Source organism: Mustela putorius, unplaced genomic scaffold (genome assembly GCF_011764305.1).
Source record: "Mustela putorius furo isolate JIRA1106 unplaced genomic scaffold, ASM1176430v1.1 tig00004007_pilon_pilon_pilon, whole genome shotgun sequence".
Lineage (NCBI taxonomy): Eukaryota > Metazoa > Chordata > Mammalia > Carnivora > Mustelidae > Mustela > Mustela putorius.
This window is the reverse complement of record NW_025422145.1, coordinates 6,111,600-6,182,483: the sequence shown is the minus strand read 5'-3', so window position 1 is coordinate 6,182,483 and position 70,884 is coordinate 6,111,600. Positions and strand designations below refer to the sequence as shown.

The 70,884-nt window shown below is 45.3% G+C and overlaps 2 protein-coding genes across 3 annotated transcripts; both read right to left on the bottom strand.

The window, feature by feature from the left end:
* Positions 1-10,934: 10,934 nt before the first annotated feature.
* Positions 10,935-24,737, bottom strand: RSL1D1 (ribosomal L1 domain containing 1). Its single transcript, XM_004750361.3, has 9 exons — positions 24,550-24,737; positions 23,718-23,857; positions 22,570-22,708; positions 21,321-21,469; positions 21,130-21,231; positions 17,338-17,431; positions 17,124-17,249; positions 14,479-14,796; positions 10,935-12,492 (listed from the first exon to the last, which is right to left on the bottom strand). The coding sequence occupies exons 1-9, from the start codon at positions 24,646-24,648 to the stop codon at positions 12,166-12,168; spliced, it is 1,494 nt and encodes a 497-aa protein (XP_004750418.1). The 5' UTR covers positions 24,649-24,737; the 3' UTR covers positions 10,935-12,165.
* An 8,926-nt stretch (positions 24,738-33,663) lies between these two features.
* Positions 33,664-68,289, bottom strand: GSPT1 (G1 to S phase transition 1). 2 transcript variants are annotated; one of them, XM_004750360.3, is made up of 15 exons: positions 68,239-68,289; positions 54,575-54,619; positions 54,413-54,454; positions 53,422-53,649; positions 52,393-52,426; positions 48,863-48,940; positions 48,026-48,206; positions 47,249-47,403; positions 46,914-47,054; positions 45,459-45,552; positions 44,545-44,625; positions 41,554-41,727; positions 40,677-40,766; positions 40,336-40,504; positions 33,664-38,358 (listed from the first exon to the last, which is right to left on the bottom strand). In XM_004750360.3, the coding sequence occupies exons 3-15, from the start codon at positions 54,432-54,434 to the stop codon at positions 38,306-38,308; spliced, it is 1,500 nt and encodes a 499-aa protein (XP_004750417.1). In that variant the 5' UTR covers positions 54,435-54,454; positions 54,575-54,619; positions 68,239-68,289; the 3' UTR covers positions 33,664-38,305. The 2 variants fall into 2 exon arrangements, with proteins under 2 accessions (XP_004750417.1, XP_044928182.1); XM_045072247.1 differs by lacking the exon at positions 68,239-68,289 and adding an exon at positions 67,560-68,217.
* Between the last annotated feature and the right edge of the window lie 2,595 nt (positions 68,290-70,884).

The window sequence follows — 70,884 nt, the reverse complement described above, 5'->3', positions numbered from 1 at the left end:
AGAGAGGGAAGCAGGCTCCCTGCCAAGCAGAGAGCCTGATGCGGGACTTGATCCCAGGACCCTAAGATCATGACCTGAGCCGAAGGCAGCGGCTTAACCCACTGAGCCACCCAGGCGCCCCCTCCCTGGCAGTCTTATAGTCCTACTTCCTCCGTCATCTACACTCCGACGCTCTAACATGAGCATCCCTGGCCCAGATCAGCCCATTGAACCCCCTATGTTCACCTGCCCACAGAAGCATCTCTTCTTGGCCACCTCAGGGGCATTTCCAACATAACCGGTCACAGCCTGAACTCATGGCTTCTCCATGGGACACTCTCCTAGGGAAGTGTCCCTGACTTTACAGAGTAGGTCATCAGCTGAGGTGTTCAGCGTATCACCTACTTCCCTCTTGACCCTGGACACAGGTGCAACATTACATTTGTTCGCCTATTATTTGATTCCTGTTTCTCTCCCTCACTAGTCCCTAAGTCAATGAAGATAAGGGTTCTGTCTGTTTTACTTCAACACTGTACCCCACAGCGACAGGAACGCAGGTGTTCAATAAATTATTTTGTTGACTATTTTAGTATTTATTGATGTGTATCTATTTACAGAAAAACATTTTCCGCTACCATATACTCTCTAGAGGTGCTGGCGGGGGGGCAGGCTCAGTCGGTTAAGCCACCAATTCTTTATTTCAACTCAGGTCTGATCTCACGGTCATGAGGTTGAGCCCCAGGCTGGGTGTGGCACCTGCTTAATGCCCTCTCTCTCTCTCCCTCTCCTTCTGCCCTCCTCCCCAAAAAATAAAAATAAATCTTTTTTTTTTTTTTAGATTTTATTTATTTGACACAGAGAGATCACAAGTAGGCAGAGAGGCAGGCAGAGAGAGAGGAAGGGAAGCAGGTTCCCTGCTGAGCAGAGAGCCCAATGCCAGGCTCAGTCCCAGGACCCTGGGATCATGACCCGAGCCAAAGGCAGAGGCTTAACCCACTGAGCCACCCAGGAGCCCCAAAATAAATGCTTTTTTTAAAAGACCATTTGCTAGTAAGAAACATCCCAAGTACAGCAGACCAGATGGGTGCTAGAGGATGAAAAGAAGTGGGCAGTGAATGTGTGCTCCTTGCCCACCACTGGTCCGTAAGAGATTCTAAGGGGAATTTAAAAGGCCATCCCTGGGGAGCCTGGGTGGCTCAGCCCTTAAGCATCTGCCTTCAGCTCAGGCCCTGATTCCAGGGTCCTGGCATCGAGCCCCCCATCAGGCTCTCTGTTCAGCGCAGAGTCTGCTTCTCCCTTTTCCTCTGCCTGCTGTTCCCCCTTGCTTGTGGTTTCTCTCTCTCTGTCTCCCTCCGTCAAATAAATAAATACAATCTTAAAAAAAAAAAAAAAAAGGCCATCCTGATGTCAACTCTACTTCAGTAATAAAAAATGTTTCAAAAATTAAATAAGTAAGGGCGCCTGGGTGGCTCAGTGGGTTAAGCCGCTGCCTTCGGCTCAGGTCATGATCTCAGGGTCCTGGGATCGAGTCCCGCATCGGGCTCTCTGCTCAGCAGGGAGCCTGCTTCCCCCTCTCTCTCTGCCTGCCTCTCTGCCTACTTGTGATTTCTCTCTCTGTCAAATAAATAAATAAAATCTTAAAAAAAAAAAATTAAATAAGTAAAAGGCCATCTCAAAAGGATTTCCTAAGTAGCCTGAAGGCTCTTGGAAGAAACACAAGTCACAGAGAATTATACTTAATTATGAAAATCCACTAACTGTCCGATAACAATGTATCTGAACTGACTGAGCTGTCACCGTGAGAGAAGGAAATCAAGCAGAGCCTGATAAGATCAGAAAAGGCCAGGGAACAAAATGGAAGAACAGGGAAGGAAAAGTAAACAATGGGATATGGACCGAGCCAGGGAGCAAACTGTCCTTCCCGAAACCCAGCCCTGAACAAAGTTCAGCGTGTTTACAAATGAGAGCCTCAGTGCCGGCGGCCAGTTTTGAACTATGAGCTTTTAGCACAATAAAAAAAAAATAGAAGGAGCTGTTCTGGGATGCCTGGGTGGCTCGGGCTGCCTTAGCTCAGGGCACAATCCGGAGATCCTGGAACCGAGTCCGGCCTCAGTGTCCCTGCTCAGAGCGAAGTCTGCTTCTCCCTCTCCCTCTGCTGCTCTCAGCTCTTCCCACACGTTCTGTCCCAAATAAATAAAATCTTAAAAAAAAAAAATGATTAATGCTTTGGTCTGAGATTCTAAAATGAGTTATCCTGTCATCGTGGCAAGATCAGAACCAAAGTTTGGTGTGTACTATTCAACACAATTTCTATGTTTTCTGTGCCTATCTGCACAGGCATTATCTTGGGGGTATAATTAGGCAGGTTGCATAAACTACCAGCTTGTGATACTTAACCCAATCCAGGGAAAAATGGATAATTCTGATTTTGTGAGCTCCGGATCAGGAAGATTTTATGGTACTGGCAGCAGCTGACATTTCCCATGGCTCTGTCCATTTTCTGGAGTCTCTTCTAGATTCTTGTTCTGCTCCAAGTGTGATCCACGCCCCAGCAGCCTCAGCCCTTTGAACTTGTTGGGAAACTGATAAACTGATTCCGTAGATCTGGGGTAGGGCCTGAGGTTTGGCCCTTCTTCTTCTTTTTTTTTTTTTTAAGATTTTTAAGATTTTATTTATTTGACAGGGAGATCACAAATAGGCAGAGAGGGGGGAGCGGGGAAGCAGGCTTCCTGCTGAGCAGAGAGCCCGATGCGGGGCTCCATCCCAGGACCCCGAGACCATGACCTCAGCCGAAGGCAGAGGCTTAACCCACTGAGCCACCCAGATGTCCCAGGTTTGGCTCCTCTTACATGTCATCACTACCAGCCTGCGGACCACAGCTTGAGAAAGGATGTTCCTCTAGACAATGACCCATTTGCCTCTTTAACTCCATTCCCTTTCTGAGGGGTTTTCTTTGTTTTCACCTAAAAAAGAATAGGGTACTAGGATTTCACAATGCTCCCAATCAGAAAACAAAAACAAAAACAAAACTATGGGGGCGCCTGGGTGGCTCAGTGGGTTAAAGCCTCTGCCTTAGGCTCGGGTCATGATCTCAGGGTCCTGGGATCAAGTCCCGCGTCTGGCTCTCTGCTCAGCGGGGAGCCTGCTTCCTCCTCCCTCTCTGCCTGCCTCTCTGACTACTTGTGATCTCTGTCTGTCAAATAAATAAATAAAGTCTTAAAAAAAAAAAAACTATGTTTGAATACAGCAGCTTTGAGAGTCAGTAGAGTATGGAATTCTCTCTCTCTCTCTTTTTTTTAAATTTGAGAGAGCACATAGGAGGGGTTAGGGTGGGCAGTGAATGTGTGCTCCTTGCCCACCACTGGTCCGTAAGAGATTCTAAGGGGAATTTAAAAGGCCATCCCTGGGGAGCCTGGGTGGCTCAGCCCTTAAGCATCTGCCTTCAGCTCAGGCCCTGATTCCAGGGTCCTGGCATCGAGCCCCCCATCAGGCTCTCTGTTCAGCGCAGAGTCTGCTTCTCCCATGCTTAACTGACTGAGTCCCATGCTTAACTGACTGAGCCACCCAGGCACCCCAAGCATGAAACTCTTAATCTTGGAGTCAGGAGCTCAAACCCCACCTTAGAGATAGCGATTACTTAATAAAGTTAAATACAGGGGCGCCTGGGTGGCTCAGTTGCTTGGACGACTGCATTCAGCTCAGGTCACAATCCCGGAGTCCCGGGATCGAGTCCTGCATCGGGCTCCCAGCTCCATGGGGAGTCTGCTTCTCTCTCTGACCTTCTCCTCGCTCATGCTCTCTCTCACTGTCTCTCAAATAAATAAATAAATAAAATCTTTAAAAAAAAATAAAAAAATAAAGTTAAATACATATATATTGCTTAACTTACTATATATGTACCTATATATATAGTAGTTTTATATTCTTAAGTACTTTCTTCATGAATGACAACTCTCATTTAGGGAAAAGGGGGGGGGGAGAAAACGTTTCCATGGGCTGTGGCAGGCCACCAGTGACACCTTGCGGCCAGTTCTTATAATTACAATAGCATTTCTGGGTCCCTTTCAAATGTAAACTTAGAAAAAAAGACATTTTTTTTCATTTCAACAGTCTTTTAATCCTTTAAATGTTTAACTTTTCATTTTGATATTAATAATTATGGATTCACAGGAGATTTCTTTTTTCTTTTTTTTTTTAAGATTTTATTTATTTACTTGTCAGACAGAGAGAGAGAGAGCACAAGCAGGTAGAGCGACAGGCAGAGGGAGAAGCAGGCTCCCTGCCAAGCAAGGAGCCCTATCCGGGACTCGACCCCAGGATCCTAGGATCATGACCTGAGCCAGAGGCAGACACTTAACCAACTGAATCACCCAGGTGCTCTCTCTTTTTTTTAAGATTGTATTTATGTATTTGATGGAGAAAGAGGGGGAAAACAGAAGCAGGGGGAATGGGAGAGGAAGAAGCAGGCTTCCTGCTGAGCAGGGAGCCCAATGCAGGGCTCCATCCCAGGACCCCCGATCATGACCTGAGCTGAAGGAGACGCTTAAGGACTGAGCCATCCAGGTGCTCCTTACAGGGGATTTCTGAGAAATGTATGGGGAAGTCCTGTGTACCCGTCTCCCAACTTCTCCCAATGTTAAAACACTATATTCTCAAAAGCAAGAAACTGAAATTTTTCAGATTTCACCAGTTATATGTGACAACAGCCTTTTAACATGTCAAGGGAGCCCCAGCAGAATTGTAAGTTTCTTTTATTTTGGTGGTGAAGTAATATTAAATTCAATACATCCTGGAAATTCTTGAGAGTTATAACAAATGCCACAACCCACAATTTTATTGAGTCAAATGTTGTAAGAAGTATAATATAGTAAAATAAGTCCTGGACTGAGAACCAGAAAGTTTGGGTTCAGCCCTTGGATTCCACGTGGCTCAACAGCTTTGGGCAGATTACATCATCTTTCAGGCCTATATTTTCCTCATCTGTAAAATGGGAGCATTGGACTAGTTGATTCCGATCTCTTCCAAGCCAACGATTCAAAATATATTCCTCGGTCTTTCTTTTTTTTTTTTTTTTTTTAAGATTTTATTTATTTATTTGACAGACAGAGATCACAAGTAGGCAGAGAGGCAGGCAGAGAGAGAGAGGGGAGAAGCAGGCTCCCCGCTGAGCAGAGAGCCTGACACGGGGCTCCATCCCAGGACCTTGGGATCATGACCTGAGCCGAAGGCAGAGGCTTTAATCCACTGAGCCACCCAGGCGCCCCTATTCCTTGGTCTTTCAATTAACAATTATTTGAGTATCTATTATTGGCTTGGTGCTGAGATACACTGATGTATTTTCCTTCAAGGAGCATGGAGCCTAGGATGGTGAGACAGATCTGTAGGTGAAAATGTCCGGTGTGCTGATGGGTCTGGACCCATGCTCTCCAGGACAAAGGCTCCCTGCTGCATGTGACTATTTAAATTTAAATTTGTTAAAATTGCCTAAAATCAGAACTTCTGCTTTGGTTACAATGCAGCAACAGGGGTCAGATAAACCCCATTTCATGAAATGCCTAAAAGAACGGATAGAATACAGGGGTGCCTGGGTGGCTCAGTTGGTTAAGCGTCTGCCCTCTGCTCAGGTCATGATCTCAGGGTCCTGGGATCGAGCCCCTCTTCAGTCTTCCTGCTCAGTGGGGAGTCTGCTTCTCCCTCTCCTTCTGCCCTGACTCCAACTCCTGCTCTCTCTGGCAAGCTCTCTCTTACACATACTCCCTCAAACAAATAAATAAAATCTTTTTAAAGAAATTAATTAATTAATACAACAGCAACATTGCATCAGTGGGGTTGAGCCACTGCCTTCAGCTCAGGTCATGATCTCAGGGTCCTGGGATCGAGTCCCGCATCGGGCTCTCTGCTCAGCAGGGAGCCTGCTTCCCTTCCTCTCTCTCTGCCTGCTTCTCTGCTTACTTGTGATCTCTCTCTGTCAAATGAATAAATAAAATCTTAAAAAAAAAAAAAAGTTGTAACTGCAACTTTTCCTGCATCAGAAGCTGAAGCAGAGATCCATCAGCTATAGTCCCTACCTCGAAGTCGCTTGTAGACTGAAACAGAAAACACAAGTGAAAGAATATGGAGCTGCATTTGCTAAAATAAAGGCTTTCCTACTGGGAACCGGGGTGCATGGGGTGGTAAGGGGTCGGGGAACGGTAGCGTGCAGGTAGGCGTGCAAGGTCCGAGAGACAGGTGATAGAGATAACACTGACTCGTAAGAACAGATGTTTGCAGGGCCATAGGAAGGAACCCAAACTAGCAGGGCGGAGGGAACACCTCTGAGATAAGGTCAAGGGGAAGGTAAGTCAGAAGGTCACTAAGAACGTATCTTCCCATCGCGCCTGACATTGCTTTCTGGTGACGTTTTGAATTCCATTCGCTGTAAGCGAATCAAGTGTCCTAATGGTATAAAACAGGGGCCCTGGGTGGTTCAGTCGGTTAAGCGTTGGACTCTTGATCTCAGCTCAGGTCTCGGTCTCGGGGTCATGAGTTCAATCCCCATGTTGGGTTCTATGCTGCACATAGAGACCACTTAAAACAATACAAAACAAAACAAAACAAAAAACAAACAAAAAGCCTGAAAATGCTAATGGTGTCAAAGGGCAAGAAGTTAGGATGAGCCCAGAAGGTCCCCAGGAAGTTAGGGATGGTTCATTTATATTCTTAATTTCCTTTCCATGCTCCTTCCAGTAGCCACCATGAAGCAACCACGAACTTCTGGGAGCTTTCCAGAGAGACCCGTTTTGAACTGGAGCATTGCCCCCAGTGCTGAGCTTGGTATAGGCATGTGTAAAGACTGTGGATACACACTGCATTTTATGGGACTGTCAGCATTACTCGATGGTTTGTTGGAGGTTGTTAGACGAGCTCTAGTTCTGATGGTACTGGATATAATGGAATGGAGGCTGAGAGCCATACAGACAAGGATTTAAAATCCTTTCTATATACAAAACATTAACAAAGAAATAGAAACAATAGAAAAACAGACAGTATAACAGGAAACATCTAAGGAATTGCAGTGGTAATGAACCTCAAAAGACATCCGTGTCCTCACCTAGTAATAAGAAAATGAGCATCCTTAATGACTTAAAGCAGGCCACTACTTTTATATATAAAAGTACATATATGGATACATCAGCATATAAATTGTAGCTAGCTCTCCCTGGTGCTGAAAGCTTTCTCACAATGCCCAAGTCTGCGAAAACCTTCCAGGAGAGGCTGGTGGGACTCTGGTATATGGTAGTTACGGATCTAAGTGAAAACAAAACAAAACGAAAAAAAACAGGAAATCCTCATGGTTTCCCCCTGGCTCTTGTTGGCGGTGGTTTCATTTTGGCTTCAGCTTCCTTTGGTCAAGAGGAGGGAGGTCGGGCCCCTGGGTGGCTCAGTGGGTTAAGCCTCTGCCTTGGGCTCAGGTCATGATCTCAGTCCTGGGATCGAGTCCCACATTGGGCTCTCTGCTCGGCGGGGAGCCTGCTCCCCCCACCCCCCGCCTGCCTGCTTGTGATCTCTCTCTCCCTCTCTGTGAAGTAAAAAAATAAAATCTTAAAGAAAAAAAAAAAAAAAGAGGAGGGAGGTCTCCTTCTCACCACCCCCCCTTTCTACCCGTCTTTCTCGTGTCTCCTGTAGAAAGCACAGTTCACCCGGTATTTCACGGGGGCTCCAGCAGCAGGACCAGGAGAGCAGACCTCCCCAGCAGACCTCCCCAGCACCCAGAGCTTCCTTAATCTATCCGCAAAGACGGGAAATGCTGCTCAACCTCATTCACTCTACGCTTCTTTCTTCAGAGCTTTGTGGAGGTAGACGTGAGGGACAAGACTGTACCAAACCCAAGTGTACAATCGATGCCTCTGGGCCGCGTATATACGTATCAGTGAAAGCATCAGCACAGATAACATAAAAGCCCCCAGAAGTGTCTTTGTGCCCCTTGGGAATCTACACTTCTCTCTCCTCTACACCCTGGCAACCACGGATCCATTTTCTGTTACCGTAGATTAGTCCATTATATATATGGTGCCATACACTTCTGTATTCTGTCTCTTGCTTCTTTCATTGAGGATAATCATTTTTTTACAAGATTTTATTTATTTATTTGACAGAGAGAGATCACAAGTAGGCAGAGAGGCAGGCAGAGGCAGGGGGAGCAGGCTCCCTGCTGAGCAGAGCGCCCGAGGCGGGGCTTGATCCCAGGACCCTGAGATCATGACCTGAGCCAAAGGCAGAGGCTTTAACCTACTGCCACCCAGGTGCCCTGAAAATAATCATTTTTATATACATCCCTTTGTTTTGAGTATCGGTAATTTGTTCCTTTTTATATGGCATCCCCACATTAGGGATTCCCATTTATTCCCTCGCTGATGGATAGGTAGGTTTTTGGTTGGGGACCATTACAAGTAAGGAAGAAACTGTTATAAGGAGCGATGGCTTTTCTTTTTTCATTAGAAGAGAAATTTCATTAACAAAGACTTGAAGCATATAGAGTCAAAAAGAAGGGACCCGAAAAATTCGATATGGGAAAAAGTCAGAGAATACATGTTATATTGAGAAAGTGGGGGCTTTGATTCTGTTCTCTTACAGAGTTCAGTCACTTCAAAAACATGAATTTCTGTTTCAGGATGGAGACGCCAAGGCAAAGCACTTAACAGTTGTTCCTAAAATAATCCCAGTGAACTGCCTGTGGGACAGACCGGCAGAACCTGCAAACTAGCTTCCAGTTTGTGGTCACTGGTAGACACAGGAAGTCTCAGTTGGAGAAGGTATTTACACTCTATAACCTTTAACCAAGTCACTGGGATATTGACATATTGCCATTTTGTTTTTTAAAAAATAAAGGACCAGTGCTATGTGGCTTAGTCGGTTAAGCATCTGCCTTCGGCTCAGGTCCTGATCCTGAGGTCCTGAGATCGAGCCCCGCATTGGGCTCCCTGCTCAGTAGGGAGTCTGCTTTTCCCTCTGTCCTTCCTCCTGGGTGTGCTCTCTCTAATAAATAAATAAAATGTTTTTTAAAAATAAAAAAGAATGCCCATCTATGTATGTTGGTGAAATTTTGTGAAATATAAGAATGGTTCAAGTAGAAATAAAGGTATTAATTACCCACCATTCAGTAATGACCATTGTTAATGACTTTCTATTGTATTTGCTTTTTTTTTTTTTTTTTTTTTAACATCAAATTTGGGTACAGAAAAATATCTTCTTGGGGTACCTGCCTGGCTCAGTCAGTAAAGCATGACATGACTCTTGATCTCAGGGTTGGGAAGTTCAAGCCCCACATCAGGCGTGAAGCCTAGAGAAAAATATATATATTTTGTGTGTATATATGCGTATTTATTTAAATTCTCTATTATCGAACATTGTTTTCACTTTTCCCTATTAAAAAGTTTCTCTTTGGGGTGCCTGGGTGGCTCAGTGGGTTAAAGCCTCTGCCTTCGGCTCGGGTCATGGTCCCAGGGTCCTGGGATCGAGCCCCACATTGGGCTCTCTGCTCGGCAGGGAGCCTGCTTCCTCCTCTCTCTCTCTCTCTCTGCCTCTCTGCCTACTTGTGATCTCTGTCAAATAAATAAAAACTTTAAAAAAAGAAAAATGTACATTGGGGGAAACTAACTGGCTCAGTCAGAGGACCATGTGACTCTTGATCTCAGGGTTGTTAAGTTAGAGCCCCACGTTGGATGTAGAGAGGAGGAAACGGAAGCAGGCTCTCCGCTGAGCAGAGAGCCCGATGTGGGGCTCGATCCCAGGACCCTGGGACCATGACCGGAGCCGAAGGCAGAGGCCTTAACCCACAGAGCCACCAGGCGCCCTAAAACTGCTTCTTAAAAATGAAGACTTGGGTGCCTGGGTGGCTCAGCCAGTGAAGTGTCTGCCATCGGCTCAGGTCATGATCCCAGAGTCCTGGGATGGAGCCCCGCATCAGGCTCCCTGCTCCTTCCTCTCCCACTCCCCCTGTGTGTTCCCTCTCTTGCTGTCTCTGTCAAGTAAATATAATCTTTAAATAATAATAAATGAAATAAAAATAAAACCCAAGGATTGATGAGGACCTCTTATATTTTCCTAAAGTCCCACAGTGAATCTTGATGCTGTGTGCATTAACACAGCCAAAACAGTAGCGATTTTAAGGAGGGTCCACACCAATGTAGAGCCCTGTGGTACCTGAACTGACGACCCTGAGCTCAAGACCTGAGCTAAGGTCAATAGTCGGATGCTTGAATAAGCCACTCGGGTGACCCGAAAACAGTAGCGATTTTTAAGAAGAAATGTAGACAAAGCAGACCCTTCACATATTTAATAAAATGGCTTAAAGACTTGTTGGCTATTTAAAACCCTTCCATACTTGATTAAGGTGCCTGGGCGGCACGGTCACGGAAGTGTATGATTTATGGTTTGGGCGCAGGTTATGATCTCAGGGTTGTGGGACTGAGCCCCAGGTCAGGCTCCACGCTCAGTGTGCAGTCTGCTTGAGATTCTCTCTCTCTCCCTCTGCCCCTCCCCCAGCTTGCACTCTCCCTAAACTCTTTCTAAAAAATAAATCATTAAACAACAACAAAAGATAGCCACACACTCACCTCTTGAACCCAAGAGCGTGACTCACTATAGTGATTTCCCGCACTCCTCTCGGCCCCTAGGGAGACCACTGACCGCTCCCAGCCCTGTTGGTCAGCTGGGGATCATGCCTGAGCCTTAGAAACGTAGCAGCAATGGCTTGTGCCTTTTCATTGCGATTCCGAATTTTCACCAATTCCCCAACTGTGGCTTTCCCTTGTCAAAAAAATAAATAAATAAATAATCATCCTGCTTAGGAAGTTTAAGCAAGTCTGCCATTTCCACTGCAGAGAATTTATGAGTGAAACCCGCAGCACAGAGGACAGGAAGGTGAACTGCTGCCTTACATTCGATCAGGACCAAGCCACAGACCAGAGAATCACTTGGTGTTGCAAAATCTTTATTTGGCTAGAGGTTGGGATGAAAACACCATACAGCTTCTCCCCTGCAAAATTACGTCCTGTAGAGAATGGACTAGCCTGACAACGTTGAGTTTCCCTCTTTAAAACAGCACTTGAATCTCCATCTCTGAAGCCCATCTGGCCGTGTCCCCACGGCACCTTGTTCCTATGGAAAACCCATTGATGACGCTTGCCCTTGACAGTAAATGCACCCTCGAGAGCCTGAGGCCAGCAGAAATAACAAATTCTGCATTTTAGAGACTTTTGTGATTTAAAAAGTAAATGTTACCATTTACTTTGTGGTATCAAAAAAGCAGGTGGTCTAGCTCCTGACTTGGAAGGAAAACCCCTGGAGGCTTGCCTTGTTTCTGAACCATATGATCTTTCTGGAAAGCACGCGTCACTAGCCATTAGGACAGTGCGTCCATGGCTTAGAGTCAGGGATGTGGACCCCCAATCAAATCCAGGGAGAGGCTGAGCACCCCAACAGTCACTTTCTGCTTCAGAACACATCTACTGAACAGTCCTGCAGAAGGAACACAGTGTACACGTAAATGCACACAGGCGGACAGTCTGGAGGAAGACGGGCATGTATTTCTTGCCTACGCCAATGCTCCCTGATAACTAAGCCCACTGAATGCACACTGCCTCAGTGACCCACAGCCGTGGCGGACTGCCACCGAAATCAATGATTTGGATCTCAAGGGTCCTTTCCAAAAACCCACCAAGACTCTCTCCGAAGTGCCACAGCCGAGTGTCGGCAGCGGGCCTATCCCGGGCCTGCGGACGAGCTTTGGGACGGTTTGCACAGACGAGTGTAAAGGAGCCTCAGAAAACAGATGGTGGAAACGGGCGGGAAAGGATCACATCGGGGTGGGGAGGGGTTCCAGGAAAAACCAACAAGGTGGGGAAGGCCGATACTCTGCTCAGAAGCCGACGGCACGCTGTAATAACAGCCAGAGAGCACTGTACTCTCCTGTCCTATTAGCAAATGCACAGAAGACCAACTTAAAAAAAAAATTGATTTACTTCAAAACTACTGGTTCTCACGCGCACAAACGGATGCCAGAACTACTTGCGGAGGTTTTAAAAAATATTGAAGTCTGGGCCTCACTCCCAGAGAAGACTGCATGGTATGGGGGTCAGGACCCTGCATTTTTAAAAAGCTCTTTGGGGAATGTGGATGTTCCCTTCTGCCTGAGTCTCTAGATTTTTAGGTCGACTGGGGTACTTTGGGCTTTTTGGGCCACTGTTTGGGAGTGCGGGGAGCTTTTTTCGCAGATTTACTAGCAGTGGTGAAGAACTTAGCCCCTGGCTTTTTGGTCATCTGTCTTGGGTCTTTTTTCCCCCGCGAAGAGTTTTTTTCTTTCTCTGCGTCTTCTTTGATTCTTGGCTTCTTCTCCGGGCCACTGCCTGGGGTCTTGGGCTCCACAGCCTTTGGGGTCTCCAAACCCGGTAAAGCCTTTCTCTTCTTCCCACGGGGTGTGCTGGGAGCAGGACTCTTTTTTGGAGGCTTCTTTCCTGCAGCTTGTTTTTGCACCTAAGAAAAAGCAGAGTTAAGTCCAAGGGAAACCCTGAAAGTGTCCCTCTGAGAAGTGATATCATCATGTCACCCCCCAAAGGGATACTACAGTGTGATAACATGCGGGATGGCTTTGCCTTTTGGCACACAGGCATTCTGAAAGGTAACTGTTTTCCATCATTATGGATGGTAGCAAGGACCCTGGTGCTGCTCTCCCAGATCTGGTCAACAGAGAACCGTTTTTGCCTTTCATAGAGACACCAAGAAGCGCCCACTGGGAGCACCCCTAGGAGCCTGTGGCCCAATCCTGACTCTTCTCCATCTTCAGGTGTACATTCCTTGCCTGTGGGTGAGGACAGGAGTCTCCCAAACTGTCTGTGTAAAAACCACGCGGGCTGCCTGTCAGGAAGCCCTGCTTCCCAAAGCAGACCGAGAAGGTCTTGGAGGGCAGCGTGTTCCAGGATCCTCCAGAGCCCAGATGACAGCCGCTGGACAGCACTCTAGTGACAGACGCGTCCAATATGGGAGGAAGTCAGAGAGGCAAAAACAGCCAGCAAAGCAAAAGTTTGCTTTTCAGTAAATATAAAACGGTAGGATTGTTATGGGAAATTTGGAAAACGTAAGAAATACGAGAAACAAAATTCTCTGACAACTTCAGCACACCATATTAACTACCTATCATTCACTACTTTCCCCCTAGAAGTGTGCATTCATTTAAAAGTCAAATGTTGGGGAACCTGGTTGGCTCAGTTGGTCAAGTGTCTGCCTTTAGCTGGGATCATGGGATGGAGCCTCATGTCGGGCTCCCTGCTCAGCGGGGACTCTGCTTCTCCCTCTGCACCCCTCTACCCACGCTCTCTCTCTCAAATAAAAAATCTTAAAAACAAATGAATGAATGCCAAATGTTATGCCCTTTCCCTAGTTACTTCATTAGCATTCCCAAGGGCTCTGTATTTTCTTTTTTTTAAAGATTTTATTCATTTATTTGACTCAGAGAGAGATCACAAGTAGGCGGAGAGGCAGGCAGAGAGAGAGAGGAGGAAGCAGGCTCCCTGCTGAGCAGAGAGCCCGATGCGGGGCTCGATCCCAGGACCCTGGGATCATGACCTGAGCTGAAGGCAGAGGCTTTAACTCACTGAGGGCTCTGTATTTTCTTACTGAACATCATCTCAAATTACTTATAAAGACGACCGGAAAGGCCCATGACGTGTCCTCCTCTGCGCCTCGCTGGCGAACGAGGAGACTTCTGTACACACGAACACACTTCTACAGCTTGAGCTACACACCAGCCAGTCAGCTATCCACTCTTCCAATCTGCAACATGTCACAAGCCGTCCCCTGGAAACACACAAAGTGTGCTTTCTCCAAAAACAATTACAATGCTCCCAGGTACACGGATCCTTTGTGTTAGCTCCGAGCAGACTTAAAAACTCAGAGGAACTCTGGGGACACCTGCACAAGGAGTACTTTCACCAACATGAAAACTCCAACATCCTGACAATTCTAAGGACGGCCGCTCCTGGACAAAGAACCCAATCGGTCAAGGGCAGGGCTAGCCCTGGGACGGCCACTCCCACCTCCCAAGGCGACTCCTCACACCAGGCACAGGCCGACTGCACCCATGGTGAGAACAGCCGTCCGGGCCCTCAGCATCCCCTTTCTTCCTCCTCATGTTCCAGAGACCTTTTCCTAGCTGGACGGACACTGAGACCGAGGAAGAACTATACCAAGGAATCAAACAGTTAAAAAATTCTGTTCCTCTAACTGATCCCGTGAAACCCACGCAGTTGGAGTTCCGGAGCCCGCGGGGCTGGGGTGCCGGAGAGGTTTCGGGAGCACGCCTGCGAGCCGCCATGGCCTGCTAAGTTTCCTAAGGCTGACACGGGGGATCCAGGACTCTCCGTCAGCAACGACACCACTGCCCACGTTTCTGCCCTGGCCTGCTCGTTAAAACCACGGGCAGCGTTTCCTACAACTACAGTGAAAATCAATGACAGTCAGTACCTCCGCGTTTCCTTTGGCTGGCGTCCCCCCTATTGGGACCAGCACAGGGATCTCGTCTTCAGATTCCTCCTGCACCTTTGACTGAGCTTTCCCTCGACGGCCCTGTTTCTTCTCACGGGCTCCGGACCCCTCCTTCTGGGGGGCGGGGGCAGGGGCCGGGGCCGGGGCCGGGGCCGGAGCTCCACTAGTTTTGGTGTCCACGTCCTCCTTCTCCGGGCCTGACGGGGTCTTTCCAGCCTGCTTCATAAGCCTTTTGTTTTTCTTCTTCTCTTTCTGTTTTTCACGATACTCTTTTTGTTTTTGTTTTTTCTTTGCCTCCTACAAAAAATAAGCAAAAACGATACATACACAAGCCCAAGCGTAACTTCAGTAAGGGACACACTCGTCGGCACATCAACGGCAGAAATTCAGCACATGCAGCTCTGATGCCCCCAACGCTTCTGCGAAGTGCCTCGATGTGGACCAACTCCGAGCAAACAAACCCCATGACTGGCACGTGAACCTCAACTCCAGTCTGGCTGTAACTTGCAGCCAAGGATGCTCGCTCTGGGAATTAACACGCCGGGACTCCGAACCCGGGTGTGCGGCTGGGGCTTCCGTGAAAGCTGATCTCGTTCACGGGGGAGTTAAGAATTATTCTCAGTTGTAGAGCACTCTGATGTGATTTATGTCTCAATAAAACGGTTTTCCCCAAACTCACACAACTCATCATTTTTCCCCCACTTCAGGGTTTTGGCTTTAAGTGGAAACAGTAAAACGTTTCAACAGCTAGAGGTCTGTTGTCCTAACCACAGAGTCCCAGTCAATAACATCCCTGACCGTATCCAACCCATTTTAACCAGCGGTTCCAACGTTTTAACCAGCAATTCCAACATTTTCTCCAAGTCCTCAAATGAATCGGACAAATGGCAAAAAAATTCAGATTTCTTGCTTCTCGTAACAGCAGTCTGTTATCCTGGGTCATCTTCCCAATGAAAATAAGTAAAAAAGTAGGGTAGAATATATTAAAAAAAAATTTTTTTTATCTTAAAGGCATCAAGGAACCAACTACCTGTAAGACATTTAAAATAAGGACCCAAAGGGTAAGTGAGCCCAGAAGCAAATTCTGCCAAGAGTATTTGCTGATCCCTAATTTTTATTTTAACAGGGAGTGGAGGGTGGATGGAGAGAAATAAAATACCAGTGTCCACACTGGGGTGGGGTTATAGGAGGAACCCCCCACAGTAAGCTGGGAGGCCTGTGAGTTACTCTCGGGGTAAAGAGGAAGAGGAAGCAGAGCTGTGTAGAGTCTTCGCATGGTCTGCTTGGAATCCTTCAGGGGATCTCAAGCCCTGAAATGCGCTCCAGGTCCAGGGTCCCAAGGTGCCCAACACACAGAAATGGAAATCTTCTAGAGAAACATCTCTATCCTATACCTCAAATTATTTCTACCAATCATGTTCCCAATACGACGGTCACGACACAAAGACAAGAGGTCCACAAGGAGCCAGCAGGGACACAGAATCGGCTGTGATGCCAGCACAGTGCTACTCCAACGACTGGACGATACAACAGTTAACGCTGAACGTGTTCCAGGAATTACAGGGAAATGGAGAATGATTTAGGAGTAGTTAATAAGAAAGTAAAAGTAGTAAAGCCATTTTGAAAAAGAACAAAATACACCATTTCTACAAGTAAAAAGAAAAAAAAAAATAGTGCGGTGCCTGGGTGGCTCAGTGGGTTCAAGTGTCTGCCTTCGGCTCAGGTCATGATCTCGGGGTCCTGGGATCAAGACCCACATCGGGCTCTCTGCTCAGTGAGGAGCCTGCTTTCCATCCTCTCTCTGTCAGTCTCTCTGCCTACTTGTGTTCCCTATCTGATAAATAAATAAAATCTTAAAAAAAAAAAAAATAGCAAGACCTAAATTAAAACCCCACTGAACCTGATTAACATGGCTAAAGAAAAGTGTCAACAAACTAAGACACTGGTCTAACCAACAGCAAAAAAAAAAAAAAAAAAAAAAAAAAAAAAAAAAAAAAAAAAGAAACGTTCTCTGTTTTTTGTGTGTGTGTGTGTGTGTGTGTGTGCACTAGCATCAAGAGCACTGAAAACCTACAAACCCAAACTGAGAGGTTATCTGTGAGCCTAACACAATCGTCAATTTTGTCCACCGAAAAGTGCTTAAAAGGGTGCCAGGGTGGCTCAGTGGGTTAAAGCCTCTGCCTTCAGCTCAGGTCATGATTCTAGGGTCCTGGGATCGAGACCCACATGGGGCTCTCTGCTCAGCAGGGAGCCTGATTCCTCCTCTCTCTCTGCCTCTCTGCCTACTTGTGATCTCTGTCAAGTAAATAAATAAAAATCTTAAAAAAAAATAAAAGTGCTTAACGAACTTCCTGTTTTCTTTTAGCTTCTCTTGCCTCTACACAGGCCCCCACTGAGCCTCCTCGGCCACTTAACTAACGTACCAATAAACACAAGGTACCTGTACCTCGCTATGCTTTACTCACACCCCCGCTAACGGAGTTCATCTGTAGAGTGGGGGCAACGCACGCAAAGCAGGACCACTGGGCAGCCACTAAAGGTCAGGCAGGAAGGGCATCTGCTCCTCTTCCTGGGCCATGTTTCTATCTGGGAGGAAGCCCACCGGTATTTTAAACCCTACTCACCTTCTTCTTCTGACTGGGGGTGCTTATGCCCTTGGCTTCATCTTGACAGCTGACAAACGAGGAAAAGATAGGCAGGGAAGCGGACCTCTCAGTTTTCACGTACAAGAGCTTCACGCTCTCCCACTTCTGCAACAGACAAAAAAAGGTATGATCGGTGCGGGTCCCGTTTCTTTGAAACAAGCAAGAGTCAAGGCATGCCCCCGTGGGACCGCACCTCTGGCAACTTTTGCGAAAGCCTCTTTGCCACAGTGATGATGTTCTCGACAACGTGCTCAACCTCCATTCCAGTGTGGCCAACGCGGATAGTACTGCAACATAATACAGTACGAGACAGAAAAGTTTTAAAAAATAATAGTAATTTGTGTTTCAAAATACAGCACAGGCAAAGTAAGCGAACATAAATACACGATCCTGAGAAAAAACAATTAAAGGTAGAAGCGTTCAAGTCTTTGTGGTTTCACTATTTCTTCTTATAGTTGTTTTATACAACTGCTATTTTATTTAAGTTCAATTAACATAGTGTACTGTTAGTTCCAGAGGTAGAGGTCAGTGGTTCATCAGTCTTGTATAATGCCCAGTGCTCACGGCATCACGTGCCCTCCCTCATGCCCGTCACCCAGTTACCGCCTCCCTCACCCCCCCCGTCCCTCCAGCAACCCTCAGTTTGTTTCCCGTGATGAAGAGTCTCTTGTGGTTTGTCTCCCTCTCTGGTTTTATCTTATTTTTCCCCCTTCCCTACCATCCTGTTTTGTTTCTTAAATTCCACCTGTCAGGGGCACCTGGGTGGCTCAGTGGGTTAAAGCCTCTGCCTTCGGCTCGGGTCATGACCACAGGGTCCTGGGATCGAGCCCCACATCGGGCTCTCTGCTCAGCAGGGAGCCCACTTCACCACCACCACCACCCCCCACTCTGCCTGCCTCTGTCAAATAAATAAATACAATCTTAAAAAAAAAAATTTCCACCTATCAGTGAGATCATACAGTAACTGTTTTCCTGTGATTGACTTGTTTTGCTTAGTTTCATGTTATTTTTTTTTTAAGATTTTATTTATTTGTCAGAGAGAGAGAGCATATGCCCTGCTCCTGAAATACCATGACCCGGTGATGAAGGAGCTGCCCTGAGAGGCTTAACAGCCATCAGCTGGCGGAAGTTCTACCTTCATTCTAGAAAACACGGGTCACACAGCTGGCCCTCAAGCTTTCCTGAGGAGGGGCTGTTCTGGAAGAGGACGGCTGGGAGGGACGCTTGTGTCTTTATGGTCCCCTGTCCTGACCCAGCTGTCATCATCTAAGACCAACAGTTCTTGTTCCTGGTGTAACAGCATCTTCGGGCCAAGGGCAAGATGATCCCTTCGGCTGAAGCGGGGTGTAGACAGAAGGCAAGTGGAAGCTCCGCTACCGCTCAGCCACTGGGGCCCGTTCCCGCCAGGCCCTGTCCTCCCTGCCTCAGGAGCTGGAAGGCAAACCCTTGGTCTGCTGGGAGTCGCAGAGTGAGGACGCGACGGGGCTGCTGCTGTCACCCCCTCCGGCCACAGAGGCCACAGACGGCTCTGCCCGCTGCGCGCTCCCTGCCAGCTGCAAGCACATCCCCGGCCTCCCAGACGGGAAGACGACAAGCAGTGAAGGAGAGAGGACAGGGGGCAGGTGACAGGACAGGAGAGAGAAGGAGGGAGCCGGGAGGAGGGTGGGTGTGGAAGGAGAGGAAAGCGCAGCTCAGGCGTCTGTACTGTCCGCCCGCTGCCCACAACTCTCCTGAAGGGAAAGAGGAGACCGCGGCTCCTTCCTCTGCCTTCTCGGAGCCGTCTCCCGCTCGCGGCCGCCCACCGATCCCAGGCCCCCGGGCCTCTGACCTGCCCAAGGACCACCTCCCACGAGCCACGACTTTGATGTCTGCCTACAACCAGAGTCGGGCCCAGGCCTGACCACCAGCTCTTCTCAGCAGCTTTACTACACCCAGTTAAGGGATCGCCCACCTGCAGACAGAAGATAAGCCCAGAACCGTCCCGGGGAAGCAGAGTCTAGACAATCTGGTGGTCCCATTTTACCATGGGTCCTGCCCTGGGCATGCAGAGGTTTCTGGGGTATCTGGAAGAGAGGCCCAAGAGCCCCCCAGTGCTGCCCTCCTGGCAGCTGCCCAACCCCATACCACAGATGCCCCAGCCAGAAGGGAATTTTTCAAAATGATTCTGAATATGTTTAGAAATCCCCTCCTTCAAAGGGGGAACCCTCCTACACTGCTGGTGGGAATGCAAATTGGTGCAACCGCTCTGGAAAACAGCATGGAGGTTCCTCAAAAAGTTGAAAACAGAGCTACCCTACAATCCAGCAATCGCACTACTGGGTATTTACCCTAAAGATACAAATGTAGTGATCTGAAGGCGCACGTGCACCCGAATGTTTATAGCAGCAATGTCCACAATAGCCGAACTACGGAGAGAACCTAGATGTCCATCAACAGATGAATGGATAAAGAAGATGTGGTATATATATACATAATGGAATACTATGCAGCCATCAAAAGAAATGAAATCTTGCCATTTGCAGCAATGTGGATGGAACAAGAGGGTATTATGCTGAGCGAAATAAGTCAATCAGAGAAAGATAATTATCATATGATCTCCCTGATATGAGAAAGTGGAAATGCAACATGGGCAATTTGGGGAGTAGGAAAGGAATAAATGAAACAAGATGGGATTGGGAGGGATACAAACCATAAGAGACTCTTAATCTCACAAAACAAACTGAAGGTTGCCCGGGGGGAGGGGGGCAGGGAGAGGGTGGTTGGGTTTGGACATTAGGGAGAGTATATGTATGCTATGGTGAGTGCTGTGAAGTGTGTAAACCTGGCAATTCACAGACCTGTACCCCTGGGGCAAATAATACATTATATGATTAAAAAAAAAAAAAAATCCCCTCCTTCTGCTCATCTGCCAAGTGCTCAAACTGAACCAGCCCCTTGGCGTGTTAAAAAAGGTGGAGCCACATTCTCTGTCCACCCGGGGAGCCACACCTCCCCAAAAGGTCTCTCCTGATCTCAGAGGCCGGGTGTGGGGGTTCTACCCAGCTCGCCATCCTGATTCAGAAGAAATCAGTGTGAAAACAAAGAGACAGCAGACAGCCGATGAGGCAGGATGGATGATGAATTCACTGAACAAGAAGTCAAATCAAGACTTAGGGGTCTCTCCCCTGTAACGGGGACCATGATCCTGGGCAAGAGGAGAGCCCAGAACCACTGACGTTCACTACGTGTTAGTTTTGTCCTCCTTGTTTCCCACAATACCTACAGATGCCACTAGCCACACACGCTGATTTCAGTTTACATTATGTGAAATCAAGTAAAATTAGAAATTCAGGGCGCCTGGGTGGCTCAGCAGGTTAAGCCGCTGCCTTCGGCTCGGGTCATGATCTCAGGGTCCTGGGATCGAGTCCCACATCGGGCTCTCTGCTCAGCGGGGAGCCTGCTTCCTCCTCTCTCTCGCTGCCTACTTCTGATCTCTCTCTGTCAAATAAATAAATAAAATCTTAAAAAAAAAAAAAAATTAGAAATTCAGCTCCTTGGCCATGGCAGCCATATACAGCTCATGACTCCCCCCGCCCCGCCCGCTTTTAAAAAAGATTTTATTTATTTATTTATTTGACAGAGATCACAAGTAGGCAGAAGAGAGAGGAGGAAGCAGGCTCTCCACCGAGCAGAGAGTCCAATGTAGGGCTCTATCCCAGGACCCTGAGACCATAACCCAAGCCGAAGGCAGAGGCTTTTACCCACTGAGCCACCCACGCACCCCGTGCTCAGGACTCTTATGCAGATCCCCGCTACAGACCACTTTAATCACTGTACAAAGTTCTCTGGGATGGCGCTTTTCTAGGGAACCAAATACTTCTTAGGGATATACTTTACTTTTAACAGAAAGATCTGGTTTCATTAACACGATCTTGTTTAAAAAAAAAAAATTTATATAATTATTATCAAGTGGGTAGAAAATGAGACACTGGTAGCTTTGACCTACCTGCAGGAACCACTTTTAGAGATGTTTAAGACCGTTCCACCGATGCACTCATTGATCTCCCTGGATAAATTCTTGGACAGAAGGTTTACAGGTACCGGAACTCTGTAAGAACACACAGGCACTTGGAGCCGAATGTATCCACATCTGCAAAGTTCACTCAGCTCAAACCCCGTTACTGGTAAGAAACCTACTTCTTTCTGTGGTAGAAATGTCTCCCTAGGTGCGACGGCAAGAGACGCCGGATTCTCGCGTCCGTAAGGAAGAAGTCAAAGCTGCCCAGGAGGCGGAGCTTGGCTTCATAGGCTTTATACTCCTTTTTTAAAGTTCGGAGGGGGATAATCTAAAAAAAACAAAAGGAAAAGGAAACACGTAAAAAGTTGAACAAGAAGAAAACTGAAGCAATAACTTGTGTCCGGATCTTAAAACGTCCCAGGGCCACAGTTTAGGGAACACGTGGAGAGCGCCAAGCGTGGGCCAGGCACTGTGTTAACCACTGGGGACACAGAGACTGATGAGCTGGGACGGCCTATAACGAAAGGACACCTACAACTACAAACCACAACAGGAGGCGCCAAGTCACAGGCAAACCCAGGAACTTTCTGAAAGTGCTGACCATGACCTAATGGAACGATCTTCTGGAAACTGTTCAAGATACAAAAGTTAAGGACGGGGCACCTGGGTGGCAGCTGGTTATGCATCTGCCTTCAGCTTAGGTCATGATTCTGGGGTCCTGGGATCTAGCCCAGCGCTGGGCTCTTTGCTCAGAGGGGAGTCTGTTTCTCCCTCTCCCCTGGCTTATGCTCTCTCAAATAAATTAGTGATGTACACATTAGCTTTTAGGTCAAAACAAACAAACAAACAAAACAAAAAACCTTAACAGTTCATCTATCATATAAAAGATGGAACATACCTTACTGAAGCCAACAAAAATTATAAAGAAAAAATAAGATTAAAAATTAAATTTCTGGGGTGCCTGGGTGGTTCAGTGGGTTGAGCCTCTGCCATCAGCTCGGGTCATGATCTCAGGGTCCTGGGATCGAGCCCCGCATCAGGCTCTCTGCTCAGCAGGGAGCCTGCTTCCCCAGTTCTCTCTCTGCCTGCCTCTCTGCCTACTTGTGATCTCTGTCTGTCAAATAAATAAATAAATAATCTGAAAAAAAAAAAAAAAAAAAAGAATTAAATTCCTAGGGCACCTGGCTGGCTCAGTCGGTGAAGCACATGACTCTTGATCTCAGGGCTGTGAGTTTAAGCCCCATGGTGGGTAAAGAGATTATGCAAAAATGAAATTTTTAAAATAAATGAATGAATGGCTAAATAAATAAAATAAAATCTCTATGACAGAAATACTAGGTTAGTAGGTAGTACAAGAATGTATGACTTATCATTTCAAGGACTGACTCAGATCTTCTAATTGTCCTGAAAATATTAACCGCTCCTGACCTGAGAAATGGTTTTAATCCCATGCTTGTTTAAAAGCTTCTTGTAAAACCGTTCCGTCTTTTCAGGAGTTAAGTTGGGTTCATCCTTGGTAAGTAAACAAATATCTGTTAAATCTGATCGAATACTGTGAGGCAAGGACCTGCAAAATACAGAGATGGAACAGAGAAAGCAAGCGTTATAACAGACACAATGTATGTTTCTATTCCACAGAACACACCATCAATTCAGTCATTCCAACAAAGTACATCCACGCTATTTAAGCAAATACTCTACCGAGAAAATTTTTAAAAAAAAATTTTAAGATTTTATTTATCTGATAGAGAGAGCGATCACAAGTAGGCAGAGAGGCAGGCAGAGAGAGAGAGCGAAGCAGGCTCCCTGCTTAGCAGAGAGCCTAATGTGGGGCTTGATCCCAGGACCCCAAGATCATACCCTGAGCTGAAGGCAGAGGCTTAACGCACTGAGCCACCCAGGCACCCCGAACATTTAAAAATATATCTAGTCTTCAATGGTATGGAGAAGAGTAAGTAAACTGTCACAAATACCCAGAGTCCAAAATATCAATTAGGGGTGCCTCAGTGGCTCAGTCAGTTACAGGTCCAACTTGATTTTGGAGGATCTCAGGGTTATGAGATCGACCCCTGCACTGGGCTCCAGCCCCGGTGTGGAGTCTCCTGCTTCCCAGGCCCCTCCCCCACCAAATAAAGTATCAATTACTATGTGGGATATAAGGAGACTTAAAACATAATGAAGCCACTCAAGGTAGTGAACATGGGGTTATTATTATTATTTTTGAAGGTTTTATTTATTTATTCGACAGAGAGAGAGAGAGAGATCACAAGTAGGCAGAGAGGCAGTCAGAGGTGTGGGGGGGGGGAGCAGGCTCCCTGCTAGGCAGAGAACCAGAAGCGGGGCTCCATCCCAGGACCCTGAGATCATGACTTGAGCTGAAGGCAGAGGCTTAATCCACTGAGCCACCCAGGCGCCCCGTGTTTTTGTTTTGTTTTGTTTTTTAAAGGCACAATTACATATTCCAACTCATAATTTGAGTTTGCAAAATTTCCACCAGAAACAAAAGCGCAACTGTTACAGCTCTTCAGAATGACCGAGCAGATAACAAGGGCAAAAAGTAGAAAATCAGAACTTACAATCTGACCCTCAGTTCTTTACTTGGAATCTTCCACAATATCACCATTAAAAAGAAATTTTCATTCTCATTCAAAAGCAATCCATTCGCGTTTTTCCTGGACTTGGAATGTGTCAACAGAGCTTCTACTGCCTTTCTAATCTGCAAAGTAGAGATATGCAAATAAATTAAATCTCACTCTTAGCATTTGCTCTCTCCTCTCGCCTTTTTTCCTTTTTTTTCCTCCTCAAATTCTATTTGAATAGGCAACTCCACAACGCTCTGTATTAGGATCCTACAATTTCGGATCAGACTCCATCAGAAACTGACCGAAGTATCCATCCGCTCAGCACCCACTTGCCAAAGAGAGCCTCTCCCACGTGAAGGCATCGCGCCAGGTGAGAACGTGCTGATTGAGGCAGCGATCGCGGGAAAAGCGCAACGCGCCGTAACTAGCACCCACTGGGCGCTTACCAAGGGTCAGGCCCCTGGCTACAGGTCTTCACCGGCCTTGCCTCCTCTGATCCCGGGGAGGCGCCGAAGCCAGCAGAGGCCCTCTTAGACCCGAGGTCACTGAGGCTTGCAGAATTAAGCGACCTGGCCAAGCCAACGGGTGAAGAAGCAGAGCCAGGTGCGTCGCACCCCGGAACCCCAGGCTGCCCCTGCCATCTACCTGGGGGACCAGGCCGCAGGGCTGGGGGTCGGCAGGCGCCTCCCCGCGCGCAGGAAGGAGGGGGCAGGCTGAGCGCTGCGCGACCCAGCGACTCTCCCCAAACCTCGGGGGGGTCCGCGGGGGCGCGAAGCCCGCACCGGCACCCCGCCTTCCGAACCCCGCGCTCCAAAGGGCCGCTCACCTGTCCTTTGTCCAGCTGCTCCACGGAGGCCGGGGTCGCGGGAGCGGAGTCCGAGGCTGCGGTTGAGGATGAGGGTGCGGGGGCAGCGGAACCCTCCATTTCGCTCGGACCTCGTGCGGCCCTGCTCGCGGTACCCGGGTCTGGCTCCCCGTGCGCACGCGCGAGCTCAGGCCCGTCGCCGGAAGTTGCGGGGCGGGACCGGCCTCTCGCGTCACGTCCGGGAGCGCGGGGTCAAGACCCAGGAAGTCACAGCTGCGGAGTTTTGGCGGCTGGCGTGAACCGAGCTAGCGGGCGCGCCTGGGGTCCCAGTGTCTCGCGTGAGGCGCGGGAGCCTCCTGGTGACTCCTGGCTCTCACTCTGCGCGGAGGGACTCGAGCGAGCGCCTGGATGCGGGGCAGAGGCGCGGGGAGAGCGCGAGGCCTGGCCTGCCACCCGCCGCCGCCCCCTGGGAGCCCGGGGGCGCGGGTCTCTCCTGGGCCTCCGGTCCGCGGGCGAAGCGTGCCGCCTGGAATAATCCGAGGCCGGAGAAGGTAGAAGCCCCTCCCACCCCGCGTCCCCCGAGGTCCCCCCGCGGCCACCTGGAGCCTTCCAGGGATGTGCCAGGCACGTTAGGAAATACATCCTTCTTCCTCTTTATGGATGCGTGGGGTTAAACTTACTCTTTCCTTTTTAAGATTTTACGTATTTATTTGATAGCACAAGCAGGGGGAGTGGCAGGGAGAGCAGTCAGAAGGGGAAGCAGCAGGCTCCTCGCCGAGCGGGGAGCCCAAGACCCTGGGATCACGATCTGGGCGGAAGGTAGACGCTTGACCGACTGAGCCTCCCAGGCGGCCATTAATCATCTTTTTTGGAAAGCAGATACTAGCCTAGTGTACCCGCTGTTCTGGGCGTTGTCTTTTCCTCCGAATGCATGGATCTTGGAGATTGTCCACGTCGGTACCTCCTCGTCTTTAAAAGCTGCCTTCTGTCGTGTAGGTGAACTGTTTCCTTAGGAGCATTTTGATGGACCTACAAGATGATTCTAGTCTTTTTGCAACTAGCTGTGGGCATTTTTGAGAGCTGAAAGAAGGGGAGCTGGAGGGGGGGGGGTGCTTTCCATGTCTGTTGTTTCCCCGCAAAATGCTCCTTCCATTTTGGCAAGCCTGGAGGAAGGCTTGTTCTTCCGCTGGTCTCTGACAGTGACTTTGTGATCAGCTTGTGGAAGGAATGGTTTGAAACCTTCAGCACCTGCTCTCACTCATCTGTTCTAGAACTTCGTGTCGAAGGGTCTTCATTTTAGCACCGTATTCTGAATTTTGTGTGAGGCCAGGTGTGCCGGCGTTGACTAGCGTTCTGCGAAGAGCGTTAGGGGAGTCGCATGTGACCTCTGAATTCGAGGTGGAGAACCAGACTTGTAGACCAAAGCAAAGGCGTGCCTTAAAGGAGCACGGTGGTGTTTGCAGGGAGCAAGTGGCTGGAGCAGGGACAGGCGGAGGGGAGGATGGGAGACGAGCTAGAATGGTAGCTTAGGCAATTAATTCATTGCGAGACTGAAGGTTGCTGTGTACGTTGGAGCACTCTGTAGGTATATGGTTTTTGAGCGGGTGGTAGGGAAGAAGAAGAGGTGGCCCAGTCCATCACTAGGCTTTGGGAAAGTTCATAATCTGGCTGTGATATTGTGGTGATATAAAAAAAATAGGACACATGCCCAGAAATTCTTGGATATTTAAGCAATGGTGCTTCATTCCCCTCCCCTCCAGTGTGACTTGTTTCTGTCAAATAGGACACAGCAGACTCTAGTTTCCACCTTGAGTATTTTTTCCCTTGCATGTCTCTCTCCCTCCCTCTCTTTTGTTGTGTTCACAGTGTTTGCTCTGGGTGAAGCCAGCCACCATGTCCTGACGCTACTCAGCCTGCTGCAACCACAGGAGTTAGCACGGAAGTGGATCCTCGAGGAGTTGAACCTTGAGACGATCAGAAACTTTTTTTTTTTTTTTAAGATTTTATTTATTTGAGAGAGAATGAGTTGAGTAGGGGCCAGGCAGAGGGAGAGGGAGAAGCAGACTCCCCGCTGAGCAGGGAGCCAGTGCAGGGCCTGATCCCGGGATCCTGAGATCATGACCTGAGCTGAAGACAGTTGCTTGATAGAGTCACCCATGCGCCCCGACCACAGACTCTAGAGAGACTCTTAGCCAGAACTGTCTAGCTGTGCTGCCTCCTGACCCACAGAAACTGTGAGGCACTAAGTGTTTGTTACTTTAAGGCACTAAATTAAGGGTAATTCGTTATCCATCGTAGATAGCTAATGGCAATTTGTAGACCTTCTGTCTTCAAGCCCATCCACTGTGTTGACGCAGATGTCCTGGGGAGACCTCATGCTTAGCAGGTCCCAGAGCAACTCATTACCTTCCCCACAGACCTGCGTGGGGCTCACAGACCCGATGCGGGGCTCGATCCCAGGACCCTGGGATCATGACCTGAGCCGAAGGCAGAGGCTTTAACCCACTGAGCCACCCAGGCGCCCCCATAATTAGTATTTCTTTAAAGAATATATAATGCATTGGAATGACAGACACGGTTTACAGGAAAAGACTGTGGTTGTCTACGTACTGAAATCTGATGAGGGGAACAGCAGCGAGGACCAAGTGTAAGACTTGACCAAAGGGGCACCTGGGTGGCTCAGTCGGTTGAGCATCTGTGTGACTGTTGATCTTGGCTCTGCTTATGATCTCAGGGCCATGAGTTCAAGCCCCGTATTGTGCTGCACACTGGGCATGGAGGTTACTTAAAAAAAAGAAAAAGATCTGACCCAAAATTGGATATATTAGGAGGGAAATTCAGATTACTCCCAAATTCTGAATACCTGGGCACATGAGTGGTGGTGTTAGTAGAACTTGGGACAGCAGGAGGAGCAGATTTGGGAAGAAAAATACGAGATTCTTTTTCAGCATTTTGAGCTTGACATTCCAGGGGCACATCCAGGATCTGGGCCGTGGGAGGGAAGGTTCTTGAAGGAAAGAAGGAAGTTTGGAAGTCAGAGAAGGGACAGTTAACAGCTGTGGACGGATGAGCGCGCACAAAGTGGGACAGGGGAAGAGCAGGGCTGAGCAGAGCCCACAGTTTGGGGACAGGAGGATGGGAGCCCCTGTCGGAGCCTGAGAAATCAATCCAGGATGTCAAAGGAAACCAGGAGGGCGTTGTGTTCCCTCTGGAGGAGCGGAGATGCTGGGACAGGGTGACAGCGCGTCAGTACTGAGGAAATTGGGAAGACACACTGAATAAGGCCGTGCTGGTGGGCGGTGGTTGGGGGGGTACAGTGAGCTCGCAGAAAGCCGTTCCGGCAGAAGGATTATGAGCAATAGCAGGGGCGGAGGAAGATGGAGCGCGGGGATGTGTGTCACCTGTACCAGGAGGGTAAAGGAAGTAAAGTGACCGTGTTTTCGTGTCCCAGGGACTTCGTTAGGGTCTCGGTTCTTTCATCACCAGGGATAGCGTGCTTAGTGACACTGCCTCGTCTCTCTAGTGGCATTATTGAATTACTTGTTAGCATCTTTGGTTTCCCCACAGACTGAACCTGTGTGGCCTCACGGGACTTTGGGTCCCCGGTGCCCAACTGTGTGTGCGCGCCCGGCCACGTGAGTTCCCAGGGTGGGCTGAGGTGTGGGAGGGTGTGAGGCCCACTGTGAGCCGCGTTGTCGGCCCCCGAGTACCGCGTGGACGCAGGTGGCTCACAAACCGAGAGGACAGCGGTAGTGAGAGTTCCTCTCTAGAGTCCGTGCCCTACCCTGCCCTGGTAAGACCTGCTTGTTCCGCAAGAACCGGGGGTACACATAGGGCCCACCTGGCACGCGGGGGAACAGACCCTTGCTCCCAGTGTGGCTCTTCCCGGTGCACTGTCTTCATTCCTTCCTCTGAAGCAGTCTTTGTGCTTCCCATGTGCTCTTAAGACAGTGCCTGCCGGGGCACCTGGGTGGCTCAGTGGGTTAAGCCTCTGCCTTCGGCTCAGGTCATGATCTCAGGGTCTTGGGATCGAGCCCTGCATTGGGCTCTCTGCTCGGCGGGGAGCCTGCTTTCTCCTCTCTCTCTGTCTGCCTCTCTGCCTACTTGTGATCTCTCTCTCTCTGTCAAACAAATAAATTAAAAAAAAAAAAAAAGACAGTGCCAGCCTTCCTGTCCTTTTCCTGCTCCCTTCCTTTGGTCCTTTTGTAGGTGAGTGCTGGTTCTCTGGAATCGTTAGAGGATTCAGTGAGACAGCAATTACCTGCATAGCACCCAGCACACACATAATAGCACAAGACTTGCCCCGAGCTGAAAATACTATGACCGAATGGACTGGAGGTGAACTGTGCATCTTAGCTGCTGAAAGAGGGAAGGAGGGTTCAGGCAGGGGAGAGCTGGCCAGTCAGTCAAGACATAAGACATTGTCATTAGACCCAGTTTTCTAAAGAACGCTGGGCGGGCAGCAAAGTCTCGGGCAGTTAGGGGGCCTCCAGCAATGGTGGGGCCGGGTGAGCACCACGGGCACACCGAGTCACTCAGCCCTGCGGAGTGTACCAGCCCCTCCTTGGACACGATTTAGGAAGAAAACTTTGCAATCCAGCCAGCATCAGTCTAGAGGAATTACACTCCTTGAGGAATGTCATATTCAGGCCAATCTGAAAAGTGATTTCTAGACTTCTGCATGCAGAACAGGTTCTCAGTACCACTTGTCTCTTGGCATGGAAGGTCGGCAGCTGACGAGTTCTTGGAGGACCGCGATCACACTGGTAGATACCTGCTTGATGTCCTTAACAGTTCAGTACGTCTTTACTCAAATTAGGAAGGTTTTCAAGTAGCATGGGAGGTCATCAATAAAAGGTTAGTAAAAGAATTTTTAAAAGTTATTCAGGGGCTCCTGGGTGGCTCAGTGGGTTAAGCCTCTGCCTTCGGCTCAGGTCATGATCTCAGGGTCCTGGGATCGAGCCCCGCATTGGGCTCTTTGCTCAGCGGGGAGTCTGCTTCCTCCCTCTCTCTCTGCCTGCTTCTGATCTCTGTCTGTCAAAATAATAAATAAAATCTTTTAAAAAAAAAGTTGTTCATGAACATAATTCAAGAAAATAAGTCAGCTGAACAAGAAACAACAACAAAAATAGGACTTGGTCCTGAGGTTGAAGGAGTTGATTAGTAGAGGTATGAGTCTGGGTAATTTGCCCTGGCAGCACCAAAGTCTGTGGGGACAGTCCCACTTGGGAACAGGCATGGCTCGCCAAAGGGCACGCAGTGGAGAAAGGATTCAGGATTGACAGGATCAGAAGGGAGCTCGTGTCATTTCACCACCTTTAAGGGGGACAAAATGATCTGTTTGGTAATAAAAGCAGATAAACAGAAAAGATGAAAACTTTTCTGTCTGGTTTATTTATGTTTGCATTTCTTCTTCTTTTTTTTTTTTTAAGATTTTATTTATTAATTTGACAGAGAGAAATCACAAGTAGACGGAGAGGCAGCCAGAGAGAGAGCGAGGGAAGCAGGCTCTCCGCCGAGCAGAGCGCCCGATGCGGGACTCGATCCCAGGACTCTGAGACCATGACCCGAGCCAAAGGCAGCGGCTTAACCCACTGAGCTACCCAGGCGCCCCTATTTGTTTGCATTTCTAATGATAGCTCAAAGAACGTTGTATTTGCAACTAAAATGACAGAATCCTAATTGGGAAACAAAATTAAATCTCCCTTCAAGGAGGGATAAAAAAAATTCTGGGATATTCATAAAGTAGAATGTTACTTGGCGATAGAGAATTAACTACTGAAAGACACAATGTGATTAATCTCAAAAACATGTTGCCTGAAAGAAGACAGTTGGGTGCCTAGTGATTCCGTTTATGTGGAGCTCGAACCCAGGGAAAACGAGTGTACAACCGAACAGTGGTCACCTTGGCTGGGAGAAGGAATGGATTGGAAAGGGACACAGTGGGACTTTCTGGGGTGACGGAAATGTTCTGTATGTTGATGTGAGTTCTACGTAATTGTACCCTCTTGACAGACTTAAATTATGTACATTTCACTGTATACAAATTGTGCCTTAAAAAAACAACTTGTACACAAGTTCTGTCTGCTGGAACTTTTTTTTTTTTTAAAGATTTTATTTATTTATTTGACAGATCACAAGTAGGCAGAGAGGCAGGCAGAGAGAGAGAGAGGAGGAAGCAGGCTCCCTGCTGAGCAAAGAGCCCGATGCGGGCTCAATCCAAGGACCCTGAGATCATGACCTGGGCGGAAGGCAGAGGCTTTAACCCACTGAGCCACCCAGGCACCCCGTGCTGGAACTTCTTTACAAATAGTAATTACTCCTAAGAATCTAGTTCTTTCAAAATTTCTTGATCCTAAAATTTAGTGTCTCTGCCAAGGAAATAACAAAGCTGGTCATGGAGATTGCTTTTATTCAGACTTGTGAAGTCTGTGAGCAAACACAGAGTGCTTGAGTCCTACACTTTTATTCCATTGAAAGGGGTGAAGTCACCATAGTTTTAATCTAAATATAATCATACAACAAATTCTACAAAAAAGTTAAATATCTCATTTACCCCATGGTTTCCTCTCTAGCTCTTTTACCAGCAGACTTAGATGACCAGTAGCCTCTTAAACCAAAGAAAAGAACTTTTTGGTGAAAATGCTTAAAAATTAAAACGTACATAAATCATAAGGCACCTGGGTGGCTCAGTTGTTAAGCGTCTGATCTGCCCTCAGCTCAGGTCATGATCCCAGGGTCCTGGCATCGAGCCCTACATGGGGCTCCCTGCTCAGCAGAAAGCCTGCTTCTCCCTCTCCCACTCCCCCTACTTGTATTTGCTCTCTTGCTATGTTGCTGTCAAATAAATAAAATCTAAAACAAAACAAAACAAAAAAACCCCAACCTATGCATTAGTTAATTTTAACTACTTTTACTGTTTAAATATTTGGGCATGATCATTAGCTCTGAAATGAAATATTTAAGAGCTCAAAGGTGGGATGGGATAAGAAAACGTGCAACATTAAATGTGACTCCGCGTACGCTGTGGGAAAAGATTTTGCCTAATTTTTGACAGAAGATCATATCACAAAAAAATAGTAACTGATGGGGTAACTGGCTAGCTCAGTAGGCAGAGTATGCGACTCAGAATCAGCAACGTGAGTTCAACCCCACGTTAAAAAGGTTATCTTGTAGGGACACCTGGGTGGCTCAGTTGGTTAAGCAGCTGCCTTCGGCTCAGGTCATGATCCCAAGGTCCTGGGATGGAGTCCTGCATCAGGATCCTTGCTCGGCAGGGAGCCTGCTTCTCCCTCTGCCTCTGCCTGCCTCTCTGTCTGCCTGTGCTCACTTGCTCTCTCTCCCTCTGTCTCTGACAAATAAATAAATAAAATCTTAAAAAAAAAAAAAAAGAATATCTTGTAAAAACAACAGCAATTGAATAGCAAAAAGTATACTTGTCAGCTGCAAGGTTCTTGTTTCCTTGTTTTAATTAATCTATTTCTAGCAGAAAACAGGAAAATACTTCATGCAAGGAATTCGGCCAGAACCTTAAGAAAAAGTTTAAAGGAAATACATAATCACAGTAACAAAAATTTCACTTTCAAGACTGAATTTAGAGGATGAATATAAGGAAACAAAAAAATTTGCCGCTGCAGTACGTGACTTTTAAAATTCTTCATATATCATCTGAATGGCCACAAGTGGCCAGAGACTGAAAACATAACCTGTTACTAGAATGGTTAAATAAAAAGTACTTTCTGGGGGTGTCTGGGTGGCTCGGGTTAAAGCCTCTGCTTTTGGCTCAGGTCATGATCCCAGGGTCCTGGGATGGAGCCCGAATCAGGCTCTCTGCTCAGCGGGGAGCCTGCTTCTACCTCTCTCCCTGCCTCTCTGCCTACTTGTGATCTCTGTCAAATAAACAAATAAAATCTTTAAAAAAGGTATTTTTTGGAACATATTTTTTTCTCATGGCCAGAGACTGTTTTTTTTTTTTTTTCTTAAAAAGTCTTTTTAAATTTGGAAAATATTGTAACTTGACCATCATTTACTCTACTGGATCTGTAGTTCACTATAAAGCTACAGTGTCCGAGGTATTGATGCTACTTTTTAAAGATGCATTGATAGAAACAACCTGTTTCTGAAATTGGCGTCTGTGGGCCTGAGGTGTTAAGATTCCTTCCCATCTTTTCCCCGCCGCAGTACAGTGCCCCCGTGTGGCTGATGTCCCGACACGTTTTTCGAGCACAGGGTCAGATGGGAAGGGTTGGAGACCTAGTCACTTAGGGAGTCGAAAATTGTGGTGAACTGCCATGGTCAGTGCCAAGCCACTTAGAACTTCCCTAATATGAACCCCGGCTTTGACAGCAAGCTTGCTGACAAGTTATAAGCAAAGACCGCGCTGAATGCCCGACACCTTTACTAGAGACTGATTACTAAAACCTGCAAATGAGTCCTTTCACCAACGAAGGCTTAAGAACTCAAACTCGTGGAGTAAAAGGAGGACCCAGGAATATACTGCTGCCAGGCAACTCACTAGCCACTGTATAATCCTGCCTCTGTTTACAATTCATGTCCTGTCCTGGCATGTTAAGAGTTTGGCTTCTTGATCATTATTAAAAACCCTCAACAGAGAGGGCAGTACTTCTGACAGAATCCCTGATGTCTCCCCGACTCCCCAAAGCCACATACTGAGATACAACTACGAAGCATCCCGACTTCCTGTGTGGTTGCTGCTATTAAGCCTCAATCACCTGTGGGGCGCCTGGGTGGCTCAGCTGTTTGAGTCTGTCTCGGAGTTTCAGCTCAGGTTGTGATCTCAGTCCTGCGATCGAGCCCTGCGTCGGGCTCCACATTCAGTGGAGAGTCCGCTCCTCTGCCTCTCCCTCCCCCTGTTTGCATGAGTTCTAAAATAAATCTTAAAAAAAAAGAAAAAAAAAGACTGAGTCACATAGACTGTACAAAGCTTCGCATCCCATGTGCAGGCAGACCACATGTTTGTCAGGTCCTCATGTGATTGGGCTCATCGGATCTCTCCAGATCTGCTGGGAGAGGGTGCCCAGAACCTGACCCAGAAATCGACTATACAGAGGACGGACAGATGCACTCAGAGCATGGGACAGTAATACAGGCGATGGTAAACAGACAGACAAATCCTTCAAAAGGGAAGATGACAATTTTTATTGTTATTACAAAAGCAAATTCTTTTAACTTCAGTCATTTGAGTAATTCCAAGAGCGGCTAAGGGCTTCATCCTCACACAGGCACCAAGTCAGGCACAGTAGGTAGCTACAAATCATAAGAAAAGGTTTCTTTACCTTGGATTCCCACAGTTCCTACCTAGAGCATTCTGCCATGCTTTGGAATTGGGTTAAAAACACCAGCAGAGCTACTCAGTTCCCTTGAATTCATTGGTTTAAAAAAAAAAGCTAGGTATTGACCTACGCTGTTCTAGTAAAAACTAGTCACTAAGTCCTGGCCTGAGAGAGATCCACATTTCCTTTACAACAGACGAACTAGTTAACTAAGAGGTGAGTCGATTTACGAGAGCCCAGTAGGAGTCCTTAAAATATGGAGACCATCCTCTCCGGGCTCAGACCTGTCACGGAGAGCACGTGGAGACCACGAGGGGCTCGGAGCTCCGCACGCTCTTCCCCAGCGGCGGGAAAGGAGGTAGCAGGGACTTGGGCTGACATCTGGAGCACTAAGCTAATGTGCCTGGCAGAGGGGAGCCTCAGGAAGCACAAAAATGTCATTCTACCTTTGCTGTCCACAAACCTGAGGTTTCCGTGTTTAGTGTTGAAGGGCACAGTGGCATGGGTGGTGAGGCAGAAAAGACCGTTCCCATGCCGGGGGGGCTTGCTTAAGAAATGCTCATCTTCTGCCTAATCAGACGTGGTGCCGATCTGTTCTTCCCTTATGTTAGAGAACGTTAAGGTTCTAACCTCCACTCACATCTCCGGGCCCTTATAACGTCCCCTGGTAAAACAACTTGGCTAGCGTAGTACTGTTTCAAGGAAGCATAGGATTAGAGGTATGTGAAACGTGTTATTTACTGAAGGGAAGACTCAGTATGTTCCAGGATACTGAAAATCAAGAATATCTTAGAGCCATAACCATCACGAGTTGTACCACTCTCCCCAGCCTGAATTCTGGCAATAAACTGGTTCACATGGAAGAAAAACTGTCCCTGTTCCGCTTACTAGGAAATCTAATATAACCGACTGTTAAATTTAAGCCTAGCTAATATAGTGTCTTTTGAGTTGTGCACGTGTAATTACATTTATTTATTTAACAAGCTGCTGCCGTGGCCAGACCTCTAAAGAAACGAAGCGTGAGTATCAGACGGCATCTTGCTGGAATCACTGAGAAATGAGCAGGAGGAAATGGAAGCCACGTTAATCCGGAGACAGAAAATTGTCCCCTAAATCCTGCTGATGGTCTCCCGCACGCGTGCCTGGGGGAGGATTCATGGCACACTTGACTCTTGAGAAGGCAGGCCAACGCTGTACAGAACACTGAACCGTCCTACAGGCCGCTGGAGGGCGGGAACCAGGACTGCGATGACTTCTCAAGGTTCAGAGCTGCCTGAGGTTGAGAGCTGTTGGAAAAACCGTTTGCCCCTTGATCGCCTGAAATCCGTCCCCAGAGCCACAAAGCCCCCACTCACGTGGTGGCCGGCGGTCTGTGAGGAAGTCCGTGTCCCCGAGGAGAGGATCTGAAGTGCCGCCCTGTGGGACGGTCATCGCAGACCGCGGGGCGGTGATGCTTGTGACCAGTCTTCCGGGAGATGCCAGGGAGTTTAGCGGATTTTTCTCGAGAGTCCACCGTGGAAGCAGTTTTTCACGAGGCTGGCCTTTTTCTTGGGCTGCAAAACTGCACGGATGGAAGGCGTGCGCCGCGGTATCTGTGGCACTGGAGCCGAGAGGGTGCCGGGGCGTGGGAGGGCACCCCCCGCAGAGTCCGTCCCACACCGAAAACGCGGTTCTTGTCGCAGAGGAACTAGCAGACAAGTCACCTGTTGTTGTGGGGAACCACCTGTACTTTCACAATTTACAAAGCGTTTACATTCAATTATCACGTATTTCAAGACTTTCCATTCAAAACAAACATACATGGGCTTAAGTATTCGAGAACACTTTACTATGCGTCGCTTAATTTCACGGCATTACATCCTCAGTCCAACTCTCCGGGTCTGATTTCACATTGATTTTCCCTGGGTAAGTCCCTTTTGCGAATGAGAAACAAGAAATGGATGCTGCCCTTTCCCCTCCCCCACAGTAAAGTTTAAAGTGGCAATTACTTCAGATGTTTGTTTCAACAACACCTTCTCTTCAATTCAGTTCATTAATTTAAAAAACTATAAATAGCCTAGCATGAAAGTTGTATACAGAACATTAATGTAAGAAGATGCGAAAAACATTGTGATTCGAACGTATCTATGCTAAAGCTGGAGGAAAAGATGTCTGGGTCCGTTTTACCCTCATCTGCAGCCAATGACCCTAGTACGTTCGCGTGGTCAGCCACATCCACACGCTTGCAGGGCGGGGGACAGCACAGGGCCCTCCCTGCACGGCTCTGCAGAGCCCGGCGCCACACGCGGCCGGTTCACACCAGACCTTTCATTTCCTCATCCCCATCACTAGACAGGGTGATGAGGAGTTTAAAATGCATCAACTCTGAATGAACACTTCCCAAGGAACTTCCAAGTCCGTATTTAACAGGGGGGTTCTTTTAAATGATTAGATCATTTTTGCACAAATGTGTAAAAAAATTCAATGAAATCTCTAGTTCACAATGACATTTGTGTTCATTATCTCTTCTGTTTTGGAGGCAGGCCCTTGACAGTTGGTATCCATATCTTTCTGCGGAAGAGTCTTGGCAACATGCACATAATATCCTAAAAGTCTAAGTGTTTTAACAGCAAACAGAACTGGTTTTTAAAAATATGCTCAATTTAAAAATGGAAATCTATATTTGGAAATAATTTCAACAACTCTTGAGCTCTTAAAGATTCCTTAAAATCCAAGCAATTGCTATTTTGTTCCTAGTAACTTGGAAGTACAAAAAGAGTCGTATGTACTGATTATGAAGCTCCCAGATTTCCCAGAGAAATAAAAGCCCAGAGATTCGCTGACATAATAAAATTTAGCTAAACTTCATGCAATTTAATAGCCATGAGTATACTTATAGGAAGATGTAGGACATTAACTTTGCTCTGTCCGTAAGATACAGCCTCATTCATGAAATGAATGGTAATTCTATAGTTAAGAGAACAGGGTTAAATCAAGTTTTATGTTTTGTGACTGGAAATACAGTCTGACTAGGCTTTTCTTTTCTGAGGGAAGGTATGTGTCATTAAATATACAGTTACGAAGCATCTTATTTAGATAAACCACAATCTAAAAGAGGCTGAGTCTCTGATAAATGGCAACAGCCCTCGGAATCAAGGGGGGGGCTTCCAATAAACCCAGAAAGTGGCTTTTCATTTCCCATTTATTCTCATTAAAAACTTCAAAGTCGTGACAGTTACAGTATAAAGTCAGCCTTTAAAAACCACCACAATGCTCCATTGTGGTTCACCCAGATAACAGTTTAGCAAGTTTCAGCTTTATATTTAAGAAAACAGTCAATTTCAAATAATTGAGAAAAACTTCGATACTGTGCTTGATTCTACTTATCACTGTTAACTTTAGTCTGTGCAGATTCGGGTGGTTCTAAATATGTGTGTCCTTTCGTGGCTGGATGAGATTTAGCTTGGAACCAGCAAGGATCATCCAACCTTTAAAATCACTGATACAAATAGTAAACGGAGTAATCTGCAGAACTGGCACTTGCAATGGGCACAGTTTTCAACTAGATGCATGCGGCTCTTATGAATACTAAAGGAGGCATTTCTGCCAGGTCTCAACATGCTTTCTTTATTGCAAATCCCACTAATTTAACAAGTTAATGGAATTTTCTGTAGGGGTACAATTTCATTACGCTTTACTTATAAAAATTACAGCATGCTGCTCTTTCACTTTAAAACAACTTACTGTGTTTAAGAAATCACGTTGAATATAAATTGGCAGAAAACAGCTGGCGGACCTACTACTGAAGCAGTGTCCCAGCTCCATAAAGGTATGTTAAGTGGACGTATGCATTAACCATCAAAGGAAGGGGTCAAACTAATGCGTTCCTTTAATACAAACTTGCGCATCGTTTGGAAATGCCTCATTTAAAGTAGTGGGGTAGGGAAAGAGTTTAGAAAAGTCCAAGTCATAAAATGTACTCAGTTACTTGGTAAGTTAAAAAGCTAATGCAACAATGTTACATCCAGATAAAAAACGTTATTCAAAAGCAATTCAAATACCGAAAAGGATTTCAAATTGAATATTTTATTAACATGGTAGTTGTCTGTAACATGTGCACACACTCGCACACTCAGAATCATCTGCCTGGGGGAAAAAAGACTAAGTATGCCTAAGGGGAAAATGAAAAATAAAAAAATTCCTGTAAGTTTTCATTATTGTAGGCAATTATGTCCACATCACTTACAAAGCTATTGCCAAATCTGTCCGAGGAAGCAGAGTTTGGGAGGGGAGGGGAAAAAAATCTGGGGGAAAATTCAACAGTGGCATAGCAGAGCTCTCAATATGAGAAAGCTGACATAATGTGGACTTTTGCTGTGGATTTTTGTCTTTGCAAAATACGGGAAGAAGTTTGTCAATGGGCAGAAAATAAGAGAAGGCGGTGTGAAGTAGGCTTTTGCAGTCAATTTTCCTCACAGTATTGTGCAGGGTCATCAAGAAAATGCTTAGTCTTTCTCTGGAACCAGTTTCAGAACTTTCCCAATTGCAATGGTTTTACCTAGAAATGAAATAAAAACAAAACAAAAAACAAAAAACAGAAACAAAAACCCTTTTTCAGTAGTTAACAGCAAAGCTATGTGAGGCATTCAAAATCATGAAATTATTTTTCACAACGTAAATTACTGAATAACCGGCTTTACCACCAGAGGCACAACTTCTGATCAAGCAGTCTTACTACCAGAGTCTTTAGAGGATGGCTAGACTTGAAAGGAAACATCATCTGCTATCTGCTGTATCATAAACCTAAGCCTGGACAAGGAAAATGTGCAATATCCGTATCATGGAATACTATTTGGCAATAAAAAGGAATGAATTACATTCAATACATGTTACAACATGGCTGTAACCTCAAAAGGTTGGACCTCAAAAATATGCCACGTGAAATAAACTAGACACTAAAGACCACAAACTGTATGATTCCACTTATACAGCATGTCCCAAAAATGCAAACAGAAAGATCTGTGGTTTGCTAGGGACAGGAACACAAAATGACTTGTAAACAGGTAGAAGGGTTTTTTTTAGATGTTCCAAATGTTCTAAAATTAGACTGTGGTGATGGCTGTAAAACCGATAAACAGACTAAAATTCATTCAGCTGTACACTTAAAATAAGTCAATTTCAAGATACATAAATGAACTCAGTAGAGCTGTGAAGAGGGATTCTTAGTCCTATTATAAGGGGTACAAATCCCAATAAGTCACATGAAAAATCTTATAGCCAAGCTACTCTTCAAGAAAAAACAACTCTGGGGTTAAACATTCTTGCTACATTAATTTCTTCCATTCACCCTCTTTTGTCAGTTTCTAATTGGTAACTAAGATTCTTATTTGTTTATGTTATCAGGACAAAGCCAAGTAACAAGGTTCACTATTACCAGAAGAATTTAAGATAATGACTTAAAAATACAGTGAATACTGTCTTTTATACAGATTCCTCTGAATAAGGTTCAGAAGCTATATTCATCATGACATCCCCAGTGCTTGTCACAGCTCCTGACGTGCAGGAGACACACAGTAAGTTTTCTGTCAAACAGAAGTGGAATGAACTCGCAAGGTGCAGACGCTCTATTTCAAGTGAACCACAATGTTTAATGGAAAGTTTTCCACACTCTTAAAATAGTTACTGGAGTTAGAAATATTAATGATCCACAGAGAAACATTTAGGAAGAACCATTTTGTTTTCATGCTACCAAAGAGTTTCATGGCCACAAGTTAAGATTTCCTCAGAACTAGGGGCGCCTGGGTGGCTCAGTGGGTTAAGCCTCTACCTTCGGCTCAGGTGATGGTCTCAGGGTCCTGGGATTGAGCCCCGCATCGGGCTCTCTGCTCAGCGGGGAGCCTGCTTCTCCCTCTCTCTTTCTCTGTCTGCCTCTCTGCCTACTTGTCAAATAAATAAATAAATAAATCTTTAAAAAAAAAAAAAAAAAAAAAAAAAAAAAACAACAACTTTCCTCAGAACTAGGTAGAAATGGACACCCATACCAACAAAATGACACTAAACCTCTATAAAAATCAGGTGCTGAAAGACCACAAGGTCTGTGTCCCTCTCATACCCCCAGTATCAGCGTACTGAACGTCTGTCGTATTTGATTTTCAAGTGTCTCCTGACCACAAAAATGACAAGTTTCTACTTCAGAGGCTCATATGGCAAACACTTGCCTTACAGGGTTAAGCCCTTCAACATGGACTTTAACCATATGTACTACAAAGGGTTTCATCATAGAAATGTCTCATTTAGGAAATAACTCGCAGAGCCCACTACTTGCAAAGTATCATAATTAAGATTCTTAATCTACAGCATATTGCTACATGGTTGGTTCTGTCTGTTCGATTCACTGAATCGTAAAATATTTATTATCGGAACACATTACAGGACAAGCAACCAGGTTTTCTATGAACTTGTGATGCACACCATACTCGGACGGAACAAGCTCTACATCCCAGAGATGCTACGAGGCATCAGTATAAAGGCTTACCCTCATCTCGTAAGGTAAAGCGCCCCATCTGAGGGAAGTCTTTAAAGGTCTCAAGGCAGATGGTTCCCGCTGTCCTTAAGCGAGCGATGCATACTTGATCTTGTTTCACAAAACGGGGTCGAGTCTTACTTTTTTCTCCTGATTTTTTGTCTACCAAGCAGATTAAGGCCTATCCAAGGAGAAAGAATGAGATCAGAATGCCGAATAAGAGAATCTTTAAGACATGGAGTGCCAATAAATGAGTACATCACTGTTGCCGATCAAAAATGATCAAGACAGTCTTCAAACACATACAAGAACAAAACCCCAGTTAGCTTAATTATCAACTGATTAAGACTCACTGTTATTTCGACTTCCTCAATACAGGTGTGAATATGCAGCACCGCATTATAACCTGGGCAGATGATCGATTTGTGCTCTATGATCACTATCTGTCAAACAAAAAAATTCACATCTTTATCCCTGGGGTAAAAAAAAAAGCACTGAATGTTCTCCAGTTCCATATAGTACCGCAATAGGGAACTCACTGTCTCAAGATATTTTTGAGTTACAAGTGCTGGGTCAGGTCGCCTGATCCAAGCTTGAACTCGGATATCCTCGCCCCACTGCCCTTCTTGGCCAAACCCAGACTTTGAAACAGAGCAGGTGGACTACTTTTCTGCGGAGCCTTCCCTCCACCCCACCCCCCAAGGATTTACGGTAATCACGACCACTACAGCTGCTCTGGGTTTATTCTGTTCCAGATGTCAACTTCTCCTAATTCTACCCAATTCTCAGTATCTAAGGCCCAGTAAAAGTAAACAACCTTATATCCAGCATCAAAACCTAATTTATCATCATAGCTTATAAGAAAACTCAAAAATTCTGTAGCTACACTGTCATTCTTATGCGGAAGTCAGGTTGCCAATAACAGAGAAACTGTGTTTTCCTGTCTGGAAAGTTACGGACTCTGAATGAGCAGACACACCCTAATTTCCAAGGCAACTGTGCTCTATTTATGGGGAAAGACACTTTGGGTAAAATGTCTAAGTAATAATATGTATTATTAACAGGAGACTAAAAAAAGAAGAACTTGGGGTGCTTGGCTGGCTCAGTCAGTAGAGCATGTGACTCAACTTGAGGTTCATGAGTTCAAGCCCTATATTGGGCATGATGATACTTAAATTCTAATTTCATTTAAAGTAAAGATCACGAAGACAGTGACAATAACAAGTTCACCTGGGCATCAAATGTGCGTCCAGAATGACAAAGATTATTAAGATCACAAAGGATGAATCCTGGAAGAATCTCCTCCTCTTCAATTCCTTTCAGTCTGATTTTGAGGTTTTCACCTGGAGCTACAGAATCCGTTTCTACATCATCGGAAAGGATTCCAAGAACTTCCACATTGTGCTTAAGGGAGAAAAAAAAAAAAAAAAAGACAAATCAAACCCAGGACTGGGGGTTTCCTGACACATGCACTGCAGAGCAGAACATAAAATGATCTGACTATTCATTTAAAGACTTACAAGCCACATTTTTCTAAGTATAAATGGATTGGCCAAAACACGTTTTGGATATAAAACTTTATTTATATGACATGAATTTTATGAAAATCCTATCCTACAAGTATAAACTGCCAATTAAAATATTAATTCATCAGCTTTTTACTATCACATCCTAATAATTTCCAAACTGAACACAGTATTAACCAGCATTTGCCTTTTTTACCTTTTCTTTTCCTTTTGTAAGAAATCGTTTTTTTTTTTTTTAAAGATTCTATTTATGTATTTGACAGAGAGAGATCATAAGTAGGCAAAGAGGCAGGTAGAGAGGGAGGGAGAAGCAGGCTCCCCGCTGAGCAGAGTCCAATGCGGTGCTTGATCCCAGGACCCTGAGGTTACAACCTGAGCCAAAGGCAGAGGCTTTAACCCACTGAGCCACCCAGGCACCCCCTTTTTTCACCTTTTCAAAATTAAAACATTAAATCTAATACTTGGATTTTAATTTTATGAATGTCGTTTTGATTATTAGGATTGAATTCTAGGGTTTAATGGGTACAGCTTCTATTACCTATCAACGCCAAATATCTGAAGAGTGTGCTTCTCAAAGGTTATCTGAACAATTAAGCTTTAAAAGAATACTATTTAGGGGCGCCTGGGTGGCTCCCATTACTTTCTCCCATTTCGTAGGTTACCCAACCATTAATTTTTTAATGTAAGATAGTCTGGCATCTCTGTCTTTTGAAATATTTAAGTCTGTTCCACGGAGACTCAGCAGGACTGACAGGAATGGAGTCTTCGAGGCTTGCCTCCCAGAGGCAGGTGAAGCTATGCTGACCTGCTTGCTCCCCTGTATGAAGTCCTAGCTCCCGCAGACAAGTTATAACTAGTCTAGCCTGGCCCCCAGTCCACCTGCTCATCATGGTGAATTCTACTTTTCTTTCTACTACAGTAGAACACTCATCAAATTTACCTTTTATAACCATTCTACACTGTACAATTCAGTGGCATCTCATCATTCACGATACTGTAAAGCCAACATCAGCACACAGTTCCAAAACATCCTCATCATCCCAAAAAGAAATTCTGTGCTTTCATTCAAGTCACTCCCCATTCTTCAAGCCCCTAGACTTTTGCAACCACCAATCTGCCTTCTATTACCATGACTGAACTACTCCTGCAATTGCTCTGAGCCAGGATTCACAATGATAATTATTTTCATTCGACTGCTGTTGACATTCAAGTTGTGTCAATAAATACCTTAGTAAAAAGATACTATGAGGGGTGCCTGGGTGGCTCAGTGGGTTAAAGCCTCTGCCTTAGGCTCAGGTCATGATCCCAGAGTCCTGGGATGGAGCCCCACATCGGGCTCTCCGCTTGGCAGGGAGCCTGCTTCCTCCTCTGTCTCTGCCTGCCTCTCTGCCTACTTGTGATCTCTGTCTGTCAAATAAATAAATAAAATCTTAAAAAAAAAAAATACTATGATAGGATACTCCAGTCTTCCGTGCATAAGGCATCAAGAAAACTCAAAGTATAATTTATAAAATGCCAATTACACCTGAGCATTATCCTAACAATGGATACATTTTCTAATCCTTTTTTTTTTTTTTTTTTTAAGATGTATTTATTTCAGAGGGAGAGAACATACACAGCTTGGAGACGGGCAGAGAGAGGGATAAGAAGCAGACTCTGTGCTAAATATAGAGCCCACTGTGGGGCTGGATCCCAAGACCCTGAGATTGTAACATGAGCCAAAACGAAAAATCAAACACTCAACTGACTGGGCCACCCAGATGCCCTATTAATTTGGAGGTTCTGATGGCTGAGGCCCTAGTTTCCTACATAAACATCTTTGAAGCTGTCAGAGAAGGCCCCTCTGAAAAACAGGTAACATGATTATCAGCAACCGAGCAGCCAAAAATAACACAAAGCAACAGTTCATGGAGACTTCATGCGTTTTAATGAAACCCACCTCCATAATAAACAAATTACAAAAAGGCAGGAAGAAAGAACTAAGAAAAAACCCATTTATGATAACGGCACATTCTCTTCTCTCAAAACAGATTAGGAGTATAGATAGAGCACATTTTATAGTATCCAATGTAACAATACAAGAAAAAGAGAAGAAAGCAGGGACGCCTGGGTGACTCAGCCGGCTGAGTGTCTGACTTTGGCTCTGGTCCCACTTTCAGGGTCCTGGGATCCAGCCCCACATCACACTCCCCTCTCCGTGGGGAGTCCGTTGGTCTCTCTCCCTCCGCCCCTCTCCCACACCTGTGTTTTCTTTCCCTCTCTCAAATGGATAAATAAAATCTTTATAAAAACTTTTTTTAAGAATTAAAAAAAGAAAAAGAAAGCAAATTATATCATGATTAAACTTGAGTTTTCATCCTGGGCTCACTTTGCTAATCCAATATGTTAACAGAAACAAGTCACTTAACCACTCCAGAGCTCTACTTGCATCTGGTGAAGAATGAAGGTAAGACTCTCTTGAGGATACATCTTTTAGCTCTAACGTGGTACTAATACTGGCTCTTCCCCATTTGTTACTGGATAACACAGCTCCTTATCTTCTGTACTAAACTGTGTACTTAATATTAATAAAACATAATCCTAGACTTTACGTTTTTTTTTTTAATGGAAAGCACTACATTTTTCAAAAGTTATAACTCTTTGCTAATATTTTTAAGAGAACATCTAAATGAAAAAGAGCATTACTAATTCTCACCTTGTTTGGCATCATCACAAGCTGCTGGCCTTTACAAATAGATCCTGATTCCAGCTTTCCCAGGACCACAGTGCCCATATCCTGTTTAAAAGTGAAAAAAAAAAAAAGTTAAAGACTTTTATTACTACTCTACAACAGTTCAACAACCCCAAGTGAAATCTTATGGAGCTTACTCAGAAAATCTTTAGCTCAACTGTCAGAATGGTTAGAATTAATCCTAAACACAGGATAGGTAAAAAATATATTATGTCATTAGTATAAGCAATTTTAGTACTAATAAGGATGCCTAAGATCTTTAAAAAAAAAAAAAAAGCAGCACAGTACCAGAAACAGCATAAAATCTTACATGAAGATCTCAATTATTTAAATTCGAGTTCTCTCAAAAATTTCTGAGCCTGCTTCCTCATGTATAAAATTGGAAAAATACTTGTTTAAGAAATTTAGCATGGAGCTAATGAAATAATCAATTCTTTGAGGAAGTCAAAGTATTACATACTGATAAAAGTTTTTAAAAAAACAAGTTGAAAATCCAGTTCAAAATAATAGTTTATTTTTCTAAAGACTAATAGCCAGTGTCGGTGAGGCTACGGTAAAAGCCACACTCACACACTGCTGGTGGTATTTTGGATGGCTATCGGTCAACATCCATCAATGACTATGCAAATCCTTTCAGTCCGGCAGCTTTAGTTGTTTGACTTTCTCTCTAAAAAAATGCCCACTGGCTCACTGGGATAACAGCTTGAGTAACTAGGCCAGCTGATGAAATGATGATCCATCCACAGCACTAAATAACATAAGGCTATTAAGAGAGAGACATCCACGCTATGTTGTCAATTATTAGGATTGTTTCTCAAAACACAAATCAATGACCCCTCCCATAATTTCCCTCCCAATCTCTTGAACATTCTGGGTACCTTGTACTTATCCACAATTGGCAGCCTGATTGGTCCATCAACTGATCTATTGAAGTTTGGCAAATTATCCAGGTAAGGAATAAACGGTAATCCACTGAGAACATAACAATATCCATTAAAGAGTATCAACATGAGTATCATAATTTTAAGACTGTAATTTTAGATGAAAAACACAGCTATAATACATTCTTTCCATCCACATACTCTTCTCATCCGACCCCATTTATTATCTGGTTCCTCCCTTTCATTCCTCAGAAAACAAAAATGTAACAAAACAGCCCCACAGATAAAAAAACCTTTATAGCAAATGGCCTATATCTGGAAATAAAGTGACTACATTCTTTTTAAGGAGAGACAGTGAGCAGAGGAAGAGGGCCAGAGGGAGAGAAAATATCTCAAGCAGACCCCAAGCTGAGCAAGCAGCCCGACGGGTCTTCTGACCCTGAAATCATGACCTGAGCTGAAAGCCAAAGTTGGGACACTTAATCGACTGAGTCACCCAAGTACCCCTGAAATGACTACAATCTATTGCTTAATTCTTATGGACTTTTCCAGCTCTCAAATCAGGGATCTATAAAAATAATTTCCCATTTAAAACTACAGTGCATGGGGACGCCTGGGTGGCTCAGTTGGTTAAGCAGCTGCCTTCGGCTCAGGTCATGATCCCAGCGTCCTGGGATCGAGTCCCACGTCGGGCTCCTTGCTCAGCGGGGAGCCTGCTTCTCCCTCTGCCTCTGCCTGCCATTCTGTCTGCCTGTGCTCTCTCTCTCCCCCTCTCTCTGATAAATAAATAAAATCTTAAAAAAAAAAAAAAACAAAAAAACTACAGTGCATGAACTGGGAGGCTTACTATTGCCAAGAGAGCAACGGTCCTCAAATTCATTTACGGATTCAGTACAATCCCCATTAAAATCCCAGCTGCCTTTTGGCACAAAGTGACAGGCTGATCCTAATGTCCATACAGAAATTCAAGGGACCCAGAATAGCCGAAATAGTCTTGGGAAAAAAACAACAACAAATTTAAAGACTCACACTTCCTAATTTGAAAACTTGAAAAGCTCTAGTAAGCAAGACTTTACCTAACAACAACAACAAAAAAAGCTTTTTTAAGATACTCTTTCAAAATGAAACACACATCTAAACATAAGAACTAAGACTTTAATAACCTTAGAAGAAACATATGGCTAAGTCTTCATGACTGAATTAGGCGAGTTTTTCCTAGGTTTGACACCAAAAGTGCAACCAACAGAACAAAAAATAAACTGGACTTCATAAAAATTAAAACCTGTTGCGCCTCAAAGGATACCATCAAGAAGTGAAAATACAGTAACAAAAAGACAACCCAATTAAAAAATAAGCAAAGGTGATGCTATTTTTAAAGCCACAGTTACTTACATCGTTTTCTGAAATAACTTGAAAAGACAAAGTTTTTCCACAAGAGAAAAGGTTACTTACGTGTACCAAGGACAAAAGTCTGACTGCTCTTTAAGATTTGCTCCCGTCAGTCCTGAGCATGGCATGAAGTGAATGTCCTTTTTGGGATTGAAGCCAACTTTTTTCAAAAATGGCACTAGTTTCTCTTTACATTCTTCATATCTGTAAGTATTTATAAATAACTCAATCATAATATAAAGCAAGTGGACTCTAGGCTCATTATTAAACAACTTCAGGTTTTAGAAAAACCCGAGGGGGCAAAAAAGCACAGGGTAGCAAAACCACCCTTTACTCCGTTCCCACGCCTGCAAACACTAGTCCGTCGGCCAAAGAGCTAGTCCGACGGCAAAGCTCACCTCTCGTTGCTCCAATTTACCGTTGGATCATCCATCTTATTAATAAGCACAATCAAGTGCTTCACACCCGCCGTCTTTGCCAACATTGCGTGTTCTCTCGTCTGTCCGCCTTTCTCAAATCCAGTTTCAAACTCTCCTTTCCGAGCAGAGATGACCTATTCCAAGAAATACAGTTTATTCCTACATACTCAGTCAGGTATACCCCCTGGGCAGTGAAACAGCTTTCCTTTCAGTTGTCAGAAGCTTTTTGCAAGGAAATACCAGTACATGAGCTATAACCTGCGTGCTTTTGAATGTCACAATGTCTAATTGGCTTCAGATTTCGGTAAATGTTTCTTCTGATCCCCCATCTTCCAAAATCTATGTTGCAGTTCAAACAAGTATGTGATTCAGTGCTGGTACAGTAACAAAACAAACAAAAACCACCCCGTGAAACAACTGAGGCCTTAAGAAAACAGATCATTTCTTACTCAGTTCTGCACACATGGCACACACGGTATGTACAAAGTGGACCCAGCCTGGCATTTAGTGGGTACTAAACTCTGACACAGTTGACACAGTCATAGGTAACAGCAATGGCAGAGAAAAGATGAAACACGTTTTCCGAAGGGAATCCAATTACGAAGATCTCTTGAGCAGATGAGTGAGCCGAAAATGAAATTTGTCACTGTGTCTTACAGCACACTCCAACCTCCACTTCAGCTTTGGGAGGATAAACTCAAGCACTGAGCGGGGCTGCTCACAAATGTGCAGGTGAACCGGCAAGGTCATACTTACCAGTACGGCCAAATCAGCTTGAGAAGCACCACCTATCATATTCGGGACAAAACTCTTGTGGCCAGGGGCATCCAGAATTGTGAAATGTTTCTTTTCTGTTTCAAAATAGGCACGGCCCACTTCTACTGTTTTACCCTTGTCTCGTTCTTCCTGATTTGTATCTAAGGCCCAAGACAGATACCTGAAATAATTTGAAAATAAGGTTAACATTGCTAAAAACGTAAGGTTTTAAGATATTCCCCTAGCACTAAAGGCGTAATGATGACATCCAGCCTTGTGTTCGGCATTCACTTAAAATCATCAACAGGACAGGGGTGCCTGGCTGGTTTAGTCAGTGGGGCACACATCTCTTGATCTTGGGTTGTGAGTTTGAGCCCCACAGAGATTACTTAAGAATAAAAAAGCCGTTTTTTTTTTTTTTTAAATCACAAACAAGACTAGACTGAAATGAAAATCAAGAGAATGAAACTTCTATTACTGTGATTCAAACACCTGGGAGCTTTTACAAATATCCAGTCAATTACTGGGTATCCCCTGATTTTTCAAAGTTCATGTGATGCCACTTCCCTTTTATAAAAGCCCTGTCAGAAAAAATTTGAAAATTAAAAAAAATTAAATAAATACCTATATTAGTACCTGTTTTTGCTAACTGAAAGATGCAAGTTGTGAGGTCAGCAGGAGCTGATCTACTCTGTAGTATAGGGGAAAGGAAACCTCTCCTCTGTTATGACACCACTTCAGACCTCACACACTTAGATAACTAAGTAGACGACAACAGCATTAAGCAGGCAGTCCTTCCCTAACTGTAATTTATAGTGCCGTAAATGTCTACTATACCAAGTTTCTCTGTTCTTCTCTTTAGCTTCTCTTTCATATTTCTCAAGTGTCCTTTTGTCAACCATTCCAGTCAAATACCTGGAAACAAAGAAAAAAGAAGTAAACAGTTACAAATTATTCAGAGAAGTCAAGAAGCCCTTCAGGGGATTTCAACTCCAGAACACAGCTATTTTAAAATAAAGGAACCACTGATGGATGCTGAAATCGAAGAAAGTATCACAGGGGAAGATATTTACATGGTCTCAAATTCTCTCCTCCCAGATAAAGGGGAACAATAGTAACTTTAGTGCGGAGAATCCTGGCAGACAACACGTTTGCCAAGCAATCCTGGCTAAGAGCACCAGAAGTAGAGAACACACTGAGAACTGACGGGAGGCACCCCTGACAGGACGCTCTGGGAAGCGCACAACATGGCCCGTGTGATAGTCCCGCCCGACTGTACAACCTCAATCTAACCGTGAAAAGGCTCAGTCGAACCCACACTGAACAGCACCGTCAACAGCGCCCTCCGGACTAATGACAGTTGTGAGTTGGGGAAGAGGAGACTCGATGCAGTGTCGTAAGCCGGAGGGGACTGAGACAGAACGACTGAAATGTAACGGTGAATCCTGGAAGCCAAAATTGACACTCATAGAGAAACTGGTGGAATTCTAGTGTAAGAGCCACAGATTAGTTAATAGCACTGAACCAATGTTATCCTAGTTTTGAGGGCTGTACTATGGCTATTTAATGTGTTAACGCTAGAGGGAAGGCTGAATGAAAGGTATATGGGAACTCTGTACTGGCTTTGTAACCTTTCGGTAAGTCTAAAATTATTTCAGAATAAACTTTTTTTCTTTTTTTTTTTTTTAAGATTTATTTATTTATTTATTTGACACAGAGAGAGAGAGAGAGAGAGAGAGAGAGATCACAAGTAGGCAGAGAGGCAGGCAGAGAGAGAGGAAGGGGAGCAGGCTCCCCTTGAGCAGAGAGCCCGATGCGGGACTCGATCCCAGGACCCTGAGATCATGACCTGAGCCGAAGGCAGCGGCTTAACCCACTGAGCCACCCAGGCGCCCCCAGAATAAACTTTTTTTAAATCTTTCTGAAGATTTTATTTATTTGCCAGAGAAGAGAAAGAGAGCACAAGCAGGGGGAGCAGCAGCCAGAGTAGGCAGAGGGAGAAGCAGACTCCCTGCTGAGCAGGAAGCCCCATGTGGGGCTCCATCCCAGGACCCTGGGATCATGACCTGTGGCAAAGGCAGACACTTTACTAACTGAACCACCTAGGCATCCCAGAATAAACATTTTTTAAAAATTTATTTTAGAGAGAGAGTGCAGTGCGATTGGGGTTGGGGGGTGGGGTGAAGAGAAGCAGACTCCTTGATGAGTGCAGAGCCCCACACGGGGCTCGATTTCACGACCCTGAGATCATGACCTGAGCCAGAACCAAGAGTCGGACACTCAACTGACTGACTCCCCCAGGCACCCCAGAATAAAAACTTTTTTAAGGGGCAAATATAAATATATATAAAAGAAGTGTTGTCTAGGTAATTAAATCTTATTAATACATTTCAGAATTTAATATTTTAAAAAAACTATTCAAAATAGTAATTGTAAAACAATTCCTTAGAAATACTGAACTGCTTCCCTTGACTCAATCCAAACCAAAGCCTTCCTGTTCAAGCTTTCATCTCTGTGGGTTCTCTGCAGAGTCATCGACAGTGCACGTTCTTAACCAGATGAGCACAGAATCCTAGTGAAATGCCCATGAAAATTACAGCCTGTAAGGAAAACATATACATTCTCCTAATACACAAAATCAAATGGGTCCAACACTTCCATTCACAGAGCCTTAGTTAAGGATCCTTACTTAGTAACTTAAAGGTGTGTTGTTGAATTTTCAGAAATAACTGGGAAGATCACCAACTAAGATTACAAGGCAAGACAATGAAGATATGCCCTCTAGATCCTCTGATGATACAGTTTAAAGAAACAGATCTAATACAGCAAGGATTAAAATTGTAAAACCTTAAAAAAAAAAATCTCTATCTCCAATGTGGGGACTTGAACTCACAACCCTGAGACCAAGAGTCTCAAGTTCTACAAAATGAGCTAGCCAGGGGTACTGAAATTATAAGACCTGCTAATTAAAAAAAATTTTCTTCAATGCTAGAATCCACTGCTGAAGATCAACCAGGGTGTTTTCATACTCGGACAGCTTCTGTATGTAATAAAAAGTTAAGATAACAAATTATCTTAGCATGCTAGCTAGACTACCGGTCTTTGATTAATCCACCTAGGATTTAAAGAGTTGATGAGGGGCACCTGGTGGCTCAGTAGGTTAAAGCCTCTGCCTTTCGGCTCAGGTCATGATCCCGGGGTCCTGGGATCGAGTCCCGCATTGGGCTCTCTGCTCAGCAGGGGGCCTGCTTCCTTCTCTCTCTCTCTCTGCCTGCCTCTCTGCCTACTTGTGATCTCTGTCAAATAAATAAATAAAATCTTTAATAAATAAATAAAGAGTTCATGAATAAGGAATAAGCCCCCCCCCACGACCAGATTCATGTGCTGGTTTTCATTATTCCTAAGAAAATTATATTTAAAGCAAATTATGATTTCCTATAACCTGGGGTTCTATATTAGCTTTTATTTTCCTTTAAGAAAAAAAATTTTTTTTTTAATTTGAAAAGAGACACAGTGAGAGAGGGAACACAAGCATGGGGAGTGGGAGAGGGAGAAGCAGGCTTCCCACTGAGCAGAGAGCTCGATGTAGGGATTTGATCTCAGAATCCTGGGATCATGACCTGAGCCACCCAGGCGCCCCTATATTAGCTTTAATTTTTTAAAAATCTAAAATACAGCCTTCGTAAATATACTTAATGTTCCAGAAGAGTCTGACAGCGATAATAAAAGAATTTTAGGGAATACCTAAAATCTATCAAAAAATACTAGCAATTATCACACTGCAAAAATTCCTTCTTAACATCACCTTTCTTTTCTTTCTTTTTTTTTTTAAAGATTTTATTTATTTATTTGAGAGAGACAGTGAGAGAGAGCATGAGTGAGGAGAAGGTCAGAGGGAGAAGCAGACTCCCCATGCAGCTGGGAGCCCAATGCAGGACTCGATCCCGGGACTCCGGGATCATGACCTGAGCCGAAGGCAGTCGTCCAACCAACTGAGCCACCCAGGCGTCCCTTAACATCACCTTTCCTTACAGTTTAAGGTCTTTATAGCATTTTCTGGAGACCTGTTTTATCTCCGTTGTAGGACTGTATGTTTACAATGCCCAAAATTCATTCAATCAAGTTAACTCTATTATTTGACAAAAAATACAGACTTGGGGCGCCTGGGTGGCTCAGTGGGTTAAGGCACTGCCTTCGGCTCAGGTCATGATCTCGGGGTCCTGGGATCGAGTCCCACATCGGGCTCTCTGCTCGGCAGGGAGCCTGCTTCCCTCTCTCTCTCTCTCTGCCTGCCTCTCCGACTACTTGTGATTTCTCTCTGTCAAATAAATAAATAAAATCTTAAAAAAAAAAAAATACAGACTTACATTATTTGTCCTCCAATGGTTGACTTGCCAGCATCTAAAAGGAACAACAATATCAATAATGTGCAAACTACAGGCATAAAGGAAAAACAAAACAAAACAACCCCCCCCCAAGAACCCTGCTATGTGCACTATTACCAATTAGCACATATAATTACATAATTTCAGTTGTAAAAGAAGCTGCCAAGACCTCTTGCACCCAACAATGACTTATACTGATAGAACTACTTTACTGATAAGCAGACTTTTTCAACAGACTGCTCTTTGACCTTCAGCTCAAAGCACAGCAGCAAAAGAATATAAATTACCCAAGGGGAATCTCAGGGGAGAGCAAAAGTAGCCAAAGGGCTGTGAACTACATTTAGGTAGTCTGCCTTTCACTAATATTAGCAAATACAGATGTTCCTTTACAAATTTCAAAGGAGTTCTTGCTACTAAAAAAGTAGTATGGTGTAGCATTATATCCAGGAGAAAGCAGAGACTAAGGGAAACAAAAAAGGACACATGATTCTGTGTTCCCTTCTCATGATTCTGGGCCTAAGTCAGATGGTCAGACAACATCTGAGCAAATTAAATAGGGTTTTGTTTTGTGCTAAACCGGTTATCTGACAAACATCCAGAAGTCACTCCAAATTATTTTCTTCATCACACAAAATTAAAACTAGGTTAGATGAAGCTCATAAAATTAACACATTAACTGAAGTTCACACAGAACAACAGGCCCGTTTTCTAGGATATTAATTACCAGATGTCATAATATGATTAGCCACCATTGGGGGGGGTCTACAAACCATTGTGCATCCCATACAAATATACTGAAGCTTTATTTTCTTCCAGCTTCCATGCCATTACACAATTATTTATTTGTCCAACAAAAGCGCTGGTGATATTTTGTCAGCTAAAAAAATCTAGCGAGTTAAAAAATCAAAACATTTCACATTAATTCTGTTCAGTTCCAATAAACATCTCCAGGTAGCTGTTCGATGTAGCTAACGACAGGTCATTGCTTCATTGCAGAGGAGTGCAACTTACCTACGTGTCCGATGAATACCACATTTACGTGTTCTTTTTTAGGAGCCCCAGGGGGTGCGACCACAGATTTAGGTTTTGGTATTTCCTCTTCCTCCTCCATCATTTCTTGGGTGCCCTCCTCTGGGGGTCTTCCATCTCCCAAGGAACCACCCCCTAACTCTGCTTCACTTATTTCTTCTTTGTGCTCCCATGATTCTTCCGGGGACATTTCTGTCTCCCCATTTTCTACTGAAATAAGACATTTAACTTAGTATTCTGAAAAAGACTTACAATCTGTACTGTAAAACACAGATGCCTTTAAACAACAAATAGAACTTTGCATATTTAGCTCTATTTCCTAACATCTAGTGAAACATAAGCAGGAAAATCTCTTTCACAACAGAAAAGGATCACAGCTTTCAAGTCAGCCCCACTGCTGACATCAGAGCTGACTCAGAGACTCTGAGAGACTGCTATTTTAACAAAGCTTCATTTCCATAAGGACAAACTGGAAACAGGAGATGTCCCGTTCCTAAGGGCCCAGGGATTCCAGTGTCAGGATGTCCTGACAAAGAAAACAGGAAAGTTTAAAATCGGAACGTGCGACTTATAATACCTTTGCTTTTCCCTCTGCAAGTCATTTGGTATCAACTTTATCAATGACTTGGGGAATCCGACACCCTTTAGAGTAACAAGGTTGCAAAAAGGAAGGAAATTTTTCACAAAGGACATGGAATAAGCACAAGTCCTTCAACTGCCTTTACTGCTCTTCCACTCAGCTTTCCCATCTGCGGTCACTCGGGGTTATCACTCGGGGTATCACTCGGGGTATCGCTCGGGGTATCACGGCAGTGCTCACGGCCACCCAGTCCTGCTTTCTAAATCCCAACAGCAAAGACTCAAAGTCAGTTTTAAATGCAGGCATTACAATAAACCACGACACTTACATTTGCACCTTACATCCTGAAAGGGTTTCATATTACTGTATTAATATGGTCAGAAATTTTCTTACCAACAGGTTCTGAAAGTTCCATGCTAACAGCTGAATTTGAACCTAGACAAGAAATTGAGATATAATATGTATTTACAAAACAATTATCCAGGCTTCACACACTATAGACAACTTAATGTTTTCTCAATTAGACATTCAAAGGGTCGTATCATAAGAAATTACCTTCACACAATAATGACTGTTCCTCCTGAGAAGGTTCCACAGGTGCTGTTTAATAGAAATAAGTTCAATTAAAAATTAAGTCCTATACATCCATTTTCATCTATCTTTTAAAATACAGTAAAAATAAAATTTCAGTAACGCAACAAAAACCTCAATAATGCAGACCAATAGCAACTAACTCAGGTGTTCACATCAGAAGTCTCTGTTTAAAAATTCTTTTTAAACATCGATGACTATAGCCGATTTTACATTTTCAGTAACTGAAATGTATTTATAAAGGTATGCTGCTTCTCTTAATTTGCTTCATAAAACTTTTCCAAGGCATTATAAAAGTAATCTGCAGCCCAATGCAGATCAAATTACTAAGTTCTGCTCAAGAAATACACATTATGACTTCTCTAAATTCTCTCTTGGTAGCTCTAGCCCAAGAAGGCTATGATTAGCTCTTTTTAAGATCCCATAATCACACATTATTACTAAGATCCTTGAATAAATTCTACTGGATGCCAACAAAATAAAAAGGACATTCACATGAAGTCCTTGAAATGCAAAGGATCCTTTACAACATGTCAGAAATGATGATTACAATGAAACCAGTTTTGCCCTGTGTTAGAATTCTAAGCTCAAGCAACAACCCGGTTTCCACAGAACTATTTTTCCATGCAAATCTACTTATGACATCCCTGGAAGAGAGGAATGAGAAACATATACTGATTAATTTACAAATTTATAAATTTTAAAAAATATCTGATAAACCTAAATGATATTCCAATATGAAAGTGCCCTTGCTTCAAACAAAACAAAACAAAAAACTCCAAGATGCAAAAGGTATCAAAGAATCTGAAGTCACCTGAACCCTGCACACCAAATAATAAATAATGAATTCATAAACTGCAAAGCCTGTATTTAAAATCTCTGCACAGAAACACCTGTAAGTCTAGACAGTTTGGGGCCCACTCTTCAACAAGGTGAAGTGTTGAAGGAAGTGATTTCCTGTTCCTGAAAGGTAAAGGGCGACCAAGTTCTTCCAAAAGAAGTGACATGCTGAGTGTCACTTGGAAAGGTCCCTGTAGAGTGGAAAGAGATAACTAGAGAGGGGGGAAAAATACCACTGGCAGAAAGACCAACATCACCACTACAGGCAAGCACGCCCCACGAACCTGTGACTGGTCCCACCAGCGAGGAGGGGCTGCGTGCAAAGATAACTGAGGCCTCATCTGGCAGGAGGAGGAAGTGAAAGGTCTAAGCTGACCCCAGTCTACAGGATTTGAATATAAACAGAAACTTTAAAAAAAAATCATTTGAACAAGGTCTGGGAGGAAACAGGAATTATATTTCAGATGTAACAGAAGTTACCTTTTTTTAGTTTTCCCATTTCAAAGAAAAGTTTATGGGTAGGGGAAGGAAAAATTGCTCAATTTTCAGAGAAAGCCAATCTGTGCTAAGTAAATCAAGTTCATAAGCCTCCCTCGGGCTGGAGGGGGCAGCACAGCGTTAGCGGTAAGGGGCAGGCGCTAAGCTGACGCCGCCTGCTTTAAATGCCGCCTTGCCACTTGGGAGTTGTGAGATGCAGCTCCGTCCCTGGACTTCTGGAAACCACTTGCCATCCACCTGACAGGACCGCTGAAACAGCTACATGAGAGAATACATTTGCTTGGTGTCTATTAAGTACCTCCTGGCACCAAGCAGTATTCGACAGTCGAATCTCTCCCCACTAACCTGCGCCAGGATACTCTCAACCCTACCAACCAGCACAACTGACTATTAAATGTGTGCCAGGCTGGACCGAGGCACCCACGAACCCACACAGTGCTGGAGGCAAGGGCAAAGTAACTCCAAATGATTTTTAACAAGCCCTGATGTGCTGACTCATTCAATCCCCTCCAAACACCCTAAAGTCCGTAACTGCAATCACTCCATCTAACATTCGGACAAACCCGACCCAGCTGGGCTTTTCCAACTTAAGACAAGCGCCATCTCGCCTGTCTTCAAACAGCCCCTGCTGAAAAATTACTCGATAAAAGTACACTGAGTCAGAGATGATGCAGTTAGTGTGTCAAGGCAGGAAAAAGATCATGTAGTAAGATACCCCGAACTGAGGCTGAGCTTTACAAAACCCAACAATACACATACCTGACCACCCAGTTCTAGAACCAAGTCTTAGGTTTACAAAAACACAATACACACAGAGAACTGTAAGGCACTTCTCAGAATAATGACATCAGCCACGAGACCACCTCTGTGGCTGCAGAATGCACCTTAATGAAAATCTGCTCACAGCTTTATTTTTCAAAACATCCTATTGGTAATACATCTGCCTTAATTTTGTAAAGCTCACAGGGACAGAGAGAGTCAAGCACCAAAATCAATTAAGTGCTTAATATATACCTCGGTATTAAAGGGCCCCAAAATAAAAAGTTGACCATACCTTCCCCAAGGTGGAAAAAAGCTTTCCATGCATCCAGACACAGATCACATTATAAACCTAATGGCAGTGTTATTGACATTCATGAACTGGTATTTCTGCAACTATGAACCAGAAAAGTCAGATAGAGCACAATATTCTTTTAAATTTAAATTTAAACTTCTCAATGTAATTGCATCCGGCCTTCTCACATGCACACAAATATGGAAAGGTAAACCTTTCCAGTTCATTCTACTCATAATGCATATCACATCCTGACTCTACTAGCACCAACAAGCCCAGGCTTAGAATTCTATTGGGGCCCAAAGTCATCTGTTCATGGTCAACAAACGGATAGCCATGATTGCTCAAGTCCAGCACAGTTCATATTCCCAGAGAAGGAAAAGTCAGTAAACCTCCCAAGAAATAAGGAGTGACATTATGGTTTCATATTTGCCAATGGTGTTTCCATGTTCAGAAATACACCTTGTCAAGTATTCAAAAAAGGAACAATTCTAATTAAGTGGGAAAGTAATCAGTGCATCAGTGAGTAACCTGCCATATCCCAAATTAAAAGGGAAACTAATCCTCTGGTTCATGATAAAGGAAGATTAATGAAGTAGGTGTGATACTGGGTATATCACCACAAATTTTAAATCAAGAAGTGAAAGATGTTACCAGAACACTGTCAGACAGTATTACTGCCTGTGCTTTAACACCGATGATAATCTGAATCTTACAACTGTTAGAGAAGATCTGATCCTGGTGAAATAAGCCAGACACAAAGGGTCACATGCTGTACAATTTCACGCATATAAAATGTTCAGAATAGATAAATGGACAGAGACAAAGCAGGCTGGAGGATGCCGGAAACTGGGAGGAAGGGAAGGGAATGAGAAGTAACTGCTTAATGGGCACGGGTCTCCTTTTGGGATGGTAAAATTTTAGAACTAGACAGAGGTGGTGACTGCACAACACTGGCTGAATTAGTCACCTTAAAATGGTTAATTGGGGGTGCCTGGGTGGCTCAGTCATTGAGCGTCTGCCTTCAGCTCAGGTCGTGATCAGAGAGTCCTGGGATCAAGCCCGGCACCGGGATCCCTGCTTGGCAGGAGGCCTGCTTCTCCCTCTCCCACTCCCCCTGCTTGTGTTCCCTCTCTTGCTCTGTCTCTCTGTCAAATAAGTAAGTAAAATCTTTAAAATGGTTAATTGTGTGTTACATGGATTTCACTGTAATTTTTGTTTTTAAAGATGTATTTATTTGAGAGAGCGAGCAGGAGGAGAGGGAAAGAGAGGGAAGCAGACTCCACACAGAGCATGCAGCCCAACACCAGGCTCAATCTCATGACCCTGAGATCGTGACCTGAGGGGAAATCAAGAGTCAGACGCTGAACCAACTAAGCCACCCAAGCGACCCACAATTTATTTCACCATAATTTTTATAACAAGTATATTTTTAAAAGATCTGATCATGGCTCTTTCAGTCGACAGAGCATGAGACTCTGTCCTGTTAGCGAAATGTTATGCTCATTAAAGAAAAAAATAAAAACAATGTTAGTGCTGTCACAGAAGTCATAGTGTGTTACATTGTACAGAAGTGAAAAATGAGTTTCTGCTGTGATGGACATGTCATCTGTGCTGCTGACAGGACAGTCCCAGACCACATGTGGCTATTAAGCATTTGAAAGGTGGTACCCCAACTGAGGGATGGAATTTTAAATTTGACTTAATTTCAATTAATTAAAGAGCCACAAGTAGAGGCTCAGCGGGTTCAAGCCTCTGCCTTCAGCTCAGGTCATGATCTCAGGGTTCTGGGATCGAGCCCCACATCGGGCTCTCTGCTCAGCAGGGAGCCTGCTTCCTCCTCTCTCTGCCTACTTGTCATTTCTGTCAAATAAATAAATAAAATCTTAAAAAAAAATAAAAAAAAAAAAGAGCCACAAGTGCACAGCTCTAGCTGCTCTCACACAGCTTCCTCCATTGTGAGAACCGGCCACACCCGACGCTCCACTTTCATCACACTCCAGGCCCGGCCCACCATCTGAAGGCTAAGGATCCCTCCTCAGAACTCCTCTAGGACAGGACCCTCCCTTCAATTATAGGTGCATAGGTGCACACACAAAGATCTTCGTTCTGGTTCCTCAGGAGATCACAGACTTCCAGAACGATGGCGGTTTTCTGAAATACGGAGACTTTTTTCTTTACTCCTGTAGTCCCCACAGGCTGGCCCAGCACATGTACCACAGAAAAGAAACACACAATTGATTTTACTGAATTTTTTTCCGCTTTCTTTTTGTTTTTGCAGGGTTAGTTCCTCGTGGTCTTATTGGTTCAGTTTTCTTTTCTTTTTTTTTTTTTTAAGATTTTATTTATTTATTTGACAGGTAGAGATCACAAGCAGGCAGAGAGGCAGGCAGAGTGAGAGAAGCAGGCTCCCGCTGAGCAGAGAGCCTGACACAGGGCTCGATCCCAGGACCCTGAGATCATGACCTGAGCTGAAGAAAGAGGCTTAACCCACTGAGCCACCCAGATGCCCCTTGGTTCAGTTTTCTTAGCAGTCTTACGTTTACTACGTTCCTGTCAGGGCTCAAGAGAGTAAATGTGAGAGTAAATGCCATGTGCCAACTTTTTAACACGGGGTTAGAGAAACAATATCCAAGAGATGCGCAAGTACAGCCTGGTAAGGAAGGAACCCTTCTCTGGCGCTCACGTGACCACGCAGTCTCACCAAAACTGCACGCTGAGGTGTTTTTCTCCCACAAACAAAATCAGAGAACAGTAAAGGCAGACATCAGAAAGAGCCCACAAGAACACGTACAAAGGCCCATGGTTTTGCTCTAATTACCTAACACTCTAAAAATAAAAGGCATGATGTCACAATAGGGAACACAGCTGTTTTAATGATTTTACGTCATCGTTTCCTAAGACGCACGAAGACGCAATTTCTAAGTATTACTTTAGAGCACTGTCTCCTTCTGAGAATGTTAGTCGGCTCCCACTGAGACAGAACACGGAGACAGTGGCATAGCCCACACACTCGGGCTCCTTTTCTGAAAAAAGCATCTCGGCCAAAAAGATCTTTTAATATCAAATCACCAGGAAAGGGCTAGCAGAGTAACCATTACGAGAATAGCTTTGAAATCAGACCTAGATTCTAATCGTAGCTCCTCCGTTCAGTCATGGATGTCACCTTGCTAATTTCCTTAGCTTCTCTGAGCCTTAATTTTCTAATCTGTAAAATGTGTTAACAGTACCTACAGTGTGGTGAAGATTCCACATTAAGCAAGTGTTAACTGCTCAGTACATTTATGATTACAACAAGCAGTTAAAAGTCCCATAGTAATAACAAAAATTTAAGAATGAAATACAAGGGACGCCTGGGTGGCTCAGTTGGTTAAGCCGCTGCCTTCGGCTCAGGTCATGATCCCAGCGTCCTGGGATCGAGTCCCACATCCGGCTCCTTGCTCCGCAGGGAGCCTGCCTCTCCCTCTGACTCTGCCTGCCACTCTGTCTGTGCTCGCTCTCTCTCTCTCTGACAAATAAGTAAGTATAATATTAAAAAAAAAAAAAGAATGAAATACAAGAAAGGCAAATTTCTGAGTGAGAAGACCCTCGCTGTTTGGAGTATTAGCTCTAGGCATACCCTCCTTCCCATTATTAAACAGTGATGTGTGCAGAGAGCACTGAACAAGCAGCTGGCAAATGTGGATTCTAGAATTAACCATAGCCTTAAAGCTGTAAGTGACCTTAGGCCTTCACTTAGCATCTCTAGGCTTCAGTTTCTTTATCCAAAATGAGCCATTTTATTACTGCTGGGGTCACTCCTAGCCCTCACTTTCCAAAACCCTACTTACTCAATCACTTACACAATGCTACGTACCAACCTGATCAGGCTTTCTGTAGAGTTAAGTCACACTGGATTCTTCAAACAACCCTACAATATTCATCTATGGTTTATATCCCACCTAAGTCAAAAACAATTTAAGGTATACCTAAAATGTATCAACCGAAACCATTTCAGGCTGCCCCAATAAGGTACAAAGAGAACAGAAAAAACACGTGTATGTGACCAAAATCAACCCCCAAAGGAGATGTAGACAGAACGCTTAGCAGTATGGAACACACTGGAGTTCTGCAGAAATGGTCAATCAGGAAACTGCCCCAAGGACATGCACAAGGACACACTTTTTGTTTGTTTCAAGCGAAGTGAGCTACCATTACCTAATCGGAAGGGGGTCTGGAATTTGTGTCACCACTCTCAGGCCAGGCTAATAACAGATGCTCAGAAAAACCTTACTGAATGTTTCTCTCACCTGGGAACTAGAATTATGCTGGAAATCTGGTTCAACTTGGAGTAAGACACAATCAGCTTTCCTCAAAACAAAGCCACTTATGAAAAAACCAAACACATCTACAGGCCAGCCATGTTTTGTTAAAATCTACTGAAAACAAGGATTCACACCTTGTATGAATCAACGATTGCAGAACTACGACTGTTCTCAGAACAATCAAGAATTAGGGGTGCCTGGGTGGCTCAATCGGTTAAGTCTGCCTTTGGACCCTGGATCATGATTCCAGGGTCCTAGGATCAAGTTCCCCATAGGGCTCCCTGATTGGCGAGAAGCCCGCTTCCCCTCTCCCATTCCCCCTGTTTGTGTTCCCTCCCTTGCTGTGTGTCTGTCGAATAAATAAATAAAATCTTAAAAAAAAAAAAAAAAAAAAAAAGAATCTTCAACTTCTTGGCCAAATTCTTGCTTCCCAAAGATTTTAAGAACTGTGAAGAGAATGATGCAATCCTAAATTAACAGGCCCAACAGATACACCACCAGGACTGCACTAACTCACTGCTGCTCATACAAAAGAGACAACAAGCAATGTAAAAAGAAAAGCCAGCAATGCTCATGGGGACCCGAGGCACAGCAGGGTACAGGGGCACAGACAGACGGGAGCTCTACTTGTGCTGGGAGGAACCACTACACTGTCCACCTGAAACTGACACTGTGGGCCAACTGTGCTTCAAGTAACAAAAAGAGAGAACCAATGCTCTACTCCAGCAAATTCCTAGCAAGCTTAGTAAAATAGAGAACACAAGGGTGGACTGTGTATATAAATCAGATCTCAATTTAAAGAAAGTGTTCACAAAGAACACTTAGCAGAAAATAGATGTGTAGTTTTACGATTAGGGTGACAGGACTGAAATGATTTACATAAGGAATCTGTGGGCAATTCCTCCTCTCAGCTTTGAAAACCCTCTACCCCCTCTGTAATGGCCCTCTTACCACTTTGGGTCTCCCACAAGAGTAAAATGGGTATTTGATCCATCCCTTTCTATGCTCCTTGAGGGATCACAAACTCTTAGCAGCATCCATTCAAGTGCCCAGCAAAGCATTCTGTGTTCTGAAGGATACATATATATAGTGTGTATATATATATACACACTATATATATAAGCAAGGCACAGATTCGCATATCAAAACATTCCGCTAATTCTGCTAATTCGCCCCAAAACATTATCAAACCTGTCTTTCATTCCCTTCTTTTCAACCAGAAAGACAATACTATTTTAAACTTTAAGACTTTACTCCCTGAGACACCTGGGGGGCAGAGTCGGGTAAGCATCCAACTCTTTGTTTCAGCTCAGGTTGTATCAGGTATATGAGATGGAGTCCTACGTGGGGCTCCATCTGCTTGGAATTCTCTCTTTCTCTCCTTCGTCCCTCCCTCTTGTGTGCACACACTCTTTCTCTAAAAAAATTAAAAAAAAAAAAAAAAGTTATTTCCTTCCCAGTGAACAAAAGCAGGCAAAACAAGGGTTAAAATCTGTTCTCTACATTTCTCTAACTCGCTTGATAAATTTCAACTGCTGTCTTTTCATGCAGTACCATTCCAGAAAAGAAGAAAAATAAGCAAGGGCAAAAGAATGCAAAAAGGTATGTACTAGTAACTACATTAAATAAAACCTGCCTGAAACAGGGTTTATTCCCAATCAAAATTTCTAACAGTGTGTAAAATCATGAAATAATAGCTCAAACTGATAATCAGTAAGTCAAGGCAGGAAAAGAAATAACCAGGAAGAATAGAAGATGAGGTAGGAAAAGAAGTGAAACTCCAGGAACAATACTTTCCCCTGATTTCCTCTGCTTACTCTATTCTTTTTTTTTTTTTTTTTCAGATTTTACTTATTTATTTGACAGAGATCACAAGTAGGCAGAGAGAGGGGGAACCAGGCTCCCCGTCAAGCAGAGAGCCTGATGCGGTGCTTGATCCCAGGACCCTGAGATCATGACCTGAGCTGAAGGCAGAGGCTCAACCCACTGAGCCACCCAGGCTTACTCTATTCTTTACTGTCCCATGCAAGTCTGAGAAATCCTTGACAGAACTGTTCTTGCAGGCCTCTGGTCTTACAGAAAGAGAAACAAATCTCAAGAGTTTTATCTATTATCTATCTAAACTTACCTCTGAGTTTTCACAGGTATCGTTTAATGTAAATAAAGTCTAAGAGCCCTTCTGGACAAAACCAGTACTTGATTCTGGATCTTCTCTACTCCGGTGGCTCCGAAGAGGTCACCTTTGAGAGAGGAGTGATTAACAAGCATTCACCAAATGGTGACAGCTGCAGAACTTTGTGAACACACACTAAAACCACTGCGTACTTCTAAAAGGTAAACTGTATGGGACAGGGGCGCCTGGGTGGTTCAGTGGGTTAAAGCCTCTGCCTTTGGATCAGGTCATGGTCTCAGGTCCTGGGATTGAGCCCCGCATCGGGCTCTCTGCTCGGCGGGGAGACTGCTTCCTCCTCTCTCTCTGCCTGCCTCTCTGCCTACTTGTGATCTCTGTCTATCAAATAAATATTTAAAAAAAAAAAAAAACTGTATCGGACACCCGGGTGGCACAGTCGGTTAAGCCGCTGCCTTCACCTCAGGTTATGATCCCAGGGTCCTAGGATCGAGTCCCGCATCAGGCTCCTTGCTCACAGGGGAGCCTGCTTCACTCTGCCTCTGCCTGCCACTCTGCCTGCTTGTATGCTCTCGTGTGCTCAGGCTCTCTTTCATGCGCGTGCTCTCTCAGACAAATAAATAAAAATCTTTAAAAAAAAAAAAAAAAAGGTAAATTCTATAGTGAGTTATAGCTCAATCATTAATTTAAAAAAAAAAAAAAAGGAAATCCTGCCCCCACAAAAAGCCATTCAGCAAAACTCAAACACTACAAAATAAGAACATTCTCTTCAAAATTCAAGTTTCAAATTTAAGGTACAACACCTTGGAGACAGTTCTGAGGGCCTACTGAGGACTGCTGGTATTAACTGTACTGCTTTCAATGGCACAGTTTTGAGAGAGGGTGGGCTGGTGGAAAGAGCACCACACTACTATTTTAGAAGCTCCAGCTGTTCCAAAAGTCCAGGTGCTCTGTATGGTCTGAATACGTCTCTTCCATAATCTCTATACTGAAATCCTAATGCCTAATGTGATAAAGTTAGGTGGGGCTTCTGGGAGGTCCTAGGTCATGAGGGTGGAGCCCTCACCAACAGGATTATCTTTCATTATAAAAAAAAAGGTCACATAGAGCTCCCCATTTTCTGCCTTGAGACACAGGAAGTCGGCAGTTGGTTATCCAGAACAGGGCTCTCACCAGAACAGGCTGAGACCCTGATCTTGGGCTTCCAGCCTCCAGAGCTGTGAGCAGTAAATTTCTGTTCTTTAAAAGCCACTCAGTCTGGAGTATTTTGTTACAGCTGCCCAAATAAACCAAGACACCAAGTAACCCTGATCACCACTGCTAAATCTGTTTCTCATTTAACAACAGCAACAACAAAAAGACTGAACTGGGGTGCAAAGTGGAACTTCAAGTACATTCGATCACAGGAAATGTTAGTTCTAGTACAAGTAACCCATGTCTTTTGTTTTCATTCATTTCAGGATCTCTACTTTAAGAAGCATCAGGTAGCCAATTTACTTGGATCTGTAGAGAATTACACTTAAATGTGTTCTACTTAATCATTCCTTTGGAAACCTTTATTAAATTTTCAAAGGATTCAAGGTCAACACATGTCCAAGTTCTGACAGGGGACAGCTTAAAACAGCTAAAACAGGCATAACCAGCAGCCCTCCAGTAGGCTGAATGACACCTTGGGAAAAAGCATCTTCCTCCTCTTGTTCAAGGGCCACTGAAACTACTTCCCCCCAAAAAAAGAGAGAAGAAAGGAATGGAGGGAGGGAAGGAGGAAGGGGGGTAAGTAAAGAATTTTCCAGAGAAATGACAGATACTCATTCTAGACAGACCCATTCTACAAGTCCTTCATTCTGGTGCTCTACCTCTAGATAAACACCTTCAAGAGCTCTTCTGGTATTTCGTTTCCAAAACACACTCACCACAAATTTCAGCTATGGCTAACAAAAAAAACATGCTTGCCCTACTGACTATTTCTTCACTATAAAAAAACCTGCAAATTTCACGGTTCCCCCTTTATGAATTTCAATCTAAGTGCTACTTCCAACTTTTCCCCGGCTTCTTCCAAGCACAGTTCCCTGCTCTAACGGTGGTATTTTATGGACCTCAATGGGCTGGAACATGCAATTCAACATAACTCTGGACCTCAATTTAGAAAATCTATTCTTTTCTAAATCAACATCCTACAGAGGAGCATTTTTTTTTTTAACATTAACAGGCATTTTGTAGAAGCACCTGATAAAGTAACACCAAAATAGGTTTCTGATAAAAAAAGAAAAACCTGACACCATGTAAGGAATTTTCTTACCAACAACCACTCCCCCACACACTTTTACAACTTCCACTTCTAGTAGTGTCACAGAGGAAAGGGTTAAGAGGAAAGCTGAAACTGGCAAATTATCAGGAAGAGAAAAGCAATCCCCCCCACCTAAGAGGTAGTGCCTAGCCACTCAACAACTGCCATCATTCCTGACCACTGCTCTAGGGATGGCTGTCCTTTGATAGCTGACGGCTCCATAGGCTGGAAGCGGAGTTCCAGGTTAGACCAAGCGGTGCTGGAGCCTCCGAAGGAAGTAGCGGGGAGGGGCAAAAAGAAAATGGCTGGATAAAAGGGATAACGAACTAGCTTAGCTTGGGCAGCCAAAACGGCTTGATCTAAGTGAAACAAAACAAAACAAACTGGATTTCCTTATTCAAAAAGAAAACATCAAGTGCCTATACAAATAAAAGAAATACCAGTCAAAAAAAAAAAAAAAAAAACCAAATGCGAACTGTGTATCCACATATACACGGTGAAGTTATTTCTCCAAACTCTTTTTTGCCTCTAGGGAGAAAACCGCAGCAAAAGTTGGATGTTCACCTACCTTAGAAATACCAACTTAGAACTTGAAAGAGAAATGAACCATCCAGTGTCACACACAAGTTGTTGGGAACATCTGGGACCCAGTCCCCAGTACCCCGGGGTAAATAATAGGAAGGACATTCCACCTTTTCCTTCCTTTCCGCTCTTGGAACGGAGACGGCAGCTCCTCATATAAGCACCTGTCTCTGGGAGGCATAAAGCTCTCCCGCTTGACATTCCTACCCATCGGTTCCTGAACGCGTGCCGTCACTGAAGCAGAACACAGCACGATTTTTAAAGACTAATTGAAACCACAGCAAGAATGCCTACCAGCGCTGATGAGAACGGCCCAAGACGGCCACGGAGTCCTAACAAACGCTCAAGTGTGGGAACAGACTCGCTCCTGGCCCATCAACAGAGAGCCAGAGCGAGTTACCCCAGGCGGCCTGAATAAGGTACACGGTTTTCACGCAAAGGAAACTCCGAACGTGTCACTAAGGAGAAAGGTCCGAGCCCCCACTTCAGGAAAAGGGCGCAGAGATCAAGGCAGTTCCCTAACCCAGCAACGTTCCGGGGGAGTGACCCTAACTTCCTGACACTGGGCCAACTTCACAAGCCCACAAATGCTAAGGGTGAACAAGATCTTTGTATTGATGGCCAACAGTTTCTGCCGGATCGCAAGGCTGCAATGCATCTTGGGATTCCTTCAGGACGGTTCCGTGTCACAGGCATTTAAAACGCAATTACAGCCTCAATAATAGAAACTGCCGCGAGAGGCTCTCCCTCCTCCGCCCAAGGTGAAGGGGCAACTCGCGCATTCGTCCTCACCAACTCCTCGGATCTCTCAACGCCCACCCGACCCCCTCGTGGCTCCATCTGTCCTCACTTCCAGGCCTCGTGGCACTGACCCGCCGCGGCTCCCTCTCTGTCCCATACGGTCCCCACTTCCAGTGGGTGGTTGCGGCCCCCTCCCCGGGGGGGGGGGGAGGGCGGCCCCCAGGCCCCGCGGGTGTCCCCCCGCACGCCGCTCCCGCCCCGCCGGGCCCTCCGCCGCGGCCGCCGCCCCGCGCAGGCCGCCTCCCCGGCCCCCGGCCGCCCCACCCAGGGCTGCCCGCGTCCGGCGCCGCTGTCAGCGCTCCACGTGCCGCCGGGCCCCGCGGGGCGCGCCGCCCGAGCCCACCGCACCCCACCCCCATCCCCAGGGGGCTCCCGGCCCAGGCCGGCTGCTCCCGCCCTCGCAGGCCGGCTTCCTCCCGTGCCCAGAGGCCGCCCCGCGCGTCCCGGCCCTTTACCCGGAGGGCCTCCCGCGCCGCTGCCGGCTCCGTGGTTGGGGGCGGCGGCGCCAGCTGGGGGCGGCGGCTGCTGGGCCGGGCCCCGCAGGAAGGACGGCACGAACTCGGCGGCGTGGACGTTGGGCACGAAGGGCTTGGCGTTGACGTTGAGTTGCCGGCTGAAGGCCGCACTGAGGTGCTCACGCTGGGCCTCGGTCGCCGCCGTCGCCGCCGCCGCCGCCAAGGGGCCGCCGGCGCCGCCACACGGGCCCGGCCCGGGGGCTTCCATGTCCGCCTGGTCCCAGCAGTCGGGCGCCGAGTCGCTGCTGCTGCTGCCGCTGCTGCTCCCGCCGCCGCCGCCGCCGCCACCGCCACTGCCCGGATCCATGATCGGGGGGGCCGTGTGTGTGGTGAAGAGAGGGCGGGAAATGGAGGCGGGGGCGACGGGCCGGGCAGGAGCAGGCCGCGCTGACCCGGCGAGGCGGCGAGGTAGAGGGGCCGGGAGCTAGCGACACAATCCCCGGCGTCGTCGCGGCGAAGGCTCCAGTCCCAACTCCGCACTCGCGACGACAACGGCGGCAGCCGCTCAACCCTCCTCGTGTGTGCTAGCGGATCTCCTCCCACCCAACCCCAACCACCTCCGACCGCCTCAGCGCCAACCCCACGCCGGCGCGGATTGACCCCTCCCCGCCACCCGTACCTTCGCCTCGGTAGTTCTTGGCCCTGCCCTTCCCCTTTCCGACTGTGAAGCGCAGCAGCAGATGGAACTACGAGTTCCGGCGGCAACCGCGCGACCCCGCTGCGGTTTTCCCGGGGGCCGACGGGAGTCGGAGTTCGGAACCCCCGAGCAACCGGAAGCGGCTCCGGCTCCCGGCAGGCAGCGCGAGGAGGAGGAGGAGGTCCAGTCGTCGCTCGGCGGCCCCACCTGTCACCGGGTGGGGGGCAGGGGTGGGGGCGCGTCCTTGCGCGACACTTCAATCGCCGGGCTAGTCCTCGCAGTCCAGTTGGGCTCAGGATGAGGGGAGACGGACTGCAGTTCTAAGGTCCGAAGCACAGCGGTCCCCTCCTGGAAGCCCTTCCTTGCCCATCACCAGCCCGTGCGTCCTCTGCCTGCCAGGCTCCCTACCTTGTGCTCTGTCTTTCCACCCTCCTCCTCCCCGCCCCCAGCCACATTTTTGCCCTACATTTCAAAGCCGGCGCTGCGCGTCTTACATTTTATGTATTCATTTGGTAGAAGAGCCCAAAGCCGTGAGACAGTACAACTTCAACTGCAGTGTGGCTCGTAAAGCGCTCGGGCCCAGGCTCTGCCCCGGCACAGGGGATTATTAACTGGAAACTTTGAATGACTCACCCGTCTGTTTGACTAGTCATTTAAAGCCTTCCCCCAAACTTTTCCATCCCTCCCTCCTCCCGGCCAAGGGCCTTGCAAATGAAACAGAGGATTGGCCTATTCCATGAAGGGTCCAGCTGTATGCAACTAATAGGGTTATTTTGGTGCGTCCCGCTTCTACATGCAGCATTAGGCGAAGTGCGCTGCGATTTGCTCGAGTATTCCCCTAGGGCTTTATTGACTGCTTCTGACTGCTTCTCACCCGGCTGAGTTTAGGTAAACATGCAGGTGGGGGCGGGGGGAAGCAAAAGATAAATACCTACACCCGATTATATGAAGTAGGAAAATAACGTTGTTCTGAGTCCCTGTTAAGTTTTCCCGCAATTCACCCATATGGAGCCCCAGCGGGGGGCAGCGGGGGGAGGGTGAAGGATGGGGGGTGGGGTGGGGGAGACATATTGTTGCTTTTTTTCTCCAAGGAGTCTAGACAGAGTGCAACTAACGTGCTAAAAATTACAGAGTAAAGGTGTACACACAAAGAGAATATTTGTTTCTTTTTTTTTTTTAGATTTTATTTATTTATTTGTCAGAGACAGAGAACGCGAGCTCAGGCAGACAGAGTGGCAGGCAGAGTCTGAGGGAGAAGCGGGCTCCCTGCCAAGCAAGAAGGCCGATGTGGGACTCAATCGGAGGAAGCTGGGATCATGACCTGAGCCGGAGGCAGCTGCCCAACCAACTGAGCCACCCAGATGTCCCGAGAATAGATGTTTCTTAACAACCGTATGTTATGGTCCAAATTCTAGATCTAGATGCGAATTGAAATTTTAAATACCTCTGTCTTCAAAGAGGATCCAGCCCACTAATGAGACCCCTCAAAAACAAAGCTGTCAGGTACCTTTCAAAACAAATCTATGCTAAAGTGGTTTGAAACTGGATTTAATATTAAACTAACAATTTTTATGAATGCTTTTTTCTTGAACTCTTAACACTCGGACTATCAAGTGATGTATATGGGAAGAAAACAGAGACCTCCATTATAACAAGCCTGGCTTTAAGTTTTTCTTCAGATCTGTGGCCAGTGGTCCCTGAAAACTTCTGGACATTGATTTTTCTTTTTATCCCCCATTAATACAAAGTTCAGCTTACAGCCTATTAATGTAGTTCTCTGAAGACCCATTTAAATCTTTCTTAAGAGTGTCCCACTTTAAAGTTGGTATTAAGTGATTGCCGTCGGATTTACATAGTACTTACTAACAATCAAGATAAAAACTCAGGATCTTCCTTCATATAAGGGGGACCTGCATTGCCTTTTGTTTTTTTTTTAAGACATGTAGCTTTTTGTTGTTTTTTTTTAAGATCATATTTATTTATTTGACAGATAGAGATCACAAGTAGGCAGGGGGTGGGGGAGCAGGCTCCCTGCTGAGCAGAGAGCCCCATGCAGGGCTGGATCCCAGGACCTTGAGACCATGACCTGAGCCAAAGGCAGAGGCTCAACCCCCTGAGCTACCCAAGCGCCCCCCTGCATTGCTTTTGAGACAAATATTTTTATCTTATATTCACAACAGGAAGAAAATACAGTGTGTCCAAAATAAAGTGCCTTCCCACTCAAGACTGGCACTCCCTAACATACTCCTTTTTTAAAAAAAAAAGTCAACACACACATAAACGCACACAGACAAATGTCAAAACAAGTAACTGACTCAAACAGTGATCCACACTGTCCTTTAAATGCTTTATCCTGGGATGCTGTACTCCAGTATCGTGTACCCGTAGGGCACTGGATGACCGGCCGCTCTTAGGTTAGGACTTCACATCGGATTAAATTAGCAGTGTCTTTGTGCTTTAGGTCTTATTCTAGAGACAAACCCTGCTGAGACCTGCAGTTTAGAAAATCGGTTGATGTGATTAACTTCCGGGACTGGGAATAGGATAATCATGGAAATTCAGGGAAGGATCCACTCCATTGGTTTTCAAAAGCCTTGACTTTCCAGGGTTGAGTCCCTGCTCCAGCAG

Excerpts from the sequence above, each read along its gene's own strand:
- RSL1D1 (XM_004750361.3), bottom strand. The coding sequence starts at position 24,648 with ATGGAGGGTTCCGCTGCCCCCGCACCCTCATCCTCAACCGCAGCCTCG. Across the intron at positions 22,709-23,717 it reads AAAGAACTGAGGGTCAGATT|GTCCTTGCCTCACAGTATTC; the intron begins GTAAGTTCTGAT and ends TGTATTTTGCAG. Across the intron at positions 17,250-17,337 it reads TTTCGCAAAAGTTGCCAGAG|AAGTGGGAGAGCGTGAAGCT; the intron begins GTGCGGTCCCAC and ends TGTCTGTTGCAG.
- GSPT1 (XM_045072247.1), bottom strand. The coding sequence starts at position 67,926 with ATGGATCCGGGCAGTGGCGGTGGCGGCGGCGGCGGCGGCGGGAGCAGC. Across the intron at positions 52,427-53,421 it reads GGTATTCATCGGACACGTAG|ATGCTGGCAAGTCAACCATT; the intron begins GTAAGTTGCACT and ends TGTTCCTTTTAG. Across the intron at positions 40,767-41,553 it reads GACGCACATTTGATGCCCAG|ATAGTGATCATAGAGCACAA; the intron begins GTGAACTTGTTA and ends TTTGTTTGACAG.